Source organism: Nyctibius grandis, chromosome 19 (genome assembly GCF_013368605.1).
Source record: "Nyctibius grandis isolate bNycGra1 chromosome 19, bNycGra1.pri, whole genome shotgun sequence".
Classification (NCBI taxonomy): Eukaryota; Metazoa; Chordata; class Aves; order Nyctibiiformes; family Nyctibiidae; genus Nyctibius; species Nyctibius grandis.
The window spans coordinates 6,815,464-6,887,552 of NC_090676.1; the positions used below are offsets into that span (position 1 = coordinate 6,815,464).

General features: G+C 41.2%; 1 protein-coding gene across 6 annotated transcripts; it reads right to left on the minus strand.

Moving 5' to 3' along the window:
• Nucleotides 1-15,249: 15,249 nt before the first annotated feature.
• On the minus strand, nucleotides 15,250-58,035 carry DOK5 (docking protein 5). Of its 6 annotated transcripts, XM_068416264.1 has the most exons (10): nucleotides 57,868-57,942; nucleotides 44,299-44,562; nucleotides 37,223-37,330; nucleotides 26,312-26,426; nucleotides 26,092-26,232; nucleotides 25,107-25,296; nucleotides 23,632-23,767; nucleotides 19,132-19,194; nucleotides 18,782-18,902; nucleotides 15,250-15,900 (listed from the first exon to the last, which is right to left on the minus strand). In XM_068416264.1, the coding sequence occupies exons 4-10, from the start codon at nucleotides 26,388-26,390 to the stop codon at nucleotides 15,833-15,835; spliced, it is 798 nt and encodes a 265-aa protein (XP_068272365.1). In that variant the 5' UTR covers nucleotides 26,391-26,426; nucleotides 37,223-37,330; nucleotides 44,299-44,562; nucleotides 57,868-57,942; the 3' UTR covers nucleotides 15,250-15,832. The 6 variants fall into 6 exon arrangements, with proteins under 6 accessions (XP_068272365.1, XP_068272360.1, XP_068272361.1 ...); XM_068416259.1 differs by lacking the exon at nucleotides 44,299-44,562 and having other exon boundaries at nucleotides 26,321-26,426; nucleotides 57,868-58,035; XM_068416260.1 differs by lacking the exon at nucleotides 44,299-44,562 and having other exon boundaries at nucleotides 26,092-26,211; nucleotides 57,868-58,035.
• Nucleotides 58,036-72,089: the final 14,054 nt, after the last annotated feature.

Genomic DNA, 72,089 nt, shown 5'->3' on the forward strand with positions numbered 1-72,089 from the left:
AGCATGCAGCTCAGCTGAGGAGGGGATCCGAGACAGCTTGCAGACTGCTCTGCTCTACAGGGCACACACAATTGGATTTTAACAGTAGGAACACTGGCAACAAACCTTGTTGTTCAGGACATCACCAGAAGGATGTTTTAATTTATTTTTACAGAAAAGAACCTAACACCAAAAAGAAAACAGCACCCATGTTTCCACTGCTTTCAAAAGGTGAGGCTCTTGGCTTTTCTCATGTCATTTTCTTGATGCTTTTGGCTGACTGAATTCATTCTTCATACCTGAGCCAAAGCAGTAATGTTGCTCTTTTCTTACTACACAATTAGACATACGTGGGCAGGATTACAAAAAATGGGTACCTTCATGAAAGTATACGCCTTTCGATTTTCTCAAGAAATGGCATAGGCACTTGCACGTGCTCTTCTGTTAATTGTGTGGCCCACTCAGCAGCTGTTGCAGATCCAAAAGCTGTGGGCACCTGACAGCTGCACAGGTTTGCCCGTTCACCATCATGATCTGCTTGGACAATTTGTTCTGCTGTACATGCTCTGTTCCTGAATTTTAACATGTGCTTTTATAAAACACTAGGCCTTTCTACATGCTAAAGAATAAAGCAAAGCCAAGAAGCAGGTAATGCCCAGAAAAGCAGAAAAAAGAAAATAGGTGAAATTTTGTTTTGAACCAATAAAGGTGAGTCACCACAGTGATCTCATGAGAAAGAGAGTTTGGGAGAAGTCAGGCTTGTGTGCGACATTTACTCTTATGAATGGCTAAAAGTCAGTCCAGCTGGTGAACAGGAATGACAAGGGTTACGACAATAGTGTCACTGTATTGAGTGACCTCCAGTTATTCAGCATAAGACACATTTATTAAGGGTTGTTGGCCTGGGTTTTTTAAAATGCATGGAAATAGCGAAGGTGTAGAGGTATTTACAGGAATTTCTGAGACATAGACAAGGTGAGGTTCTATTTATTTAAAATAATGAACAAAAATGTAAAAAACAGATGTCTGCACAGTTCTTTCAAGAAAGAAAATACAGTATATTCCTGTTTCCCCTGAATCAGGTGTGGATGATTAAAGACTCTCATCAGGAATGACACAAATACTAATAGAGCCAGAGATGTTTTATATACAGCACTGCTTCAGCTGACAGCTCAGAATTTCCTTAGGGTGGTTCCCTGATGGAATGAATTCTATCTTCAACCTGTACTGCGAGGGGAGGAAGTGGATATTTAAGTTATCAGTGCGTTGCTGTGGACTTTTATACTCACTACTAGTAAAATAATATGAGGAACTCAATGTTCTTGTTTCAGTGGCTTTCAGTGCACGTGTTAAGGCAGTACAGCTAATTCTCTGCAACTTAGACTCTGCCACTGCAATCTGCATTACAGTGCCCGGCGTTATCATAGGACCAGGGAATTGTGAGTGGTCCTGAGCAAGCCTCATGCAGAAGACGTGTATTTGTGATGGACTTGTGCAAAGTCACGACTGAGCAAGTGCACTGGAGAAGCCTCTGGCAGCAATTCCGATCACCAGGACATTGCACTGCTTTTTAAATGATTAGTCTGTGCAAAATATATGAGTGTTGGGGAAGGGGGGATAAAAAACACCCATTAAATCGCACCCTTTCAAAATATGATGTCACAACAAGTCACATCCTGTTAGAGGAATCAGAAGACAAATGTTTGCTGTGGGCTGGTGAAAGAAGCCAGAAAGAAAATAAAGCTTTCTACCTTGTGTGTAAATTGTAAAAGATGACTTCTTGTGTTGCCTTGCTTCTGACAAAGAAAAAATTCTTTGCTAACTAAGAGAAATACAGCAGAAGACAAATATCACAAAGATAGAGATAGCAACTAAGGCTTTCCACCAGAGAATGTCACTTATTTCCAAATTCAATTGTGTTTTGTTTTGGTTTCATGCCGTACAGTCTGCAGACCAGGGCTTTGCTTTAATCCAAGTGAGTTCATCCAAACCTAGGGCAAAAGGTTCATATCTCAGGCTCTCGTTTCACACATGACAGAGATAAGAAACTGTTGTTTAAGAAAGGGAGAAATTGGGCTCTGAGATAAAATTAATGAAATCTCCTGTTTACACCAGTATGTGTTACTCAGGCAGTGCTGGGAAGAGGGAGGACAAGGCTAAAGTTTCACTCAAAATTCCCGAGAAGCCAGGAAGCAGAGGGAGCCCTGCCCAAGCACGGCACCTGCATCAGCGTCTTGGGAAAGGGACTTTTTTTGATACCGTGAACTTTTGCACATTCCCATATGAAAGATGTCTCTGGTGAAACTGATGCGTTATGACAGAGCTTGCTTTCTTCTTACATATGAGATTAAAAGATGCATTGCAGGAATTCCACATTTCTGCCATGTCTTTGCTGTGTCCCGCTTTCCACAGATTTATATTTCTCAAAGACAAGTGGCAGCTGTAATTCTGCTCACCTGGCAGCCATTGACAAAGACAATGAAAGCAAAAGAAAATGGTTATTTAATTAAAGCAACAGGAAAACTCCCTTTCTTGTGGTAGCTGGCAGGCAGATGGGCTCCAGCATCGTATCTCTCTTCATTCCTTAAATCATCTTCTGAAGAGGCTGTAAGCAAGGTCAAACAAATAGCTTTACATGCCACAGAGCTAGCAGGGACCAGCTTCCCAGGCCCTGTGTCCCATGGGTGAATTATCAGGTGGGAGCTCCGCAGCACCTACCTTTGCCTACATGGATCTCTTGGGTGTCCAGTAAAAAGTGAATTAATAACTCAGCCTTTCCCTCTGTAGAAAACCTCTGCTCTTCATGAAGTTTGTAGGAAGTTAATGATCTCTGAAACCATGACCGCAGTGTAAACTCAAATGCAGATTACAGTCAGTATGTTTGAACAGTGAGGTGCTCTGTTCTGAAAAATCTTTTATTTTGGTATAAAAAAGTGCCGAGATCTTTTTAAAGTATCTCTTCTAAGTTGGGAGCCAATCAGATGTGTCCTTAGAAGGTGGGTCCTAGAACCTTTGCCGCATAACCTAATATGAGGGTTTGCTGGAGGCATATATTAATGGCTTTAAAATGAACTTTCAGCAAACGGTGCCTTGGGAGCACCCCTTTAGCCTGTACTTCAGAAACATTTTGAAATTAAATATAGTGAAACAGACAGGTAGAAAAATAGACCATATTAATACTAATAAAAACTCTAATAGACAACAGACTGCAAGTCCATTAAAATTCTAGTCATGGCTGGGAGAGCAGACTGCAAACTTTAGAGACAACAATGGAGAAAAAGCAACTAACAGCAATTTTGAAGAGAATCTGACGTGATTGTAAGAACATCAGCTGGTTCTGCCTTGGTTGTTTTTAATAGACTCTGTCGTGACCCCCTGCACAGCAGAAATATAACATAATGAAAGACAAGGCATATAAATCAGCAATCAGCTCTTTCTTCTTGACACATCAGTAACAGCTAAATGAAATGAAGGCCTGGGATGCTCCCCTGAGCTGGTTCTGCACTGCTTAAATTGCACCCTAATCCGCAGTACTTATAATGCAAGCAACTTCAATGGATTAGGTTCTTTGAAATTCAGTGTAATTTTGTAAAACAAAGTAATTATGAAGCCAGCACTTTCCAAAGGGCTATTAAGACCACAGCTTACTACAGTGACAAAAGTGTATGATTCCATGGAAGTTTGAATCTCTGGATCGATATCAGTACATCATAAATACTTTTTTCCTTCATTCTGGTGGTGGGCACCAACACATTGCTTTGTGGTCTAAAAACTCTCCTAATACAATGTATCTATCACTGTGTTCTATAGAAAATGCTTGTGGCATGGGAAAAACTGGAAGGAATGATGAAAATTCCAATATTTTAGGTGGAAATAGCCATCCTCATACCTTTGTGTATTTTTTACCTCATGATACAATTCAGATACCTCCATAAGTGTTCATTACGTACTCAGCTGATTGATTACCAAAGGACAGCTTAGAATGGCATTTCAGCAGGACCCTGCCAGGTGCCAATAGGTGACAAAGAAAATAAAATCCAGCTAGAATTTCTGATTCTTGAATATAATATAGTTTGTGAAAATTGACAGCACATGGTGGGAAAACAAGTGATATTGCAATAATGCAGCTGGAAAACTCCACTAAGTATCATCAGGGTAAAAAAAAAAAACAACTTCTTGCTTCCATTCACTCAGAGGTAACTGATTAAATCAGTTCGAATTGCCAGTCTTGTTCATGTTTTTAACAGACATGTGGCATTGCGTATTGGCCAGCTGCCCACCTCTGAGACTGACTTGTTCTCTGGGAAATACCCACTTTGCTAAAGAGGGGTAGAAACTCAATTCTGGCAGGTTATTATAAGATGATTCTTACTGCTCTTGGACTTAGTGCTCTTCAGAATGTGTGGAGAGACCCCTTTCTGCTATTTTTCACAGGAAACAATGGGTTGTTAATTTCCGTATGCCTGCCTCAGGGCAATGACCTTCCTACGGGAGCGAGCTAGCCAAGAGCTGGGAATTGCAAGGCAAAGGAATGTCTTTTTCAGGGTCTGATCTGCTAGGATTAAGACTTTGCTTTGCAAACCGGGATGACAGTGCTCCCTCCCTATGACAGATGCCGAAAGGAAAGTGAGAGTTCACCGAAAAATCCTGAAGCTCAGACATGCCAATGCTGGCACACCCAGCTATCAAGATGGTCATTGAAATGTTAATGCTATGTGGTTCACCTACTTCTATCCCATTTCTCTTTACCCTAATCAGACTTTGGCACTTAGACAATAAAGTACTTCCAGCTCCAGCTGATGATTCCCTTTTTGAGGGCATCAGGAGAGTTATAAAAGAAACGTTGCCTCACATAAAGAACCAAAACAAGCAGGGTTCAAATGTGTTGCAATGTCAAAAAGAGTGTTCTGCTTCATTCGGCAGCAAGAGAGCTCACACTTGCCTGTACAGGAAAACCAGCACAATTATCTGTTCGAGTAACTCTCCAACTTCGACTCAGGCTTTTCACAAAGGAAAAATAAAAGCATGTAAATCTGAAAACAAACTGCAACGTCTGGAAGGAGAGGGGCTCTTTAATTCCCATCAAGATGTTTTTACTGAACCACTGTGAAAACGCACCTTGGTGTACTCTGTACTGTCAGAGACAACATTATTTGGGATCTTTGATTTGTTCACAAGCTGCAAAACTGATGAAAAATAAAATGCAAGAAAATAAATTGTAAAATGATGGTGGTTCAGGTCTTCTTGCAGTTAAAGCACACAAAATCCATCCTGCTAAATGATCCCTTCCTAATGACAGTCATTAGAAAGTGCTTTGGATCAGGTTATTCTCTATAGTGAGGGGGAAATCAAGGAGGTGTCACAGTTTCAGAAGATGGAAAAGGAACAGTGCAATCTGCAGAAAATTGCATGGACCACAGGGACAGGGTCTAAACTTCTCACATACTGCCCGTGCATTTCAGCTCCCGGCTTTCTCTCCCAGCAACTGTCTGCTGGTTTGCATAGTATTTCCCTGCTCACAGAAGCAGGAGCCAGATTTCCTACCCTACACACATCTGTTCAGCAAAACAGTGCTTGATCCAACTTAGAGCAAGGAAAGTTGATTCAGCCTGTAGCTGCTTCTAATACCTCCAAGCAGCCAAACAGCAGAGGTCACACATAGCTGGTAGGTACTGACAGATGCATCCAAAGGATCCATATGGCATCTTTGCTGGAGAGCCAGCGCAGTGGTAGCTACCAAAAAAAAAGCTCGTTCATATTTTACTATCATAAAACAACTTGTCTCCAGCTTCTCATATTGCTTTAAGTACCAGTTTCAGTCCTTGATTACATCCAGCTTTCTTAAATGTGTTTTGAATGATTTCTGACCAGTCTATTTTTATCTTCTTTCTCATTTGCAATAGGCTTGGATAAGATACTGCTCCTGGGAACAGAAGTAGCATCCCAGCTCAACTCTGGAAATCAATACAATTAGAAGATGCTATAAATCTATTTTTCCCTGAAAAGCAGGGGTTGTATTTTGAGTTCTAAATTCCCACATTTTGTGAAGCAGGTAAAACTACATCTGCAAGTACTTTCTGGAATACAAGGGTTTGTATTCTTGGCTCATGGGGTAGATAAATGAACACGTGTCAAAAGCAGGAGAAGCATTCATAGCCTTTCATGGATAATGATGCTTCAGTCTTGATTCTTCTAATAAAGCAAAAAAAGCTAGCATTATTCTTCAGAATCTCCTAATCATAATCAAACAAATGAACTAGTACAGAAACATAATCAAGTAATATACAAAGATTTGTTACCAGCCTATTAGTAGATTCAAACAGATTAAAAATCACACTACGAGCCTTCCTCTCCTAGATTTTCCTTCTTCATTTCTACTGGGCTTGGATTTCTTGACTCATTTTATGGGCTACAGACCGAACATTCACATTGACATTAGCAGTGACAGCCAGTAATAATGCCATTGTCATTCGACGCTGACTTCCTGCGATCCCAAGAGTGCTAATAACTGGTTGCCTGATCCAAGCCCAGCAATATCAATGGAAAGGATTCCTTCTGCCTTCTGTGGCTCAGTTGTTCACTTTCCCAGTTTTAAGGTTGAATTAAGAGGTGACTATTGCAAATAACACAAACATCACCTCGGCTTGCTCAAATGTCAGCTTTTATTTTGGGCTGTGTATCTCAAGGAGGGAGCCTGGAGGAACCCTGACACTGAAGGCAGCCTTTTCTTACATAATCTGCTATATGATCTTATTTAAATAATGGCTCCTCAGGAAAACAACATGCTGTCACAGGAGGTTCCCCAGGGGAGACATGACACAAAAAAGAGGAACAGCCTCTGCATCTACTCAAGGGGTTCTTAATCCAGTTTTCTTAGAGGTAAGAAGTTTTTCCAGCCACACTCTCCCCATCTGACATAAAGTCTTTCTCAACAATCAAACAGTACAAGCTGGTTAGAAGTTAATGAACAATCTTATCTTCATCTGGCAAAAATAAAGTGAAACTTAAAAAAAAAAAAAAAAAAAAAAAAAATAAATCGAAACTTAAGTAAAACTTAAATCCAAAATTGCTCGATGCAGATTTTCGGTGCCAAAAGGTGCCCACGTATTTTCATGCCTGCCTTCACTTTGTTTAACTTCTGATTCAAGCAGGGCTTCACATCACAACTCAGTGATCTTCATAAGACAACACAGCTTGGCACTGATGCCAAAATTCTCCCCGTTATTTGCTCCTGCCTCTGCTTTGCCCCTCTCTGTGCCAGCAGCCCCAGAGTGAAGACAACCTGGGAACTAATTCAAGTTAAATAGACCTAACAAAAAGCTCTACCCAAACAAAACATTCCCCAAACCCAAGTGCTGTTTTAAACAGATCAGTTTTCTGCTGGCAGAGAACTCACTGTGTCAGAACAAAGAACTAAAGACAAAGATCTGAATCAAGGCACAACCCTTTTTTCCCCTTTTTCCACCACGTGAATGCATATGGTTTGGAAATGACATATTGATATCCTGCAGCATAGCAGCATCTTAGGAGCCTCATTACAATGGAAAGCTGAGCTTTAGGTACCTAGGCTGCCCTATGGGAAAAACTTTCATCCAGTTCAGCTGGTGCCAGATCAGGCACTGGTGGGCAAGTGGTGGACTTCAATGTCAAAAATCACAGTTCTTCAGTAAACCTGATTTCTGGCCTTAAAAACATTGGCTGAAATAGAACATAACATCTGGGTCTGTGTAAACCCATCTCACTTTTTCTAGGCTTTTAGTCATCAGCTCTAAGAATCAGGCCCATGTTAACAGGTGTATTGTATTTTTGTTGCTAGCAGGTCAGTTGTACAGATGTACGTGTAAGCATGAGACTGAAGAGAAAATATATTCTTTCATGCTGGTGAACTGTGCAGTTTCAACCTGTGCACCTGGTTTTGCAACAAATGAAGACACACTTCAACAGAGACCACTGAGTAAGTAAAGAAATAAAACAAAAGCAATCAGAGAGCATCAATTCTTTCAAGATAATTAAACTCTAATTAAGCATTCTGTTCTCACTTTGAACCATAGATCACACAATTTAAGCAATTTTCCACAAGGATTTGACAGTCACATATGGCAAAGGAAAAGCAACTTTCGATTGATTTTGTTTCACTCTGTAAGCAAATAAATTGAATAATACATGGGATAAACAAATGCTAGAAATAACAGATCCCCCCCCAAACAAAGCTAAATGGAATTTTTATTTTATATATTGCTGCTCTTGGTGGACCCTGGCCTTAGATCGATCCTTATTGGCTCACTGCAAAAGGTCAGCAAAGGTCTGCCACAGAAGCATTTTTTCTTGCAAATATTTGCTACCTTTCTGGAGTAGAGAAAGGGATAGACTGTGCTACAGACCTACCATGGCTTTCAGGAAGGAAAATACTCATCCTCTCTAAAAAGTGCGCATTCTGCTTTTGCTTTGGTTTGATACTGAAAATGCCTTTGGTAAAAACTCCAAATGTCTCAAGAAGAATGTAAAGAAAATAGTAAGAATGTGCAGTTATCCCAGGTCAAAGCATGTCACCTGACAGTGTTTCTAGTAAAGCATCTCTGCCTGGGTATTGCGTCAAATCAATCTTCTTTCCCAACCACAGGAACGCTGCTTGTGTCTTGGAGGGACCACCCGCGAGTGCGAGCCCAGCCCATTCCCCACTGACAGATGCCTTTGGATAAAAGAGTGGGGGAGTTTTTTTCTCGAGAATTTCCACTGACAGTCTGTATCCAAAGAGAATCAGGTACTTCAGTACCCTTCCAGTCCCACATCAATGACCGCTGGTCCTCTCTTGCAAAGGATCAGCCTCTGCTGGGATCCTCTTGACTCATGGTGTGAGCTGCTGGGTCTGTAGAAGTGAGCCGACAGCTGGAGGCTGTGAGCAGTGATGGACTACGGCAAGATGGTCCAAGCCAAGTGAGTTATGCGGCTCATCTCCACAAGGCAAGATTGTCGTTTTTGTGGGCTGCCACGGTTGCAAGGTGCGGTGGCATCTGGACAGACCGCACACTTGGGTTTTCCAATCCACCTCTTCATTTGGCTTAAGAAATGGTGTCATTTTGCTGGGGCTTTACGTGGACATCACTCCATCATAGCCGCTCTTGTTCCTCCTTGCTGCCTATGTCCAGGGGCATTCCAGTATCTGAATACATAGAGTTCCTTTAAGCCTACCCCCAATACATTTAGAATGCACATGAAAGTCTGGCCTGGTGTTCATTTTGGGACAAATACATGAAGAAAAGAACAAGTTACTCAAGGGCACCAAGGAGACACCAGAGCAGAGCTCCTGAGTAGCTCTAGCTGGGACAGGTCCCTCTGACTCCTTATCTTTCACAGCTTGCAGAGGAGCTATAAGTCTAATTTTGCTACCTTTTCCCTTCCTACACTGCAGAACAACATTTATGTGTTTCATTTATGCTAGATGTAGGTACACTTTCATTTCACTAAATGTGCCAAAAATAGAGATCGTACATCATTAAAACTGTCTGGCTTTCAGCTGAGTCATTACATGTTTATGGAGAAATAAGTATTTATGCAACTATTTACTTCAGTTTTATGGACAATATATTCCAAAAGGATGCTTTGCCTTCAGCACAAAGGGTTTTCTATATCATTTGGTCCGTATACAGTTTATCTCATTATGTAAAATTAAGCACTCTTTGTTTAGTTAAAAAGATACTATAAATTATATTAGCAAGTGAATTTCTCTTATTAATTTCTTAGTCATTTTGTAATGTCTTTTATCTGGTGTTCTCAAAATACAGACAATATCTGATTAGAAGCTATAGCTTCATACAAGCATGATTTCGTACACTAGATATAAATAGCGTGTCCACCTCTGCAGCGGAGTATGCTAGATTTTTTAAATTCACAGCAGAACATAAAAGTATAGGACAGAAGGTTAGGGAAAGTCAACCTAGAAAACTGAGAGAAAAAATTCAGGCAGTTGCTAGAGTTTAAGTGTGGCTAGGGTGCAATTCTCTTAAAAAAAATGCACCTTAACGAGCACAGGTAATTAGAGAATTAGAGTATCTTTTTTATGTGTCCTTTAAAATGTAATTTGTCCGATAGGACCAGAGGTTCTCTTCATGCTATTTTACGTGGTCCTTACCATATTGTTTCTGAAAATGGCATGACTCTTCCTACATGTTTATCCTAGGGACTACTGCCTGTGGACGTGCCATTCACATTTTTAAGATGTGAAAAATCAAGTGGGAATCCCAGGTTGTACTGGAAATAGAGCCTGAGCCAAAAAATGAGCCCATCTAGACATTACTAGTTTCCTCACCTGAGGATATAAAGCTCTTCACTTAGGTTGTGACCTGTAGCAGAAATGTAGGGCAGGATAAATCTCCCACGTCCCCCATTTTCTCTGCTCAGTTGCGATGAATTGGCTCAGGAGTACATGGCTCCTTTTGCTAGGAGGTGGCTTTCTGGAAGCTTTAAAGACAACCCGCTGCAGTTGGGTGACTGTGACCTAACATTTGGAAGCTGGAATAATTTAATAATAAAAAAAAGCAAACAAATGAACTACCTTTCTTCCAGCAAGCCTCAGAGCCTGCCTCTCTCCACCACCCAGACAAAGTAGCTGAATGGCTGTGCTGCACTGTGCCAACTCAGACACCTTCGGAGCTGAAAGCAGAGGGTCAGGGCTCATTTACAAGCTTTGGTTTCTCAAATTGACGTGAGAGGCAGGAGAAATCTGTGCAAAGCCAGCTGTTCACCAGCTACATCTGCCATCCCTCCTTTCCCTGTGCAAAACCCACTAGGTCAGCAGCAGACTGCAAACAGTGGGCTCGCACCGCTGCCCCCCTCAACCCTGCTCATGTGGTGCAAAAAATGGCTGAATGTCTCAGCACCTAATTCCCTTTTTTAGGCTTGTCAAGAAATAGAACAACACATATGCTAAATACTAAAGAGAAAGGCACTACAATAAACTTTTTCCTGGCAAGTTTATTTGCTGGCATTTGTAACTCCACTGAGAAAGTGTAATGCAATCAATACAGCTGAGGCCCAAGTTCTAATTAGAGCCTTCTGTTTGAAAACAGCTTTTCTTTAAACACTACGTGGCCAGTGGTAGTGATAGAATATTCTCTAAAAATAAGGAAATGGTTCATTAGTGTTCATGGAAACAGAAGATCAATCTGCCCTTGTGAAAGTTAATGAATACACAGAAATATCACATCATGACCCCTGATCTCAGTGCCTGAGGCAGCAGTATTATTATGCACTCGCCAGAATTGCTCAGCAACAGGACTCAGATACAACTCTTATTGCATTAATTTTATCTGCGTGATTACTGAAATTAACAACATTCTGGTTGCAAGTCACAAACTTCAAGAGATGTTCATCTGCTTAAATATTAGTGATGCTTTTCTGCTGTAAAGTGTAAGAAGGGAAAGCAGAACTACGTACTAACAATTTTAAGAATAAATATTAGCAACAATACAAGCATGAAAAATAAAGCTGTTTCACTCAAACGCTGAAACAACCCACTTAAACTGCCACCCTCCCTCCCTCAAGGAAGCAAAAACTATTTTGATAAATCTTGGTCAAGCAAAAAGTATAAGATCTCCTTTATTAAAAAAACAAACAAAAGTTTTGAAGTATGATTAAAATACCTTGAGGTCTTGAGTGACTTTTGGCAAGTCCTTGTGTGACTCCATCTCCCTCTATAAAATGGAAATGGAGAGGATGTCAGCCATCCCATTTCTCAGCAGCACAATGATTTACGGTAGTTACGTTGCCCTCTATGCTATTTTAGATAATGGCATTTGCATTCTGTTACCTGTAATAAGAACATCTAAGAAAAAGAAATGTAATTTGAAGTCTTGAAATTACGATTATTTTTTTTCCCTAGTGTACTTGATTCCAAGATTAGCCCTTTAAGATCATTACCCGCCAAGTTCTCCCGCAGTCTGAACCGTCTCCATCTACCCACTGTGCCGTTACCAGATTGCTGGTTCATTCCTGCTCAAAAGATAGAACAACTTTTCTTATCATGGATTTGAAAAGTGGGGTAAGCAGCTCTACGCTTTCTCTTCCAATCCCTTCTTCTTTTACCCCTAAAACATATTCTTCCGTCTCCACTATTATGACTTGCAGGTCATAAAAAAGACCACTGGTCTTTTGTGGGATGAAAGGAACCAGAGGGTACGGCATTTCTGTCCAGTCTTTGAGGAGCAGCTGTCTCAGAAATTGCACAGCGTTACTTAGAGCCATATGAATGGGAGAGGTTACACAGAGCCAAAGACCTGCGCATTTGGAGGACTTTGCAGAACACTTTTGTGCCTTTGAAAAAGTTATCTAGGAAGATCTGTGGCATTCAAGAAAGAACAAGGTTAAATAATATAAAAAGCCATGCTGGAATTTGGTGGAGCAATTGAAACTAGTCCATAAAATTGTTATCATCCTTTTTACATACAGGACAAGCTCAATAAAACCTTTGTGAAGTCCTGTTAATGGGGAGGGCCTTTGTGTAGGACAGAGACTGGAGAAAAATAGTTCTCAAGGATTTGTCACACACTGATCCTCGAACCCCATGGTAACCTTGAGCCCCACAGCTCTACAAATGGATTTACAGCACATTCTCTGAAGCATATCTCTTCAGACAGAGTGTCGCTCAGATGCCTGAAGGATTTCCACTCCAATTCTGCATCTGTTTTCACCAGTGTATCAGGTACCAATGGCACACAACTGTCACACACGATGGCATCATCATACCCATGTTGTACACACGCAGTCTGCTGCACAGTCTAAACACCCCAACTCCAAATACAGTGAACACCTTTCCCTCACCATAAAGCCAGTAACTATATGAGTAGCAAACCCTCACATTTTCTTCAGCTAATGACCTTGCTAACTGAGTCAGCAATGATGCAAAGATTAAGTGACTTAATCTATTGGTACCACAAACTAAAACAAAGTCATTTCTTGATATTGTGTCATACACAGAGTAATTCAAAGCAAAGTTACTTTTAGGCCTCTTTTCCATCCTTCGCAGACAGTTTCCCTAGAAAGAATAATATTAGAGCTAGTTGATTTAATGACCCTTCAGTTAAAGGCCAAGGTTAGAGTGGCTTTTTTTGTCTTCTTTGTAATTGGATTGTTCAACCACAGATAGTCTTCCTGTATCAATCATCGCATGAGAGAAAAGTGAATAAAAGCATTTACTGAACTGTCATATCCATGATAAAACAACAGATGCTGTCAGCTCTAAAGGGAATACATTAGCAGAAGTAAACCTGAAAGATAAAGACCTATTAGTCATAACATGCCTTTCAATCACTTATTTAGGTTAGCGGTTCAGCTTTCAAATGAAGTGAACATAATCCTTATTTACAATAAATTAAGCTTACCTTTGCACTATGGTGCATCTTAAACATTGATGGTACCTTGACTTTTTTCCTTCAGAAACACATTTGCCTTCACCACACTCATCGACTTGCTTCCCTGAAAGCCTTCCTGACCACCGATTCTGTTACACAACCCTTTTGGATGAAGAAACCCAACATCTTACACTTTCCCAGTGTTTTACTTCATAATTGATAATGTGTTTATTGAACTGATATACAGATCCTAAGCTCAAACCAGTTAAAAAAGATCTTACTGGAGTGACTGGTTACGTCAGGACACTGTAACAAACAGAAAGGCTGAATTGACTTAGAAACATCTGCTCCTTCCTTATTCCTGCAGAGAAAGTCTGTTTAATAAAGGTAAAGCCATTATACAGCACACAGTGCAATTCAAGAGCCAAACTATCCCAACGTGTCAGCACTGTAACAGGGCACAGCTATTTGTAGTAGCTGAACATGTTAGCTTGGGATTGGCCACCACACAGGACTCCAGCTGAGACCTTGCCAGCCTTTAGCAGAGCAGAAGAATTACTTCAGCTGTGTTGAAAGCTAAATGCTTTTACATTCCCTTATGGCATTTAGTTGTTTTGCAGCAACACGGCCTTGTTGCCTCATGTTCCACTTGTAAGCTGCTCTAACCCTTACATCCCTTTCTAAAGTGCTGCTGTCTTGCTTCCCTTCCCATTATGTACATGTCATCAACTGGCCTTGCTTAGAAGCTCTTGTCCCTATTGAAATTCCTCAATTTGTCCAGATCATGTTGTATTCTAATCTTGTGTTCCTGTGTCCTTCCTTCCCACTTCATAGATCTGCAGTTTTAACAAGCACACTCCCTACTGCTCCATCCAAGTGGTTACCTAGGACTGGAACCAGACACAGAACCACATGCCACTCTGGATATCCTCCTCCGCCTCCAGCACCAAACACTGACAGCATCTCTGAGTACAGCCCACTGAAACTATGAGTATAGTTTTGAAATCTACTAGTAGTCATCATGTGGGTCACGATCAACATCATGTCCTCGCAGTTTGTTTTGAAACTTCATATTTAGAATTAAAAGCCAAGCTTAAGATTTTTGCTATTTTTACTCAAACTGTAAGACCACTACCTCTGTCATATGAGAAAATTTGCCTGTGCTAACTCATTCTCTATGAACATGAACAGACATAGCTCATTCTCTACGAACTTACTCTGGCCATTGTGTTCTTTTACTTTTCTTCCAGGATATCTGCTGAAAAAGTAGCTGCTAACATACATGCCTAGATAAATGCAATTTTCATTAGAATTGTATCCCATATTTTTTCAATTAAAAATATGCAGAGACCATATTCCCCACTGGCGCAATCAAAATAAGACCTAGTCCTTAAGGTTCTGAAGTGAGCAGGACTTACATGGTTAGAGACAATCAGTCTGACTTGTAACCTGACAAGGCATTCTTACTCAGAGCTTGTTAACAAAATCATTTAACTACACCTCGCTAAGCGCAGTGCTTCACTTGCATTCAGGACAATCATAGCTGTCTACCTACAGCTGTCATGCATTTCTGACCATTTGGCATAGCACACAGTAGTCAACCATGCTATTTTTTGAAAAGTCTGCTGTTAAATTAAGATGCTGGTGCCAATCCATGAAAGTAGTGCATAACATGGATGCTGTCACAAACCAGAAAAATTGGCTTTCTGCCACAAAATGGTTTGTGACATTGTGAGATTCCTGTTGAATTTACTACTCTGCTTCACTCGGGCACACCCGACGAGGGGTTGTGTGGCTTTAGATGGGGAGGGGAGACCAACAGCAAGCCACTGTTCCCCTCCATCCTTCCTGCCAGTGCCCTAGCGCTCCGCAACAGCTCTGTTCGTGATGCTGATAGTGACGACAAAAAGTGCTGTACCACAAATTAAGTGGGATTTTTTTTATTTTAAACATTTACAGAGATGGAAATAAATACAGGAAATAGAAGATAGAGAGGGTGCTTTTAAAAGAAATCAATCAAGTCTTCATCAGGCTTCAAAAAGGAAAAATTGTATCCAATAGCTGCTTAAAACTGGCCACCATTTCAAAGGTCAAGGATTAGGCTGAACAATAATGTAAATAACTAAATATAAGCATTACAACAAACAAGGATGACACAGCTGATATCAGTGAACACACAGCTGTAAGAGACAAAATGGAACCACACTACAACAGGAAAGTCTCATATATTTACAACTTACCTATCATACAAAAACATTTGGAAATATTTAGGGAGTCATTTCTTCTCTGTCCACCTGCAAACACTGGAGGGTTTGTTGATTTTGTTCCCCTCCCCAGTATCTACAGAATAGTTTTAACTTTTGGCAAAGTTTAAAAAAAACTTTGTTTTGTAAGAATTTTTCATCCAATCCGAACTCTTCCGTGTTTCCATCCTTGCTTATCATCACTGTCATCCACTGGGGCAGTTTGTCAGAAGACAAAGAGTTTGTAAAGTTTTTTACAGTCCTTTATCGATGATCTGACCTGTAGGTTGGAAAAGTGTCCGTGCGATGAAGCTTCACTGGGCTAGAAACATCTTCACCAAGTCAGATGCAAAAAAACAGAACAACACTCAGTAAGACATAGGTACCTTATTCAGCACATTATAAAGGACTATGTGAACTACAGATTACAGCCTTTTAATTATAGCCATCCCTGCCTAATCTGCTGCTCCATCTCAGAAACATCTTGACTCAGATTTCTCTTTCCCAGTTCCTTCAGAACAGAGTTGTGCAAAGCAAATTAATTTTTTTAAAGTTCTGACTTTGCATATTAAATGAAACATGCACTTTAGCTCACAATATTAGCATCAGTTCTTTACTGTACATTACAAAAGAGGACAAGAGCCAATTCAGAAATCATAAATTCCAACTTTGGTGGAAGAAAGTTTTTGCATACAAGGTTTCAGGTGCCTCTGCCATTGTGTAAGTGAAATGCTGCTTCGTACGTATGGAATTATACAAACCAGTATAACAATTATTTCTTATTTCTTTTCCCAGTAGTAATTGAAGCATTTCAATATTTTGGCAGCCTAAGCTAATTAAAGGTGCTCAGGGTACCACTGAAGTAGTAGCCCTGACTGCTGAACAAGACAAGGACTTCAGTGTCTTTCCTAATTACAATGCTGGCTGCATGGCTGGATTATTTTACAAGGACTTCACCCCATTCTCGTGACAACAATCTCCTAGGATCCTTTTTTTCCAGTTTAACAAGCAAGCTATTTTTCTAAATATACAACAAGTGGTTTGTACCCATATAATCTATTTATCTCGTGTCAACTCAATGCTGAATTACTGTTTTAATAAAGGACTCTACAGCAAGGCACAGTAAGCCCAATCCACTGATTGTGTCAGAGTGCTGCAAGTAGTCTTGTTCTCATGTGCCACAGGCTGCCACCAGCAGGTCATCTTCCCATGCCCTAATTTATTTAACAAATTTGAACAGGCATGCAAGTGCTGCTTTTATTACTCAGCCCTCCTCTGAAACACTTGCCGGGTTTAGCTGGGGCTTTTTATGTGCTGCCTGCACCCTCTAGTGTTGAAAAGAGGAAAAATTCTAGCTTTTATGATTTGCTGAAAAATTTGCTGAGGAGCAGAATGGAGTACAGATATATATGTCAGGGCTGCCAGCGCTTCTAATTTTTAATCACAGCTTGTGGTATTCTATGTTCTGGAGGTGCTGACCTCTACGATCTCCTGCTTCATTTAAAAAAGTAAAATAAATACCTATCATTCATTATTCCTTGAGAAACTCCTAGTATCTGAGAGGAGAAAAAAAAGAAACAGCAAAGAAAAGAAATGCTAAATTAGTTTTCCAAACCAGGATGTTTTAAAATATAGTGATTTCTGAATGCTTGGTGTTGGTGTATGATATCTCCATGTTTGTACTAGAAAACCCTGCCAAGTCCTGAGGTTTTCTGCTAAACACAGGTTTACCTGTGGGGTTTTGTGCGGCAGGATGAGGCACCAAGAGCAGGGCTGCCCCTTGGTGCAGCACAGACCAGCCCTGACCTTCAGGGATGACAGAGAAACAACCCGTATCCTGATGGCCAAGCTGAGCTTCACTTTCTAATGCCCCTATGGTGAAGGGAAACTGCTTCAGTCCATCTTTATCATCCAAATGTTTAATCAAGCTCAGCCTTCATTCCATACATTGTGAAAATAAAGTTATGGCAGATATTGGCTCCTCCCATTCAATACTCTAGGCTGCCCCACTTCTGCCAAGTGTTCAGGCTGCTCTCTTAGCTTTTCTGAGTAATGCGCTGACCCTGGCTTCACAACTCATCACAATACCACCTTCTGTACAAACACTAACTCAGCCAATCCATGTAGCTTAGAGAGGAAGAGTGTGTTTTGAAATACAAATGGGCTTTTTTTTTAAACTCTAAAAACATGCATAACTACAAGACGCTGACATGGGACCAGCTCCCCAGAGGTACTAAGCACCTGCAGCTCCTACTCCAGAGGTGCCTCTGGGGAAACCAGCACAAAGCAACAACAGGGCGCATTAGGAGCTGCAGTTTTCCCTGCCTCAGGAGACTGAAGTTCAGTTCTGAACCACGCTCTAAAATACACGGGCAGAGATGGCTCACGTCAGCACTGCTGCCAAGCCCCTGGCAGCCATCCCTCCTGCAGGTGCAGTGCACTCCCCATCCACACTCAGTAACCACTAGATGTCCCTTGGTGACCACGGAGGGACAATGGGGTGCAGAGCCCTCCTCGTGGAGCAATTCCTCCATCTCTGCAGCTTGGGGAGGTTTTCAGGCAGGAGGGGACTGAGCTGTGCTGCCCCTTGGGCTGACAACAGGGAGAAGATTTGGAGAAGACATCTGCCCATCTTCAGGCCTCACCACAACGCACAGTGGCAGCATTGCAGCTGTTCAAGGAACAGTTTTCTAGAACTACTTGTCGTGGCCATTTCCTTTTGCTTTCCCTAATTCAGCTGCTTTCAAGGATGCAGTTGTTTTGGTTGAACGTTAGCAAGAACACAAAATGAATAATGACGACTGCATCAATCTTAGCATGAGGCAGACATCCAAAGGAGAGGGAGCCAAATGATTATAAGTCTGGCAAAAAATTCAGGTGCCGTTAAAAGAGTTTGGTAGCAGGAAGGATTGGGCAACCTTGGTAACTGGTCATCCTGTGACAGTAACTTCTCCTTGTTTACCTAAAAATGGTCAGAAAACTTGTCAAATCAAGGATCCCTCTCCAACGGGAAGAGCAGCACCTCCTGGTGACAACCCCTCTGCCGAGCTGCCCATTCTGAGGTGGGACATGCCCTTCTCTGGATCAACCAGACAGCAGTGGCAACTGGTTTAGACCAAACATCGGCTTTCAGTGAGATCGACAGATACCAAAATGCTTCAACGATGATGTTATCTGATTTGTGCACCAACCCCTTCCACCCCAGTCCTTTACCTTGCAGACCGTAGAGCTGGCCAGTGCTGTGCTGTCGTGTGATGTGCTGCCAGTAGGCACTACGGGGCAAGGGCACCATGGTGCTGAGGGACACGGCTCGCTCGCTCATTTTCATCTGAAGCTGCAAAGCAGAAAACTGATGTGAAGGAGACAGTCACATTTATTGCAAATCCTCCGAGAGTAGCACGACCACTGGCTCCAACAACTTCTACCGATAATGCCAGCACAGCCTCTCCCTCCCTCCCTCTGCCCACCCTACACGAGCTGGGGCAACTAACTCAGGGGTCAGTCTCCACGGGCACACACCACTCGGGTTAGGAGGCCATGCTGCTGTTGCACACCAAGCTCACCTTGCTGCTCCCCTGGTCCTGGGCTAGCACTGCTTCCCCTGAGGGGAGTTTTAATTCGAGCAGCTGAAACAGAAACCGGGGATCAGTGGAAGGTAGGAAAGTGCCGGTATGCTCCCTCTTTAGCAGCAAAGTCATCCGAGGGTCTTCCCAGCTACGCAAGCAACTTCCCAAAGCTAAATACAGCCTCAGCACATCGAGAACCTGATTGGAGATGTTTCACATGGGTGAGGACAAGTTGTTCTTGTTAGCTTTGAAGCATTTTCTATTCATCTCCCATCTCCTATAGCTGAGGAAAGCGCCAGCTGGATGGCACAGGAGTTCAACACAGGAGATAACTGCACCCTTCAGCTGAATTCATTGAATGAACAGCACGTCCAGGTATGCTGAGAGGAGGGCACATGGGTTGCAGCACATTGCTGGAAGCCCCATCTCACACTTCCCCCACCATACAGGGCCTTCAGCTACATTTTCTTACATAATCACGGTCCCTTGTTTGTTTTACTATACTTAACACAAAAATATATGAGAACTGACTACTTTAAGGCATTTTTTTCCACTAATTTTATAAGATGTATATGCAAGCTGATAAAATAAGTGGATTTTATCATAAGCTTCACAGTATAGCTAAAATTCTCCTCCCAAACCTCAGGAAAACATCAGTTCAAACATACCAAGACTGGACTTGACTTTTCTAATTTATAAAGACAGCTTATTACAAAAGAGTAAGCTTTTACATTTTAGTTTCACAAAACCTGAGGTGAAAGAAGCTTTTACAAGAAGATCAGTATATTTTGGAGCCAAGAACAGGTGAAACAAGCATAGAACAGAGGTGAGGGCTGGATGTCTCTGAAGAGAGCCATTTCCAAAGTTATTTAGAGGTGTGATCTACCTCCAAACTCCTCTCTGTATGGTGGACACTGTGCCTGTGATGTGAAGGTAAAACAAAACAAAAACAAAGCCAGATCAACTCCTGCTCTTAAAACACCCACCTCCACGTCAGCTGGATGTGAATCACCGCACCGTGCAAGGTTCCGTACAGCGTATTTATTACAGCTCCTTCACTAAAGCCCCGACACCCTTTGCAGTGTCACCACACACACCTCAGCACCATGGAAACAAACAATGATGGACTTTTTACTGGGAATAAAAACCAGCAGAGCGTTGTGAGGATGGCATTTCCTGACAATACTTTTCTTGGTTGTTCTGTTTGTTGGTGAGTTGGACAGCAAGCTAAGGTAGTTTGAGCAACAGTTCAGCTGCCAGGAGGAGTGCAAAAAACCAATAGGCTATCTTGGGAGGAAAAAAAAGAGACACGGCTAGAGAAAGATTAGATAAAGATAGAAAAAAGGGTCAGAAGGGGTGCTCCTCCTGAACTCAGTCAGCAGGGGAAAAAATTAAAAAATCCACAGCTGGAGATAAGAATTTGTATGTCTGAATACACAGCGTTTCATCAAAATACCTTGGACTGCAAGCAAAGGCAGCTTTAATGATGATTGATTTCATTCTCACAATTAACCTACTGTATCTCTGTGGCAACAGAAAGAGTAGAATAACTTGATAACGACCTGGCTTTATGCTGTGGAAGCGCCCAGCACTGTAAGCTCGTTGAAAACAGCCAGAATTGATATGCTGGCACACACACGAGCAAAGGCTGCGAGCAGAGCACCAGGCAGGACATGCGACTCCACGTATCATTAATACAACAAATAATTTGTTAACTGGAGGGCACCTAAGCCGTAGCCTCTCACCCCCTTCTGCCCAGGGAGAAGGAGAATGCTGAAACCTGAAAGGAGACCAGGATCCCCAGAGCAATTCAAACACAGCTCCCTGGCACACGTGGCAAGGATCAAGTTATGTTAAGTCATGCTGAAAGCAAAGCAGCAGCAAAGGTGTGAGAAGAGCTGAGGGACAACACAAAGCCACCCCACAGCTCCGGTGACTACGAGAGGTCTGCAGAGGAAGGGGATGGAGAAGCAGCACCTGCAACCATTGGCAGCCAGGGCTGAGAGCAGCTGGGGAGCTGCTGTGCCACCTCTTGTCACCCGATGAGAGATGTACAGAGCTGTACTAAGGCAGTTTGCTGGGCTAACGCACAGCTCTGGGTCAAACACATCGTGCGGTTGGTTCCCAGAAGTCTTGGTGGCTCAGGGAGGAAAGATTAAGTATTTTCTTTCCTGGATCCCACCTTAACAATCAGCAAAACTTGCACTAGAGGCAAAACCACTGTCTGCTAAAAAAAAACAACCAACCAAAAAACCACCCACCCAAACCACACAAACAAAAAAAACCCCACAACATCCATACACCAACATTCTCCCAAGCTAGCGGTGAACATGGCTCCAAAAGGAAATAAAACAGAGATAACTTAAGATTTGTTAGGTTTGGTTGGATTCCTGAGGCTGGACAATCCCATTTTCAAAGATTTTGCAGAACAACTTGCATTAGTTAAACCTTCACCTTGAGATCCCCAATTGGAGAGGATTGCACTCACTGTGTTTCTGAGGGAATTTTCTTCCCAGTGAAGAAAATTCATGTAATCAATCAAAATCAATTAGAATGATAATTGCTTAAGATACATTTGCTAAATTCATTACAGCAAAACTACAGAAAGGCAAACTAAAAACAACTCCAGAAATTAAAGGGCACTGACATATTGCTGCCGTTTTGACTACTATCCATCTTACACTAATACTCAATATTCTTCTCTTATTTCAAAAGTTAGTGAGCACCATTTCCACTCTTAATTATGAATCTCTGTGGAAATGGCCAGAGATAATAGCAGGCTCCAGCCTGGACAGATGCACTCGCACACCAGATGGATCTAGTGCAAAGTGCACACTTGAGTTGCTGAGAGGGGAAGAGGAGTCAGGGAAGGCTGACGGTAAACTGGCTGATAATATCTTTCAGTGAAGCACTGAGCGTTAGCTGCCAAAACTGGGAAGTGCACTGTTATTACTTTAGTGAGATGTGAAGTTGTAATGTCTTTTTTAAAGCAACCTGAACTGAGAGCAGGCACAAATGACAGCAGTCAAGTCACAGCACTGCTCCCGTCGTTTTCATGGCAACCAAATACTCATGAAAACATAACGTGAATAGATATTTTCTTTCCATTGTCTGGCGATGCAAAAGTGAAAGGAAAGAAACAGTTGGATGAGGTGAGTTACCAAATGACCAGAATGGCTTTACGCATCGCTAAGCAAAGCCAGCTCTTTGACAGATATTTGAATTCACTGAAAAGGAAAATAAATGAAACCCACTTGTGAAAGTGTCACAGACTCTGGTCAGCATATGCTCAGACCTCGCCAGAAAGCATCAGCACATTAACAGAAAGTGTCAGGGTGAGGTTCCCAGCTGAGGAACCACTATCACATCAATTTTCCACATGCCTTTCAAGAGCCAGAGCCAGTTATAGTCACGAACTGAGCCAACATACTGTAATATAAAGAGAGCGACTGCTAGGGAGGTCACAGACACTTTATAGCCCACGTTCTCAACAGTACTTGGCAGCTTTATTTCGCTCCATCAGCACAGAACATTCAACTCCCTTTTTTTCTTTTTTTTTTTCCCCGCACAGGCTCCAGGAGCCCTCATGTAGCTTAATACCATCTTCACCTCAGTCTTGGATAATCACATCACTGATCTGATGTAGCAGTGGTCAGGATTACAGGAGCAAACAGAAGACACTCAGTGTAGACTTAATTTCTCACCATCAGTATCTCCTACTTTCTACTTTCTTTTACCTCTTCTGTAAATAACAGCTCAAGCTTCACTAATACGAAAATTCACTCAGGGTAAATAATTCTTGAAGACAGAAACAATATCGACAGCTGAGCACAAAGTGCACGCATCTAAAATGAACTCCTTGTTGAAGGGTTCAAAAACAGAAGACAAATACAGGGGAAATCAATCAATCTGAACAAAGATGTACTTTACGAATATTTTGTAATCAGCAAAATAAGCCACCTGATTTCTACACTGATACAATGATCCTCTGCCTAAACTTCTAAATCTGAGTGTTCTTGAACCCCAGAGAAGCCGCCAAGCCTGACTGACTATTTAGGAACCAGACAACATTTCTATGACAGACCTGGGAAACTCATATTCAGGGGCAACTGGACTCATCTGAAACAATTCCATTCCACTACTAAATCACAAGACTTTCAGTTCACCAGGAATATGTTCTTATCCCCCACTTAGCATTCTAGAGACTATAAAATTAGATTTAGGGGTTGTGGTTGGACACAGTGTCCATGAAAAAGCTTTTAGTAGTTTGCAAACACAAAAAACAAGGACCATAAGTTTCCCTGTTGTTTTGATTCTTGAAAAGCAACCCCAGTTATATATACTGCCCTAAATATTAAAATCAAGCAGAAATTAATAAGAGCAATAACCAGACTGCTTACTATCTGTGAATCAAAACTTAAAAATCACATTGAAGAAACATGTTTGAAGAAACATTGTTGCCCAGCGTGAAATAACAAGCACAATGACCGGCCGTACCATTGAATTTTTCACACTCTGCAACAAGCGCTCGTGTTGTTCTGCTATGGCCAAAGCAGCCGAGTGAACCTTCTGATAGATTGCTTCCCCATCTCTGGTCTGAAAGATGAATAGTCCTTCTCCTGTGTCACACATCCTGCCAAAGCAAGAACAGACGGGATCCAAGTGTGAGATTTAAGTTTACAGATCGCTGTGAACAAGCAAAACTTTACCATGCTGCCCCAAAAGCACTATTGCACAAGCAGTAAGAAAATAAAGGTTGTCAAAACATGGAACAAAGTTATCTAAAAGGCTTTGCATACAGGTCTTACCAGCCCTAGTCCAATCTTACTATTTTAACCCCTATTTGTATTGCTTTTGCCAAACAGGGACTCAGTTAAGTACCACTGATCTACCATAAGTGCTTAAACTCTAGAGAGTTCATGCTCAAGTCCCAGATTTTTAATATTTAGACCCTATCTAGAATCTGTGCCAGGTAGGATTAATTTGCCTTTCCCTTTCAAACTTTTAAGACTGCCTGTAATGAGTTTTGCAGAATTTTGTCTTCCTCTTGAAACAATAAATACATATCCTCAGCATCCCAGCTTCATTGTCTTATCATGGCTAATGCATGACCAGCGAAAAATTTATCCTTTCCCCCTCCAGAGAGGACTAAATTCTGCAGTAATATAGAAGATACACATTTAAATGCCTGTTCCCTTTCCAGAGAAGTTAGTTGTATGATCTGTTTCTCTTTTACTATTTTAATTCTTTAATGTCCTTATCTAAAATAATGCATCTATATCCCTTAGAAAGAATTTGATAGTTTAGTTCAATAAACAAGTGCTCCAACTTCAGCCACACAAAGACGTCAGCTCATGAAGCCTGAGCTGCAGCAAGCAATACAGAACAACATCTCTAAAACAAGGAATTGCATTCAAATTTCTTATAAGTCCATTTGTCAAATAGATGGAAAACAGGACTATAGTCCATGGAAAACAGGAGTCCCTTCTCCATTACTTTAGTTTGCTTTTGGGAAACAACTTGGCACTCACTGCTCTCAACTTCAAACTCCACTTCTCCTAGTACAGAACCCATAACTCTGCCCAAAGGCCCACATTGTTCAAATTCTGGAATGATGTTTACCCTTTCTTCCTAGATCTATCCATCCAATTCTCTGGCTCATATAACACCTTATTTAAGAACAACCCTACACAATAATATACAACGCTGTCAGCCTCCACAGGTCTCCCATCCCCTTCCTTAGGTACTTTTATTTGGCAACTGCTTCCATTCAAGCTGCAACCTGGGATTAGAGAGGTTTTATTTGGTTTTATATTTTTTCTTTTTTTTTTTTTTTTTTTTTTAGCAGAGGGTACAGACTAGCCTCTTTCTGAAGATAAGCTCTCATGTACTTCAACAACCTCCGGAAGTGGTCCAGAGCACCACCCAGCACCACCAAGGAAAGCAACGCAATATAGTGAACACACACCTACCTCCCTGCTTCAAACGTGAACCAAGATGGGTCCCGCCCGTAGCGTCGGAGGGCACTTAATGGCCAAGAGATGAGTTTTACTCTGGGATTCTGGATGTCCCAAAGACAGATATTCTCAAATGTTATCTGCAAGGTACATTCCCCATGCACATCTAAATTAGGGGATGGCATCAAATACACATTGAATCTCTCTGGGAGAAAAACAAAAGGTTAGTCTAAAATCCCTGCCCATTAAATGTGCAAGTCATTAAAGGAATTTCCTATTTTCTATCTCTAATACAATATCTTATTTCCACTTAGAACAATCAATTAAAAAACAAAGACTCAATTCCTTCCAGTAACTCAATAAACTCCATATTCGGGGCAGTCCGAATGCTGCACTCAAAGGGCTCAGCCATTTGTGCATGCATTCAGACACTGAAGAGAACTGCACCATCATCATCCTAATATTTGCAAACAATTAATAAAATTGTGTACATGAATAAATACATTGCAATTGCATTTGTGCATGTAATTAGTTAAATTGCATAGGAAAGTGAAGTAGCCATGGGCTCAGGTTTTGCATGCAATTACTGGTTTTTATTATTTGCTTTACAATGCTGCCAAAGAGCCTCAGTCACAGACTGAAACTGTTGTGCAGACATCATACAAGAAAACACACAACAAAAGATAGTCTCCATCTCCAAGAGCAACTAAGTTGTCTGAGAAAGAAAAGTGCTATTCCAAAATAATTCTAATTACCTTACTTATTATCTCTGGTAGCAATTAAAAAAAAAAAACAAAAACAAAAACAAAAACAAACAAACAAAAAAAAACCAAAACAAAACCCAAAAAAATAAACAAACAAAAATAATCCCCACAAAACAGGAAGGAGGGCTTGGAAAAACAATTTTGCTCCAATTTATTTCTGATATTCATATGCGCAGTACAGAAGACTTTAAAATAGTGTAATTAAAGTTTTAAAAGGTCAACATTTATGTACCTACCACTCTGCTCCCTTTCTACTCCAGATGCCAACAAGTCAGGTTCTCCAAGGCTAATGTCATTAATTCGCGTTCCAAGACACTCCATCTGCAGCACCTTGCACCACTCATCTGCCTCAAGTTCTGTATAAATGCCCAGAAAATCTGTGTGTAGGTATAATACATTTATAACTTCACAGTTAATGCTCTTATGTTTTCTAATGTGTGTTGCCATTTCACCCACCTGACTCACAAGCAAAGGTTTTTGATGTGTCATCATTAAAATAAATCCCAACGGCATGCTTCTTTGTACTTTTTGGCATTCGTAATATATTCTTCACATTATTGAGCTCTGTGACCTGAAAAAGCACAATTTGGAGTTTTAGTTAGGAGCTTGAAAAGATATATAGCCATTATTGACTGGAGAAGGAGATAAAAGATTAGATCCTGTTGCAAAGGACAGAGAAAAGGAGAGCAAGCATGAACATGCCTATGATTGCTCTTAAAGAAATGCAGCCTTGACATGAATCACCTTAGACAATCAACTTGAAGACCCTGGATGATGAAGCAGCCACATATTCCAGTTCTGTCGTCTGTATGTGAGCTTCAGTGCAACACCATCTGAACAGGATTTTAGCCAAGAGGCAGGTGGAATCAAAGCTCACTCCAGTTTGAGAAATATTTACATGAAAGACATGAGAAAGACCAACCTGATGTAGCAGAAGCAAAGAGAGGTGAAGGTAAAAAACTAAAGGATTCACCCACTTGGAGGAGCAAGTCCAGTTCTAGTACAGCTTTCATCGTGGAGGACAAAACTGTAAGAATGGTGAAAAACTGCTCTCTAAATTATTTTTTGATGGCAAGTTGAGGATTTGTTAGAATGGTCCACTTAAAAAAAAAAAAAAATTACAGTTTTAGTTATTAGAAAGCTTTTTTGCTTTAAAGATTCACAGACTTGTAAACACAGATTTCTGTTGCTTGGTTGCCAAAAACTGACTGGAAAAACAGCTTTCACGCCAAAAAAATAAACATGTATCTTTTACCTTGTATACAGCTTTATTAAATACATACTACAGTTGCTTCATATTTCTAACATCCACTTTTCACCCTCACAACCATAAGTAACACTCCCAAATTTGACTGAGGAGGAATTCTTCATTATTTAAATTCCTTTTAATATAAAGGCTAACACCCAGACAGGGAATCAGGAAGGTATATTTGAATAGTCATGATCAGAAAACATTTCACTGATTCTTTTACACAGTAGGGGTTGAAGAGAAAGAGGGAGAATTTAACAGAAACATTCCCAAAGCTGTACAGTCTAACAACTTCACTACTTTCGTCTCATTAGTTCTGTGGAATAGTCTCATATCAAACTGTGTCAACAAAGAAATGCAGCAATTGTCCTATAGATAAGACTCAGGAAGTATGAAGAGTTATCAGTGTTGTAGGGTCCAGCAACAGAAACTGCTCCTCTAGAGCATCTTGGGTTCATCAGCACACCCCCTGCATCTCTCTGGTCCTTCATCCTAAGTCACTTTCTTCTTGGAATCAACTTATTGCCTGTTCCCTTCCAGCAGAGTAGAACAGACAGCCAAAATAATATTTTCAAGCAAGACCCCTGTAAAGGTAATCTTACTGTGAATGGAAGGAACAAAGAGCAGTTGGTGTGCAACATCTCCCCAAAATAAAAATAAGTAATAGATCCAATGTCCAGAAACTCATTCTATGGGCAGTAGCAGAAGGAAATAATGGAAGGAACATCCCATGGGGAACACACGAAACCTTCTGCATAGCTGCCAAATTTAGAACTCAGGTTTTCATAGCCTCCAGGTTCAAGATTTTGAGAAGTGTCAAAACTGAGACTTCCTAATTGTGCTCAATTTTGCATGAGCATTTATTACTCTTCCAGGAAAACCTGTGATGGAAGCACAATCCCCAGTGCTAACAAGACTCCAACAAACTCACTGTTAAATATGACAAATCTGTCATAACCTATTGCCATCGTGCTCAGCACATGACAGGTCAAGCACAAATTGCCAGCTGCCAAGTTCAACTCTCATATATTTTTCTCATATGCCAAGAAAGGATTCAAATGCAAGAGGAAAAAAAGAGCTAGACTTTTTCATTCAGGACAGCAACTGCCTTGACATTTATACTGAGCACATTTACATTTTCTGCAAGTGAACGTGCTAAAGAAGTTCTGTACCTACAAGTACAAACGTTAGCAGAACGCAGCCATATATTTTGGTAATGAATCATTTAGCTATCTAGGATTTGTCCTAATGGAAAGCTCATTTCTTAAAATCAGGCATGTCACACTCCTACTGCTGGATATCCCAGTAATTGTTTCCGGTGTGATGAATCCTGAGGAAGCTGTGACAGGGCTCAGTGAGATCATGAAAGGTCTATACTCTTCAGGGCATAGTAAGCTGTCACTCCATGCTGGCTCGGGAGCCAAAAGCACTTTCAGCAGTTAGGAGGCTCAGAAGTACCAATGGGTCAGCTGCTGTCCGTGTGCCCCGTCAGCCTCTGGTGATGGGCAGCATGGGTTGCCCCAGCCCCTGGGCAGGGAGACACCCTAGATCCTAACAGGGGAGGCAAAGGGCACTTGGCCATGTGGGAGGCTGCTAACTATTGCACAGGGCTGGGGAAGAAAAAACAAACCACCAACGCAAACAGTATCACTAATGACCCTGCATTCAGACTGAGTCATGCACCTCTGGGCCAGATGGGAGCAGATGTTCATAACTGCTGGGAACATGAGGAGGACAAGATTAAAACATTTGCTTTGTCTGCCTACACTAAAGGAGAGACATTTCTGATCAGTTTCTTTTACGATGGCTCCAACCTTGTACATCTTACCTTCACCCCTCCCAGCATCCGTAAGATCACACTTTACCCCCCAGGCTGTCATGTTTTATTCTCATTAGGGCTGCAAGCTGCAGCTACTGCCCAATCTCCCTACAGGAGCTCCTGCAGTCTCTGCATCCCTGGCACAGAGTATCCACCACCCAGTTCCTCTCATTTCTGTACTGCTAGAGACATCCTGTACTTCCCAGTCTCCACACTCCAATCTCCAGCTCACCCCTACCCACCCAAAAGCTTCCAGCCTTGCACACTCTTGCTTATGTGTCATATCCACATTGCAGCTCTAGGACTGCCTCACCTCTGAACCCAGCCACCGGGGTTGAGATTTGCTCCTGCCAATATCTCAGATACCTGTGGTCTCCCTCCAGTCTAGGGCTTCACATCAGAAGCAGTTGGTCATTCCAACAAGATCTACCCAACACACACAATAGGACAGAAGCCACAGCTGTGTCTTGCGACCAAGATTTTTCTTTCTTTAGGTCTCACAGTCAAGAAAAGTTTCATCAAAAGTTACACAGCAGCTCCTCCTCCATCCCACGGCCCAGCACAGCAATCTCCCTTCTCCTTCCGAGTGAGGACAGCCACTTTATGCTACAGTCACTTCAGTGGACCATTAGGGAGTTGTGCAAAACTCAACGTGTCCAGAAGTATGGTGGCTGGGTGACTTGACCTCATGACAGCATAACTTACAACTCCTGCATTCCCCTTTAGAAACAACCAAATAGGAAAAAGGCATGAATATAATGGCACCATTGTTTTGGAGCTGATAATAGCAATAAATTTTTCCTTCTTATCACAAATTCCTCTCAAAAGCCAGTTAGTTACTGCAGTGAAGCACTCCTTTGTAATCTCAAATGCAGAGTAATATATTCCAGTAGAGATTTTACAAGAATCAGCTCATGCTTGAAATACCGAAGTTCATCCTTCTGAACAGAAAGTTTGTTTTCATTTGAATATGCCTTCTCCTACATTTCTTTTTTATTACTGTACTCCTTCTAAGCATATTCTGTTATGAAGACGACAAATAATGTCTTAGATAATCTGCATTATCTCTTATCTGTTGCCTTCGCAGTATTCACAGTGGTCTATTTTGCCTTTCTGGAGTCTCAACTAGCAGTTAATTCATCTCTCTAAACGAAAATTCTCCCTAAGTCAACATAAGAGCAGAGGAGCAGAGGATGAAAACAGAGAGCACACGAGTATGCCATCAACCTGAGTGTTAATGCAAGGGCAACCCGGGCTGATGGGCTTTTCTCTACGTCTGCAGGGTGGGCATACAGGGAAGGGAGGAAGGAAAAAGGGGTACAGACACATGGTGAACATGAACAACTTAATTATATGAGGATTATTTTTTTAATGTGTTTATAAAGCCCTATCCTAAGCCTCTTGCTCATCACTTTGCCCCTACCTCTGAGTGCTATAAGCTGGAATAATGGAGGAGGGACAGGACATGGACCCAATGTAAGTCTGCACACTGCAGCAGTGTGCAGTAAGTCAGGTGTTTGCAGGAATCACCTTATGCCCTGTGTGAATGCAGACTGCTTGCACTGCAAAGCACAGCAGCCGTGTACCAAAAACACACTCTGAGAGCCCTGGCTCACAGCCTGGTCAAATAAAATAGCAGGCGATTTCACCCCTTGGGTGATATCTTGAAGAAATACTGAAATCAATAGTACTGTGTCATTAATTTCACTGATCATCAAATCCTTTGTAACTCATGTTTTCGCTCTGAGCTGGGGAAAAAAGGGTATTTATATTTGAAGAAATGCTAGCTACAACATTTAGCAGCTCCTGGGTTATTCTGTGCTGCATTGACTGCTTGAGAGCTCTTGTCTAATGGCATTTCACAGAGCACAGCCTGAAAGTCTTCACACACATCTGAAGATTTCCTGATGGCATTTGCTTCTGTTGAGCTGCACAAGCTGACACCAAAGCATCTCCCTTTGAAGCGTGACAGACAGGTAGCCCCCAATTCTCACCTCTGACCCAGGTCCAAATGTCTACAGTAATATGCACACACTCTAATCTCTTCCCAGATGGTTTCAGACTAAGTTTTTCTTCAGTACCAGACCTAGCAGACACAGAGAGAACAACAGATGGACAGAATCTGTCACTGTGGGACTCTCTCTGAAGTCAGTGGCACAAGTGATAGCATGCAGACGAGTCACTTGAATTCAGTCTGTCAGCTCATGCATGCCTTCTGTCCCAGACACAACCTTGTGGCACCTCATTTTTATGTCTGGCAAAAATATACTTAATAAGCAGCTGTCCTCTCTTCCCTTTTGGGATTGAACTGCTGAAGTTGCCTTCACCTTTCAGAGGCTCTGAGGTACTCCAGCATGGTAATAGACCCTTCTGGCAAGATCCAGATTTAGCCAAGAAGCTATTCCTGCTGCCAAGGCTCAACAGTGCACCTGCGCTCCTGAGGGAGAAGTTGTCTACAGATCACTTGATATTTGACCTCCTGTGTCGCCCAGTAAGGTGCTTCAAAATGCCATCACTACCCCAGGTGCCTAAATAGCCTCCCTGTTGCTCACCCTTGTGCAACAGATGGCTCAAATTGTCCAGCACATATGCACAAAATTCACACTGAAGAAGTGGCAGGCTGCTAACATCCCCTCTACCACACTTTTGGAAAGGAGTCAGGAGCAGACATCAAACATTTGCAAATATTTGAGGATGAAGTTTTCTTTTTTTTTTTTTTCCTTTTAATTATTTTTAAATAACTCTCCTCCTTCCAGGCTCTTGCAAAACAGTGTTCTCATGGTTAGTTTAATTCATGTATGTTTTATTTATCTGAGATTAATAAGTAATGTACATTTATAAACTTAATTGTAAAAAGATGGGTAAAACACAAATACCAGGCCTAAGACAGTATTAACAGAGAAATTACAAGAATTATGATATTTTCTTAGGGGTTAAAGACCTCGCTTTGCATACTTCTCCCCTCTCCTTTACTTTCAACACTCCTTTACGTTAAGATGACCATCCATATAACTGAAATACATTTCATTAGATTAAGAACTAAAACACATGCAGAGCTGTGCAGTAAGGGAGTTCTGAACCAGGAACAGGGATTAACCATTCATTTCCCAACCAACAGCACAAGCAGACAGAACTTCACCTGACCAGATACACTCAGGCAAAAATTCTCTCCCATTCCCTTCAAAAACATGCCAAACACAGTTTACTAAAAACGGTCTTTAGCTTTCAAACTATTGCTTGAATTAGTACATAATTCTCAAATATGGGTAGTCTTTCGGAACACAACACAAGGGAGTATATTTATTGCCTACACAACTGCCACACTCAATGGTTTTCAAGCATCCTGTGTTTTAATCTTAATTAAGGACTTCATGGTTCTGTCCTGGCTTCCTGAAAATTCCCCCGTGATGAGTACAGGTAGAACACTTCCCAGGACATGTCAGGGGAACACCAATGGAAAATGTTGCTGCTGCAATTCCAGACCAGTCCTGCCTATAAGATTTGCCTGTACATATCTACACCTAGTAAGTATACATAACGTACTAAAATTTTACATAGTTTTTAAAATATTTATTTAAAAATATAAATATATATAAAGAAAATATACAGCCATGCCTATATCTCCCTTTTTCCAGTAGGAAAAATCATCAGCTGCTAGTTTTCACTTGCTCACATACAGAATTGCACACACTGGCCATAACCCCCCTGTAGTCCAACACTGGCTTATTCAAAGAAATTAAAGCCAGGAACAATTACCAGATTTAGACATTCAGATTTTACCATCACTCTCAGAGGCTGCTCCTTCACTGACAAGATCAGTGGAGCCATGCACAATATGTCTTTCCATATGGAAGGACACGTACCTGCCCCTCAGACTCGCAATGAGCCTCGCCGCATGGCATTATAGTGAAGATACCAAAATGCCCTGACAAGTTACTTCAATTCTTTTAAAGCCTCAAACCAGCCATTTCGTTCACAGAAAGTGATAGTGTTCATTAAAATAAATGTTTATCGGGCAGTTATTAGCAGAGTGGTCATACTTTAAACATTTAATTTGCTACCGATACAGTTTTGCATTACCAAGCCTGGAAAACAATTACAAATTACGCAATTCAATTTTCCAAATGGATTATTCCATAACCAGACAGAAAGACTGTTTAAATTACTTCTGCTGTTTCAAGGCAAGATTAATACAATCGGATTAAAACTTAGATCCCCTCGAGGAATCAGTATATTCCTGTCAGCGGTATGCAATTAGTTGAGTTTGTATTGGAATATTAAGGATTCTTCTGGCACATGGCAAAGTCACTTGGAGAAATAAGAATTTCTTCCTTCCTCCAATATTATTTTGTTAAAGCATATGGTAATTGTGGTTGATTATTTACATTTAACAAGTGAAAATGAGACAGCTACCTGAAAGGCAACTCTCTGCACAGATTTTGTAGCCTGGATCCTAATTATTTTCTCTCCCTTGTGGGACCAAGTAAATTAAGTGGGCAATTTGCTTTGTGTATGCAAATTTCCAGTTCACTTCATAAGCTACAGATGACTCTTCTCACATGACCTCTATTTTAGGACACTTCAACGTTTCCACTTTAAAAAAACCCAGAAGATTAGAAAGTATTTAAAGGTCAGTATTATACAAAAAAAAAAAAAGTACTGATTTCTTTTGTTGTTTTAAACTTCCAGTAGCAAGGATGTCACAGTTCAGCCTCTGGTGCAGGGCTGCAGAAAAGGACACATTCATCACGCATTCAAACACAAACAAATTGGAGCCCCTGCTATAACAGAAACACCACCGAGGCACCTCAGAAACACTGCTTGGCACCCCGACTTCAGACAGATAAAGGAGAGACCTTGACTGGATAAAGGTGCCAAGGAGATGTTATATGGTCTCAGACCACAGCCACTCAGCTCCAGTGACTGGCACCACCACGGTGCCAAGAAATGCTCTGGACAGCCTCTTTCCAATAGTAAATCAAAGTAACATTTGCACTTTAATTCATCACAAGCAACAAAATGAAACAACGTAACACTTCAGCAATTTAACACTGCAGTGAACAACGGTGCTATTGAAAAATTAGCTCCATTCATCATTTTTCTTTTTCTACCCTTTACAGTTTTATGATGGATTAAACCTTTCCTGAGACTGACTGGGTGAGCAGAGACTCCTCAGTTTTCTCGATTTGATGCTGCTTTCAAAAGCATTTGAGAATCACTTCAGAACCCAGGTAGGAAGTTAACGACCATGTTCCTGAAACACTGCTAATCTGTAAGTGAGGTTTTCCTCTTACAGTATCACCTATCAGACCGAACTGCATTCATCCTTAGATTCACTAGCACAAGCTTGTAACACTGTGACACTCGACATGTTAACAGGGCTGGCTGGGCTTCTCGTTTGTAGGATTAACTTTTTATTAACTTCTCACAGACAGTGAGAAGCGGCCTTCTGTCCAGGAGTGACAGAATTAGAATAGTCACAGAAAAGCCTCTCCACACATTCAAGCTGTTATTACAACAGCTGCTCTTGCTGACTAAATGTGTATCAAGACAACAGCAATGACCATCCCAGACCCCTGGATGATGTCTTGAGTACCAAAGTTAATATTATATATCAAAATCAGGTTACAAGTCGTGTTAGTTGAAGACTCCATCATATTAAGTTGCTTGTTTGGGTTTTTTTTATTAATAATTAACTATGCTTTTTATAAGAATCAGTTCAACTATAAAGCGGTACAGAGCAGCAGTGACATGTTCTTCTTTTTCAGCACCTCATATTTAATACTGTTAGAAGCTGCATCATTCACCACTTCAGAATTTCACACATTTCCAAAGCTTATTAAAAAAAGAAACTCATTTTTATCCACCTGTGCTCTTTGTAAGTTAACACATTTTGGCCAGAAAATGCTATTTAATATTCATCAGCTTCCTTTCAATAAGGTTTGTTAAAAATAAACAGGACCCGTCAACTTTTATAGTTGATGACTACAACTAGAGGACAGTGAAAAAATGGGGACACTGCAGAGCCCCACTGCCAAACAGCAACACTGCAGGAGTGACTACCCACTGTCCTGGGCAATCACATTTAAACAGCTCGCCTTAGTTAGCACTGCTTCATTACAGAGCAGCAAAGAGGAGTGATAAACATGGAGAACAAAGCTGATGGCAACCTTCCCAGGGTAGCTCCCACAAATGGCAGCGCGATCGCTGCCCAGCCGTCCAGCCTGTCTGCACCCCAGGGGCTCTCAGCAAGCGCATCCACAGCGTCCAGGCTGGCGCGGGGCTGGGAAGAGAGATCTCTCCATTTTATACAGGAGGACTACAGGCTTTCTGGCAGAAAGCTCGGCATTGCATCCCGTAATTTGGGTCTATATACCTGGGACCTGAAGCAGACAGAAGTTCAGGGGAAGGGCTCAGAGTGACTGGAGCTGGCAGTCTAGCTCAGCAGGTCCGAGATACCAAAAAAACGTAGAAGCTCAGACTGATCATCTCAGGTATACTCAGCTTAAGACTCAGACCCCAACACCCCACCCACTCCCCAAAGCAGACTTAGGAAATAATCTGTCAGTTCACTCCTGCTGGAACCACTGCCTTCAGGAGCACACACTGCATTCAGATTGGGTTTACTCCTCCAAAAGGTAAGAATTTCTCTGCCCACTTCCCCTCAAGACATTTGGGTTTAGGACTTCATCCTGCCTGAAATAATCCCTATATTTGGCTAAGTTCTGATAAAAAACACACAAAATATGTGTGTAAGATGTCTTACTGATATGCCAATGTTTCTCAAAACTTCAGCCAGTACTGGGGTTTGCTTTAATGTCTGTAACTACTAATATTACAGATCTGATTACGTACAGTTACAGCTTTCAAAAGCAGAAAGCATGAACTTTGCTGTTACTAAACAGTCGATTCCCAGTGATTGATTGTGGAGTTTGACCATTGTTTATTCCTGTCAAATAAGCTACGAGAAAAATCCAGAAACTAAATTTATAGAAGCAATAGTTTAAAATTAAGTAACTGTTAACTATAGACTAAGTTTTACTTAAAACTGAAAATCCCTCCAAGCTCGTGAGACTTTCTATGGTGCTTTAGTCTGCAGATCCAGACATAGGAAACTGCTGTTAGGTTATATACGTGACAAATAAGTGGAACCTACAGAACTTCTTGAAAGAAGAGAAAAAAGTCCAGCCTGATTTAGATTCCTCTTGGATTTTATATCCATTACCTAATGTGAACTTCAAGTCAGTGTGTGCTGCTAATATATTGCCTTAATACAATGGAAGAAATACAGATTTGCATCAATAATTGACAGAGCTGTACTAATATAAATGCAGCATTTCATACAAAGCTGGAAATTGTCTTATACACACTGTGCAACCTTCGCACACATCAACTGAAAAAAACGCACTTCTCATTACTTTTGAAAGTTGCTTAATGTAAATTTGAATGAACTATTTCTGGGCATGACTTACTACGAATAGCCTCAGGTTTTATGACCAATCAATTACAAATTATGTGGCATGTAGACAGACAAGTCTGAATTCAGACTCAGTATTCCCTCAAGATTTCCTCCTAAATGTATGTCAAAGTGAGTAAGTGCAGATCAGCCTTAAGCTGAGCTGTGCTCGCTGACTCCTAGGAATTTATGCACATAATTCCTAATCTTCTAATATATTAAGCTTTTGCCAACAATGATTATAAACTAAAAGGTTTCTTATTTTCATCTCCATGCCCAGGAGAATTACACATGTAAATTCTCAGATGAATATGAAATGTGCACGTAACTCCAGAGAAGTGATTAGAGGGGAAAACTTCATTCTTTTAATATCGGTGAATTTAGCAAAGGTTTTCACACCATCATTGCAAGAAAAATGTGCACGTTGTCCTTCATTTCTAGCTGTCTACTGTCTTCCCACAGATGCAAAATCCTAGTAAAATGGGAACCTCTAAGTACCCAGCTTTTTGAATTCACGTTACCTTGGATGGTTGTTACTGTAATTAAGAGTAGTAGTAGTCACTGCAAAGTATTTCAGATCCGATTTTAAAAGGTTGAGGAGAGGAAAGGACATCTTCTCTAAAAATAAAGTCATTTTCCATTAGCTTAGCAAGACGTTTGCTACAAAGCAGAAAATAGAACACTTACTCTGCCTCTACTTCACTGAATGAAGGAATACACAAGTCGGTTTAGGACCTTGATAGTAAAAAAGTTCCAATTTTCAGGCCAATTAATACATGTCAACTTCAGATTTCATTCCTGATTGTACGTTAAAAAAAAGTTTGAGAAACAACCAAGTCTTACCTTGTGATAGCATCTAAAGTAAGCAGCTCGTTCATCTGAGAATTTCTCCAGCCTCTTTGGCCCTTTGCTTGAAGCTTTTTTGAATACTAACCAGCATCTCTGGTAAATCTAGAAACACAAGAGAACAAACTTGGCATCTCCAATGACTTAAATATCACTAATATTTGCATAGAAGTTAAACTCATAAATCAGCTGTTGCTCTGGAGCTACAATTAATGACTCTCTTTAGCTTAGACAAAACATAAAATCAAGCTAAGGAATATTTACACCCTATTTCTTTTGAATTATGATACAATTGGAAATTCTTATGAAGACAGTGCATGCTTGCATGAAAGGTGCTAGGAAGAAAGAGCTGTAAGTATGCTTGCAAATGCGGGTCTTTCTAGGAAACAGCTTTTTAAAAATAAAGTGACATACTTTTCCATGTGGATTTGTTACTTGTTCCAGTCTTGCACGCTTAAGACAGACATGAAGAAAGCTCGAGCGGACAGGTAGAAACAGACCTTCCTTCACACAAGTATGAGAGATAAAACTCTAAGTGTATATTCTATGTATAAGGGTAAATGAGGATACATAAGGGAGAAGGAACTGAATTACTGGGTAATGAAAAAGATCATTTAACTGTAGAACCCAGGACCATTCTGACAACCGGCGTTTTGCTTTCAAGGTCCAGGTGAATTTAAATTCAGGTCACTTGGGGCAGACTCTGTCGGTGCAAAGTGGCTGAAAAAACACCTTTCCATCTACAGCATTAAGCCACTTCAACTCTCAAACTTCTGCCACCATTTCTTGCAATCTTCCCACCTATTCTTTAACTGTGGTGCACTTTCTACCATCCTCTTACATTCAAAACCATAGCTCTTAGCTTAGATAACGTACTGTCTGTATAGAAGAAAAGAATTATAAGCCTTGCCAACTGCCTACATTTAATCAGTAATTCCAAAGTAACACCTGGTAAGTTAGAAATAAAACAAAACTGCCACTAAAATTAGTGTGATTTCAAAGAAAAAGATCTGATCAGCATTATCAAGTAGTTCACAGCTCTGGCAGAGCTCCAGCGCAGCACAAATTCACTGGAGTGATCAGTGATGGGACCCATCAAAACATCTCACTGCCTCCAGCTAAGCCAGCACCGAACAGGTAACCAGCAGACAAGGCAACTCCATCCTTTGAACCCCTGATGGGTTTCTAACCAATGTATTCAGCACAAAACAATTCTGTCCATGAAAAGTAGCTATAACTTTTTCTTCTGTACCCAAAAATGATTGTTAGTTGACTAGCTGTGTTTCTTGCACCAGCTTTTGGCTGTTTCTATAAAGCTGTTCAGGGAACCACATTACTCCCCCCCAGCTTTATTACTCTGCCTCACATATGGGCACTCATTCCTGGCCCACTTGGCTGCAGAAGCATTTAGCATATGGACAGGCTGCTCTGATGCCAGGCACCAGCTGAACCTATCAAGGTTTTCTTCCAATTTTCTGGCTTATTGGCCACTCAACCTGTTCTGTTTAATGCAAGGGTTTGAATTGAATTGTTCAAAAACTACTAGACACTGGCCAAAATGACAGCTTACCACCAAAAAAGCAATTTAGATATGCACCCACTTCTACTGGAAGTGACTTTCTACATTTACCTTCTGAGAATCTTGTTTGCTGGGCCCAGATAACCTCATCACACCTGACAAGAAAAACTCTCCAAAACCCCACTCAAAAGAGATCGCCAAAAGTGTAAGTATTCAGCCCTTTTGCTTTTCAAAAACCTATAGTTTTAACTTTAGCAATTAGAAGCCCATAGAAGAGAATCCTATAGTAATGCATTTGCCATTGTACTACACACACGAGGACAACAACTACAACATGATGATGTCCTACTCAGACTATCTACACACAGAAGCACCTCTCTGGGTCAGCGAGCATCTCAAAGCTGTAGCTGCAACAGTGAGCTCAGCAGCACACAGGGGCAGAACAGGAGAATAACATTCTAATACAAATAAGCAGATAAAGTTTTGCTCTGCCTCCAGCTAGGCACAGATCCAGTATGGTTATTGCCCTTCCAAATGCCACTAGGAGCATAAAAGCACTATTAACAATCAACTTCAGTCAAGCATGGTAGATGGCTATAAGTTGGTGCTACTGGAATTTATTACTGCACTTCAACAATGACTAATCCAAGACAAATTCTTGGATTTAGATCAGAATCAGGGCACAGCTGGAGGGGGAGGAACCTGTTCCACATAAGTACCTCTAAGGATGCAAAAGCCAAATCAGCCTACAATATACCTACTAGTCTTTGAGTTTTGGTTCCAATCCTGTATTACAACAATTCTCTAACAAAAGAGTCCCAGGGTTGGAATACGTTATGCCAGTGCCTCAGGACAACATCATCATGGCCCAAGTAACTACACCTATACAGAAGAAATGGCATTCATGATGCTAACTTGAGCAAACTGGAGGGAAGTCAGGACATGAAGGTCCCTCCCCTGAACTTTCTCCTCTTTCTGTATCAGCTAGTCAGCTCTCACCTCTTAGGGAATTTCTAGGCAGAGAGATTCTACCACAATAGTAGTTTAAAGTAGAATATTTTGTTTTGATTAGAGACAAAGAACAATTTTTTGCCAGAATATACAGTACAGAATCCCATTAATGTTAGTGATCTGATGGTTAACTCCTTTCTGCGGAGCTCACATAAACAAATTCAAAAAGAAGATACATCCCTTCACTCGAAACCTGCTTAGCACCTTCAAAAATGAGATAATGGAGCCATCAAGAATAGGCACTATTATCACAGTCCCATTTCTATGCTCCCATGACACATATATCTCACAGATGAACATCCAGCACCATCTTACCTGAGCATAAGCTACACGATACCCTAAACCTCTAGCAATAAAGTAATAAAACAAGGGGGTTGGACTAGGTGACCTTTAAAGGTCCCTTCCAACCCAAACTATTCTATGATTCTATGAATAAACAATTTGGCAGCATCTGCCTAGGAGCACTGAAAGCCCTTCAATGCCGTCAATGCACGGAGGAGAAGATGTTGTGCCCAAGACAGAGAGCTAATCACAGATCCTGTTATAAGCTACAATATAGAGCAAGTAATTAGGTTTTTGACGTCATCATGATCTAGTACGTGTCTGAGACTTGTCAGTATTTCTTCAAGTTGAAGACAGCACGTGAACTGTTTACATTTTTACAGCTGTTTTGACAGCAGCAAGAACCAGCCCCAAATGCTCTTAGGTGCCCATTCTGTCACGTATACTTTGCTCACTTATCCCTCAAATCAACACTTTCACTACTACTCCATGAATAGGAATTAGTTGAAAGTACTGCTGTAATTATTTCCACTCCAAACACTTGGGCTGACAGTGATTAGATAATCCAAACAGCAAATCAGGATCTGATATGCTGAGAGAGAACAGTAATAGCTGTCATTTGCATAACATCTAAAACTTACAGAGCTCTCCCCGTGAGATCTTCCGAGAAAGTCTAACTCAAAATTTAATTCTAGTATCAAAAATTAACATCTACTTGCTATGGTCTCTCCTGAAAATTTCAGCTGCTAACAGCTCATCGAGCAGGTAACAACATAAAACTTGAGGGATATAATGCAACTGTTTATGAAGTGGATCATCCGAAACCCAGATAGGTGATTCAATACGCATGTCCAAGGTCACATCAAAACAGTTCTATTTTTGGCTCTAAAGATCAGCTAATATAAATCATTACCACAACTGAAGTCAAAGATGGAGCGACTTCAAAGGAATGATGCAATCTGAGCATTTGGATTCCTGCCTCTCAGTGCTATGCCTTCAACACCAGGCAGGATTGCTCAGCCATTCCCGTGCTCCTTCTGGTGCTGGAAATACACTGTGAAGCAAAGGAGCTATTAACCTCAGCTGGAACTGGCCAGCATCTGGCTGAGTAAAGTGGAAAAACTTCTTTTGACTTTCCTGGGTTTCACGGTTCAGTTGTGGTTTGAGAATACTCTCATGCAGAGAGGGAAACCGAAACCGGAGGCTTGCTGTCCTACGTGATCACCCAAACCCCTGGACCGCTCTGGAAATGGGTGTGGGGAGAGAGGGAGACCTGTCAGTCTTCACCACCTCCCAGCTGATCAGAAAAGCAAGATAAAAAAAGAGCTAGATTTTTGAGTGTCTAAAATGTCATTCTTTATACATGGACAAACTGTTCCAGACAAGAAACAAACATTTGAATTTAGAAACTAAAATTTGCTTTTCAGTCCAAAGGAAGCGTACCCCACCCCTCAATATTGTTCTTCAGCAACTGATCTAAAAAAGCATTCGAAATAGCTAAATATTTAGAAATTGGACGGGGGAAGAGCTGTTTTTCATTTCTGGGGGCAGGAGGGTTAAAACTGACTATTTTTTAAACCTAAGATATGTGGCTTCCACTACACTATGGCAAAGCAAAGCCTATTTTACTTCAGGACATAACAATCCCACCTCTTATTTATTTGTTATCTAAGAGGGATTTAGAGAAGTCAGAGACAGTAGCACAAAGTCTCATCTGGCAAATTTCTCCTGCGCAAACAAGAAGTGAGCCTTCAGGGAAAGATGCCCTATTTTATTCCTGTGTTGTGTTTTTCTGCTCTCTGCCCTAAAACAAAGAATTCCAATGAGCTGCATTTACAGGGACACTGAACTTGCTGTCAAATAAACACAAACTTTGCTTTTTTAAAAGCAGTAGCTGAAAGCACTATCATGCAGCTTGGGATGATTACCAGAAAGCCTGGCTGTTGCCAGGAACTTGCCATTTGTGACTCTGATAACCTCTAAAAACAGATAATCTAGTAAAGGCACAGCACAATAGCACAAGAAATTTCTCACAGTATGTTCTGAACTTTTTTTTTTTGTAGGAAAAAAAATGCTGCCACTTTATCTACGACTGATAGATAGCTCACCCACTGAAATACCTCAGTTGTATATGGAAAATTGTTTGAGTATTTTTGCCAGGGAGTGTCCAGTGGATTGGAGTTCCAGGTACAACATCCCTTCCAACAGGGATTTGTTTCACACAGGAAATTTGTCAGCTAGTGCTAAGTGTTTGGATCTTAATTCCTGTATATATATTAAAAAAAAAAAAGCGCATTAATCTGTCACTGCTGATTCAAAAGGTGATAAAGAACCCTAAAATAGAATTCCCAGCCAGAAGGAAATTTGTGAGGAGATTGGATCTAGAATTTTGCTTTGCATCTAGAAAAATGAAATATTGCCAACAAAGGCAGATTGCAGCTCATTCTTTTAATTATATTCACTCCTCAGACACGTCTGAAGCAGTAGGTCTCCATTAGGTAGCTGTTTCTTCACGTACAAATGGAGGACTGCTTTCTAATAAAGAGGTCTATGTATCAGCAAGTATGATGGTGCCTTATGTGTCATGTTGAATGGGACTGTGTGGCTCTAGTTAAGACTACACAATCTTTCCATGACTTCACAAAATAGAAGTACTTAATTTGAAAGTATTTCTTCCACAAGGTTGAGACTTGCCTCTACTTTTCCGGCGCAGCTTTGTCCCTTGCCCACTTCATCCCCATATTGGCAGCTGTGTTCAGCTCTATTTCATTATGAAAAACACAATATAAATATAAAACAATTACAAGTAGATGGATTACTAGAATCACATAGCTGTAAACATATCTAACTTGTACTGAAATGTGTTTAGCATGACTTAAACGGTACGTAGAAATGTAGCCTGGTTCACTGGCTTTGTAAAATAAGCAGCAAAGTTGTCCACATGTTGTCTGTAAAGATATCGCTGCACTTGGCAACAAGACAATTTCACTTTCCCAGAACACCCATTTAAAGTGAGTGTGTTATGAGTAAGCAATATTGCATTATTCATTGTGATCAGGTTATAATGACTACATAAATCAAAGTTGGTTTACATCAAGCTATCTTCGTCTCTGGGGGACTAAAGAAAATAATCTAGATTTCTCTTTCCCCCGAGAAACACATTTGTGGAGAGACAAACCTCACTCCTTCCTCTCATTCCTCATACATCTTCAGAAACAACATTTTATACTAAGAAGTCACAACAGCTGCTAATAGGGAATGAAGCTGTAATATTAACTCTGTGCCTGCTCAGAATGCACAATATTGCTCAGTATTGCAATGTTTTTTCGTCAAGTTATAAAATCTGGCTTTGGCACTGGCCAGAACTTGATATAAGACCAATGCACAAAAAACCACTTGGCAGATCTTTATGAATCTATATGCCTTCATTTACTCTTACACTTATTAATGCAAGTCACAACAGAGCATAGAGTCATACATGTCTACTGCTGTAAAATACGAGGCATTTTAATCAGTCTTTCCTCTTCAAAAACTCTTTATTTCTACCCCTTCCCTCCCAGATGGCATTGCATCAACCAGAAGTGGGATTTTTGTTGATGGTTCAGGCCCAGAACTCAAAGCCATTCCTCCAGCCTTAGTTTAAAACACCGAACAGCTGGATTTGAGCCTGCAGATGCACTCCCACTTGGCACACTAGTTAGAAGGCAACTATGGTCCTTCACAATTACATGGGATTCATTCCACAGACAAGATTTACTTACTGCCAAAACCACCTCAGCAACTGAAAGTTTACGTGTTGTGATCTAGGGCACATTATCTGAGCAACAGCAGGGTGGTGAAGAGAATAACCTAAGCACAGACAGTAAAATGGCTCACCCAAGATTACCTAACAATTTAGTAATGGAGCCTTTGTTTTATTTCGTGTCTATACTATGCTCTGTGACAATGGAATTGACAGGGAAACACAAGCAGCATTTTACAGGTTTTGCTTGTAACTGGTATATATTAGTCATTGGTTCAGACAGAGGGGAAAAAATGCTCAACAAAAATGCTGCTGCTGCTGGCACAGGTCACCTCTGGCAGATTTCAAGATGTAACAGGCTCATTAAAAGACAAGAAGGGATTTGCTGATGCATTGCAGCCTGGTAGAAGATTTTTTTATTTTTTTTAAATTTTTTTAAGGGACACCTGGGAACTTATGAGAGCCCTTTACAGTGAATCACTGCAACTGTCAATACAGTAGTTTAGAAGCAATATGTACCCCTTCAAATTGTTGATGCACTCAGCAGCTGGAAGTCTAGAGTTCAGAGGCATCTTAATTACAGATCCTGGCCAGATGATGAAGCACATTACCAGTGAAATCTCTCTGACATACAATCTTTTGAGGGCTTTGGAAGGACACTATGGTTCAGTCCACACAGGGCAGAGAAGCCACCAGACTTGGGGGGACACCTAAAACGGCATTCTGGACCTCAAGGGGCAGGGAAAGGGCTCCAGGAACGCAGGACACCCAGGAGGTCGGCACCTGGAACAGAAAAGTGAGAGCTGCTAATGCAAAACGCCATTAAGAAGACAGGGCTGAGATTTAGGACTTGCTTATCCCACATGAGTATCGTAAGTGTTCTACAAAGGAGTAATTTCTTTCCCTTCTCTACTCAGAGCATGGTGCCTTGAATTTGCATTGGCAGGTGCTCCTTACATGCAACTCGCAGGAGACTTGTTGATAAACTAACATGTAAATAAATAAATTACACTGTGTAATAAACTACACAGGAGATGTAAGGGATAAGCAGTCATGCTGTTTGATGTGATGGAGGGCAATATAGAACTTGACTCCATTTTTTGGTTTCTCTAATGACTGTCTAGAATTTCAGGACCTAGAACACATTAAAAGCAAGACTTCTCTCCCTGCAAAAGTGATGAGTTGGATGCAGTACCATTAGAAAGAGAGCATTACCTGAAATATCCTTCCACTTAGGCTCTTCTTTACAGACTTACAGCCTTCAAAGTACAGGGTTGCTGGTTTGTTGCGTTGTTTAAAATCGTACCCAGAAAAGGTTATAATTCTGGGCTGCATTAGGCCATTAGAGGAGAGTGCCTCCAAGTGCCAGAGAGCATTTACAGCAGAAACCCTCCCCTGCTAACTAGTGATGATTTAAATAAGTCAGACTGGAGCTAACTATCTGATTTGGTTCCTTGAACATCTGCTAAGCTTTATATATGGGCACAGTTAATTCTAGGCATGCAACTGGACAGAAGAAAATCAGCCTAGGACTCTTAACTGCTAAAGGAAGAAAAAATAGTAAAGGCTTCAATGCAGACTGAAAACTGGCTCCGTGCAGCCAGCTCATGCTGCTGAGCTCTGCAGAGTGCAGTTGGATGTGCTGTCCTGCTGGGTCAGGCCATTAGTGCGGTCCAGTGAATTAACACAATTTAGTACTGTATCAGAATTAGGTAACTGCTGAATAACTTAAAATGACTGTGATGAATTATGGTTTGGAATTATTCTTTTTTGTCACTAAGTATCTGACTTGGTTACTTTAATTACAAGGGCTATAAGGGGAAAATGGCATTGATACAGCTCATTAACAGTTCATGGAGCTCACTAATTAGTACATCAGTTGCAAAGAGGCTGCAGAGCACACATGTGCTAACCCTTGGTAACAGCCACTCACAGCTTTAACAAGAACACAAGCTCACCTGCTAAAGCCATGGTAGGGGGATGCTCTCCTGAACGCAGCTGTCAGAAGGCACAGATGGGCATTGCTCCACATTTGGAGATGAACTGTACTTGCTCACGAACTCCCAGCAACAGGCTTTGTTTCAGCCCCCCAGAGCATACAACCCTTTGTAAGAGTTGTATTTCAGAGTCGGACTTGTAATTTTAAGACTATACATAATGAGACAAAGGCAGAAAGTGCACACGAATTGGGCCTTTATCTCAGTAGAGCATTCTTCAGCAGTAAGCTGCCAGCATCCAAAGCCAGATATGGGAGAAGAGCTTTAGTTTCTCAGTCTTCCGTGTATGACCTGAACAATTCAGCTGTACCTGTTGCCACTTGCCCACCTGTTAAATTGAGTTAATGATGCTTGTTATGTGCTGCTTGGAGAGCCAAGGATGACAAATGCCCTGCAAGCCCATAACTAACAGATGGGTATGACTGCCCATTTCTGGCTTGCTGTCAGTCTTTGCCATCCACCAATTAATTTAACTTCAAGCTTCAGAAAGCATCACAGGTTTCCTGTAACAAATACATTACTTGAGGTGTCTATAGGGATGGGAGGTAAGTCTCAAGGTTAGTTCATCGTACTGTCCCAACACAAGGTAACCTTATCTTATTCCTTCCACATTTTTCTTTCAATCCTGACATCAAAGCTACGCAATGAGCCATGGGTCATTCCCCCAACCTCTCTGGAGCTTGGATCAATTTTAAAATCAAAGTGAATCTGCATGAAATAGCTAACAATGCTACCAAGTGAGTCACTGCAAGTTGGACTTCATGAAAATATAGTGCTTTCTTAAAAGTGACAGAGTTACAGCTCATTAAACCATAGTAACAAGCACTTCAACATTGCCTTACAGGATTACAGCAAATAATTGAAGCCATTTGCCTAGACTGCTAGATGGACTGATACTCTGTTCAAAGCTGCTCCGGGGAGAAGCCCACAGCACCAAAATGCATTTCCCTTTTCAAGCACTTTGGTGCACTGGCTTCAGAGTGATAACCTTCAGTGTATCCTGAATTACCGAAAGCACATGCACAAAAGGTCCCAGTCAGAGCAGAAAGCCCACAGGGCCTGTGGATGGACTCCATCCTGGGTATGAACTGATGACCCTGCACATAAGAGCTCCGTTGCTCTGCTAGAACTTTTAAAGCTACAACCAGAAGAAACATGCCACTAGTTTGTCCAATATTTTTAAAACAAAATTCAGGCAGTTTTCTAGTAAAGGTGCAACTGAGGCTGGGGGAGGGTTTTGTTTGTTTATTGGGTTTTTTTTTCTTTTATTTTGGGTTGAGGGGGGACGTACTAATACTGACTTAAAGAAACACAGATTAAAACGAGGATTCCAAAGCCAATATTTCCCTGGTAGACTTCAGCTTTCCACTGGCTCTTGCAATCCTTTTGCATTTGCTTAGGCTAATCTACACATTAGTTCAAATGGACAAACCCAATTTCTATTCATTTCTCACATCCCACCTGTGTAGTATTAATAAAAGAGTTCAGGAGTTCATTCATATTTAGGTAGACTCCATCCTCAAGAAAGTATGACTGCTACATAAAAAATGTCTACGAAAGCTTAGCAGAATACTGTCTTAATTTGCTTTACTTCATTTTACAGAGAATAGGCACTTGTATTTTACCATAAGCACTGTGCCAAGAGTACGCCACTCAACAGTATGCAGTTAATTCAGCACAATCAGCTAACATCCATCCTCACTGGTGTGGAGACATTAGCGCAAGCAGTAAGAGGAATTTTTCCATTGCTGACCATAGGGCATTGATAGTTCCCCAGATAAACATTACTTGGTACATAAAGGGACAACTTAATCTCCTACATTAATGCTACTGGGCAGAAATATCACTGATTTTACTGTATTGATATTTTGATTTGAAACAAATTACATTATTTTCAGTAAAGGGGAAAAAAAACACCACTGTTCATTCCAATAGCTTGAACTTTCACTGGTATTTCTGACAGCACTTGATGAAGTCAGACAAGAAGATAATAGGAACAGTCCATCATCTTCCATGGTATACCTAAAACTACACAAACATCAAATTGAGATGTCAGTCCCTAGTGCAGACCTTACATCTGTTACTTTCTTTCAAGTGTTTCCACAAACATGGCAAAATGTTAATTTATCACTGATCTAACTTCAGGGTAATGCCCATATACACCAGCAGGAGAATTACCTTCACACTGTGTAACGAATTGATGATGAAAAGGCATCAAAAGCATGGAAGACTAAATTTCACCTGTTTATAATTGGGATTTCTTTTCCTGTACTGCCTTTACAATCACTCTTGGCATACCCTTTCATATGCAGAGCAGCTAGTGCAGCCACCTCCAGAAAAAGTGTCAGACTTTGTCTAGCAAAGGAAGAGGAAATAGTGAAAATGCAGAACTGGGACCCACAACTGGCAGAAGATGAGGCAAGTGTCTGAGATAAAAGCAGAAGAAAAAGGCTGTTCCAGTCAGGGTTTCATTAGACTTGTTAAAATGAAAACTACACCTTTAGAACAAGCTAGCAAATGGGTAAGAACCACTTGTTTATTAGTTAACTCAGTTTATGAAAAAAAGGCAAATTTAGAGTCCCATTGTTTTGCTTAACAAACTAAGCCCATCTTCCAAAGAAGAACATGGAAGGTAATTTACCAAAAAACATATGCTGGAAAGCATAAGAAAAGTTATTCCTGCTCCTAAAAAGGGCCACCATTGAAACAGGGATTTCATACTCCAAATCATGATCTGCATAATCTCCCATCTTCTACCTCTTGGAGAAAAACTGTCACAGTTCTTAGGCTTGTTTTTTGGGACTTTGGTGGGAATTTTTTGGAACCAAATTAGGCTCTCTCTTGTTTCTCTGCACACAATCCTAAAGATCAGATTTGCCTATTTTTAAGATACACAAACCTCCAGATTTTCCAGCTCAGTTTAGAATCATAGCTTGGGCTATGAGTGATATCCAAACCAAACTCAGATGCTGCCCCAAAATGAAACTCGGATAGGAAAAGCAGTGTGATGAAAAATGGGGGGCCATGGGAAAGATATCAGACCCTTGCTTCTCCATCCTGTTTTCACAAGGCAAAAATTAAGATACATTAAGAGAAGAAACAAAATGTAATTCCACCATGTGAGTTGCAAAACCTCTTTTTAACTCCTCCTGAATACAGTGCTAAGCACCCTGGTCCTCTATCACAGAGATCACACAAGGTGAGCAGCTTCCGAACGACAAGCACTTTTCTCCAGCTCAGTTTCTTTGCTTCAAGGATCTTTGCTTCAATTCCAGAGGTAATCCCATCAAGACATCTACTGACTTGGACTCAAATCCCATTAACTTTGTGCCAGAGGAAATCCAAAGGGGACTTGCTCAAGGGCTGATAGACCCAACGCCAGCAGCCAGATGGAGCTGTATTAGGTCTTGAATGACGTTTACTGGTATTCCTCCCCTTACCAGCTCAAGGATAAAAACTCAAACTTTCTAAGCAATGTCCTGGATCCTATTCCTGCTGCCACTGACAAGTTTCAAGCAGTAAGAAATCTTAATATCTGTGAATATGTTCCAACACCTTATTTAACAGTTTTCTAAAAATATGGATATCCAATGGGCTTAATATCTTGCAGGTTGAAGTTGGTACATAAGAAATCTGTTCAGTTTTTCTCTGTCTCAATGCTTCCAGACTGAAAGGAGCTGTATAGGTGAACACAAGAGTTTTGTTGATAAAGCTGCTTCAAATGTAGATGTAGGCAGACAACCTTTCCTTCTCCTTCCACCCCCCAGCCTTACATCATTCTTGTTTCCAGTTTTCACAGCTCATACTCTAAAATTCCCATATTAGCTTTCTGGCATGCTTATTCAAGCACAAATCTCTTTAACCATATGGTTCTAGTCCTGCAGACTGTCTCTCCCCCATTTTACCTCTACTCCTACAGGGTTTCACGGAAACAGTGCTATGCAAAACTTGTAAAAGTACATGTCATTTTAAACGTTCAACACCAATCTTCTGAATGAAGTTTCTACAGAAGTTAGTTTAATTAAAATCAAGAACAGAAAACCCTGAAAGCTTCACACCTTTTCAGCTTCTGACAATCAAAAATTTCTACTGATGTTTAAAAAAAAAAATAAAAGGCTGAAGTGGACAAGTCCAAAACTTTATACAAAGTTTTTCCAAACTTCTAAGCACAAATCAGAAGTTTTCCCATCCAGTCCTAAAGCAAGCATATGCAGAAAGCGTTAATGTTATACTTCCCGGGTAACAGCCTATAGCACAAAATTGTTGTATTTTACCACTTAAATCTAGTATATGGCCACCGTCCAACATGTAACTTCTCATGCAATACTCAAATGCAAAAGAGATTAACAGCCTCCTAATTTTAGGTGAATTTTTCACTTATTTTCTAGACATGTAAAAAAAAATCTTTAATATTGCAGGTAAAGCATTAATCAAAGCAAGAAGCAGTCCAGAAACCTAAGAATGATTTTTCATTAGGTTTTAAATCATTTTAGAAATATCCAAGTACTGCACATGCTACTCCACTTAAGCAAGCATTTCCTAGAAACAGGCAGCTAGTTACAAAGTTGTGAAGAAGTCAGCTCCGTCCCCTGCCACAAACTGAAGACTAAACTATTACAAATTCCTGTTACAGGGTCAGCGAGGACAGCCCTAGTTCTGTGCTGGAGGACACTACTTACAGCACATTCCTTCATGCTGATGTGATCAAGAGTTTTGGGGCCAGTCAGACCCGTCAAGCAAACAAAATGGACACACACAGAGATCTAGTTTCTGTCCTTAACAAGGTTAATACTAAAGGGGGAACAAGTCTACCGTTGTAGTTCCAGCAGTCACATCCTTCAGAAGAGACCCTGTTACAGTTACCTACCACTTTTCACTTGCCCAGTTTCACTACGATCAAGACTTTACTGAATTTAAACAGTGTCCAGAAGAACAGCACCCACACAAACTTTTCTGACTATATGTTAATGTGATCCTTGCACCAGTGAGATCAATGGTATCAACATAGCTGCTTTCAGAAGTACAACTTCTGATTTTTCTCCTTCCCTCCACTCCACAAAGTCAGGTCCTACTCAATAACCACATTTCCAGTGCCATTCAGCACTTGCATAAGACCACCCTTACAATGAGAAATCACTTAATCATGTCCAAGTTGATCTGGAGAGGAGCAAAAAAATCAAATTATGTCACCCCATCAGTCAGGGCAAGGGCACTGATGAAGAAAGGCTGAACCCCCCAATTCACATTCCCCCCAAGCACAGCCAGGAAAGTGCCCTGCAAAAGGAACAGTTGGAAAGAAAAGTTCTGGGCTGAACCTGATTCAACTTCAGCTCTTTGAACAACCTAGTTGCTAGAAGTATTGGCAGGAGTTCCTCCATCTTTAACAAAGGTGGTTGCCATGACTGAAACCCTGGAGGACACTGGCCAATCTCCGTGTCCTTAGGAAACTCCCATGGACAAACACAAGTGGTATCAGAATTGCACTTTGGGGCTTCAGCTGCTAAATCCCTGCTAACCCTCGCTTTGGGTGCTCAGATCTTTTTCTTGGATCCTGCCCAAATTTCCGTGGAGGACCCACTCTAATAGACAGATGAGGCTGATCATTCCTTGCATAACAAGGAGGTGCCTCCAACAGATGGGGTTACACACAACCCCAAGAGCAGGCTGTGCAGACTGTGGATTTAATTAGAAGTGTTGTTAAACAGATAGGACTGCAAGAACAGTTCTGTGCCTCGCCTTCTAAGTGCAAAGTGGAAGATACCTCATGAGACAGGATTCTGCAAAAATCTGTTAGCAGTGTTTCCTTTGCCAGACAGAGGTACAAGAAACAGATTGCTGGGTAAAAAAACTCCACTTTACCCCTCTCTTCCTCTCCGTGAGCTTTATCCTCTAACAAATAGACATAGAAGTCTCTACAGAGACCTGCATTTTTAGGAACAGACACTTAGCTGTTAGCAAAGCTCCATTAAAGTCAATGGATCCTCCCAAATGAGTGTTTTTAATAGCCTGTAATAATTTGATAGTAATACAAACTTGTGGAGCAGACTCAGACCTCCACATGCAAGAAATACCTTCATAAAACCACCGGAATCATAAAATAAATCAGGCTGCCTGTTAATAACATCCAATTTTGAGAGTTCTGCACAGTATTTTTAGTGTTCAGATTGTTTTTCTGGGTTGTAAACATCCAGTGTATCTAGTTAGCAAAAGTATATGTTCTAGAAAGATAAATATTTTGTAAGGCTTTTCTAACAAACAACAAATTGCCAGGACTATTTGTTTTAAGTACTTCCATCATGCAGAAGCAGTAATCTATGTATATTAATTCAGCAGCATATGCTGTCTTACACTGTTCTAATTTTAATAACCCTGCCTTTTACAAAGAAAAAGACTTAATCCTCTTCTAGAATACAGGTCACCTTAATTTTCATATGCAACTTATTTCAGCATTTCCTATTCTGCTTTTAGATACATATGATCTTTAGCGTTTCCTTGACTTCTTTGTGAAAACATGCATTTAAGCTTGGGAAAGCTACTTCTATGTCTCTGAGAGCCAAAGTTCTTTTACAGCTCCAATTCTTGCATCTTCACCATGAAATTAAGAGACAGACAACCTGAAGTAACACGTTGTGATAGCCAGGGAACAGAAACAGTTTAAATGTTAAAGAGAAGTTTGCTGAAGCAGAAAGTATCACAACTGTTATACTTTCTTTGCTTTATAATTAAAGAAATAAGTATGAAAACAACAGCACATTTCATTTTTTAACCATAATTCATTCCTTACTTCAACCTGGATTTATATTGGATTATGGCATAGACTTCTTGTATCAAAAGTCTTCCAGAATAAAGACATTTTAAGAGTTTTATTAGCAAGAGAGAAAGATTGCTTCAGCCCTCACCCTGTGCCCGCAGCACGGGCAGGACCCCGGGCACACAGCACCCCAGATGTGCAGGGGGTGCAGGCCACATCTGTCCCCGTGCAGGTGGCCCTGGGGACTAAACTGATGCCCTGGTGCAGGGGCTTGTGTGGCTCCCGTCTCCCCGGGGCCCTTTCCCTGCCCTCACCTCCTCTCTCTGTCGCCTTTGTCCCGCAGTTCCCCGCGCCCAGGACCCGCGGCCCCACCTTGTACCACAGCAGGTCAAGCATCACAGTACACAGAATGAAGCTCACATTTTGATATACCTGTTATATTAATGAGTTTAAAAGCAATGCTGTCTGAGAAATGGGGGTACAATGGAAATGCTTGCACACAAGCCAGATTTATTCACAGTAGATAAAGCTTGGGAGAACGAGTACAGTCATATTTGTATCATCTTAGGGTATGCTCAGAAAGGTATTCTACCCCTCCTGGAAAGCAGCAACATGTAAGCCACCACAGCCAAACCCTCTATTGGGAAGAAGATACCTAGTTTCCAAGCAAGCCAGAGAGAATGTTTTTGGAAGCCAATGCTTTCTAGTCAACCAAGTATTGTACAGAGCCAAACCAGACTCTACAAGGCTTTGCATAGCTGTGAGTATGTACAACTCCTTAACAGAGACATCTCTGCTCGCCACCAGCACATCTCAGCTGGTTCTCTGAGGCACTTCTGTTTGATCAGTACTATTTTGCTTTTAGCTGCAGACAGCTCAAGGCAGTTGCTGTTCATCGAAGAGATTGTTTCCCTCTGACACTAACCGTACTTCATCACTTAATGCAACAAGACACTCCAAGTGTGTTACTGGCATACCAGAAGTAGGGGCTGACAGCTAACCCCATGGCATCTTGCTCCAGCAGTCTCCCATACATCAAGAGGCAGGGACAGACCAGATGCCGGCAAACTCCACAGGGTCTTCTGAGGGTAACAGCACCATCTCCAAAGCCCTGTGCAGGAGGGCAGCCGGCACTCTCCTGGTGCCACGCCATCAGCACTACCAACACTGCTGCCTGTACCCTGAGGAACAGGCATCAGGAACATCACCCACCTTCACTTTGAGCCTCCAGCACTTACTTCTGCCTACACCTTGACAAAGGCAGTGGCGGATATCCTTAGAGGAGCTTTTGTGCTGCATAATCCTTGCTCGAATTGAAATGTGGCTTCCAGCAAACCTGAGTTTAGGTGTGGATGGAGGAAGGATAAGCTAAGCCTTAACAACAGGCAGTTCAATAAAAATGTTAGACTGCAACCAACACACACCGCAGTACCTCAAACCAACACACATGAGGGGAGGTGGGCTGGCTACACCTCGAAGACGACTATCAAGTGCCCCTTTCCATTTAAAGCTCTTCAGGCTCACCAGTGTAGCAAAGGCCCTCTATTTCAAAGATTTGTCCCTGTTTTGATTTTTGTTATTTGAACACTCAGTTGAGCCAGTCCAACCTAAAATGAAAGCTCAAGTGTGCTCACAAGCAGTGCACATCCACCCATCCCTAAAACGAAATCACAAGAACTAGCTTTTTCATTAAGGAGAGGAAACATCTCCATAATATATTCCCCCTCAGAAAGGTCACATCTATATCACAGAACAGGACATTAGTTGAAAAATCATAAGCACAAAAAAAAAGCCTTTTTAGGTATAGAGGCCATAAAATGACTCCCCTGTTTCACATATAGATATAAAGCACTTAATCAGATGAAAGGTGACTGCAAGCAAAAGCACTCAGCACAACAGAGTCTCTTCTTTCCCAAAACATAGGTCCAGTGGTCACTGATGGAAGCTCAGAGAGCAAAGCTGATTTTTTTGTTGTTTTAAGGACCTCTGGGAGGTTGTGTTTTTACACTGCCAGCAGTCTTCTAGCACACAACCTCCTCTGTGTCACTGCTAATAACATAACAGAGGGACACTATTGGCTGAGGGGATTATTTTTCTCCCTATAAGGATGGAAAGAATAGAGAAGAGTGTGCTTTCTCCTGAATATATTTGGCTCCGCAGAAGACACATGTGATACAAATGTTGCTATGGAAACTATTCTATTAAATAATATTAAATTAAATTTACATATTTAAAGTGCGCAAAAACAGTCCAGGTACAAAACTAATTAGCCTAAATTCAACCTTGAAATTACAAAGTAGAGCACATCAGAACTGTCATTTCTCTTCTAAAAGAGGTTAGGTTTTGAGCAAGTCACTTTTCTGCATCCCTTTCTTTCCAAATCTAGCACCTGCACCCCAGTTATTCACAAAAGTAATTTCTTGAGATAATTTGTAGATACAAGCTCTGCTTCTAGTTCCCTTGGTGATGGAATTACTGTGGCATTACAGAGAAAAACCCAGGAGCTGAATTCAGTCTGAAAAGACAATGCACTGATTACAACTGTGCCACCATAATATTGGAATGTATTTTAATAACTCCCACTTACATCTCACCACACACAGAGTACTGAAATCCTTCTCAATCAGACAGGAGTCCTACACAGCGCTGGAGTAGGCTTGTCCTTCCTAATGTTTTCAGGGCATGGGAAAGTTCTTTGAAAGTTAGTATTTTAAGGTCTAAAGTATTTTTTCCCTTCCCACCTCCTGCTCCTGGGTGTCCAACAGCCGTCCCCAACGGAGCTACCAAAAAACAAGCTGTTTGCATAGTTCCTTCCCCCTTAAGAAGCAGCCAAGCTCCCATTAGCCACTGAGTAAGACTGAATTCAAGCTCTTCCTTAAGCCGGGTGGGAGCCCCAGGTGCTCAGCCAGCGTCAGTACCAGCCGTGCACATACATGCCTGCAGCAAGGAGGAAAATGCACAAAGGAGAAGGTACATAGCCCCAGCCAAAATGTGTCCTGAGAAGTGGGTGCTGACAAATGCACTGCTGCTGCAAGCAACACAAGCTTGTCCTGCATTTAAAGAACTCGGGTTAATCATAGTTACCCATTTCTACTCGGGTGTTGTAAATCAGGGCACTGGGCTTTTAATGCAACTTAAAGCTTATAGAAAATGCAAGTTACAGGAAGAAATCTGCTGCCATATTTCAACCATCTGCTCTTAAGTAGCAAACCAATACTCTAAACTGAAAACTACAAGGAGAGAAAAGCATTACTGATGATAGAACTACTTATTTCCAAACAAATGGAGCAGCAGGATTTGAATCGGTCATGTCTCCCTCATAGCACAGGCCTCCATCACCAGATCTAAAGCAGTGACAGGCAGATCACAGCAGCCACTAGCCTTCCTCCTAATGTTCTCCACAGCACCGGAAAGCTGTCGGGACAGCACGCCCAGGGCCAAAGGCAGTTTAGGGCAACAACCTCAGGGCTCTTCATTTTAACAAATCTGTGGCCATGGGAACTTTCTGGGACTTTGCTTGGACTTCTTCACAAAAGCACTTTCCATCACCACTTTCATGCTTTCCAGCCATTGATAATGATACAAACCTTTGGAATTAGAAGGAATGAGATCAAATAAAGAAACTGCCTTTTCAAAGAAAATGTTTAGCATTTGTTCCATTTCCATAGACTCGGTGTTGTTCTCCATTTGTCCCTCTGTTTTTGCATTCAGCTGTCAAATGCACTTCCACTGAGACGGCATTGAACACTTCCTCACCACCACCACCCTCCAAGTGTTTTGGAAAGCCTTAATCAGGAAAGGCACAGGCATTAACGGAATTTACACCTATCGCAGAGTTAGCGGCGCCTTATTCACATGACCATTAGATTTCACTGTTACAGTATGGAAAGATGTGTCAAAGTTTAATCTTACTCTTCATTTATGCTGGAGCAAACTGAATACTAATATATGTTCAGCAATGAAAGGATAGTTACAATACACCAATTCTGCCAAATTTACTACAAGTTCTCTCACAATGACGTTATCTCGATCTGTCCCAGCACTATGTCGTTCTTAAAGAATGGACTATGCCTGCAAGTCCAGGTACAAGAAAAATAGCCTGCTGGAATACTTTGCAATGCTTTCCAGTTTCCAAACAAGTCAGAGAGATGCAAGTTACCAAAACTGTAGAGAAGCCATTGAACATTGATACAGCAAGAGAATGAAACTATAATTGTAATAAGCCAGCATGCACTCCCCCATAATAAATCTTGATGCAAAAATCACTCTATGAACAATTCAGAATTGCCAACACATCAGTTCTCAGTAAATGCAAGAAATTAGTTCCTTTCCTGGCCGGAGAGGCAGATATATCAATTAAAACATTGTATATACACAAAGCCTTCCTCCAGTTTGCATCCCCTCAAGCCACGTTGCCTCACTAAGGGAGACAGGAGGTCTGGAGCAGGCAAGTCCCATCACTGGAGCAGCTCCTCTAGCTGGCTCAGGGGAGCAGGTAGCAGCAGCCCATGAGCTGCAGGAACAGACCATGCTTCCAGAGAGCATATGTCAGACTGTAGAGAACTGGCCTGCCACTCCTGCATACCTAGTACCTACAACCAGAACTAGGGACATGCCATGGTAGCAAAAGAACAGCCTTAAAAGAAGTTTAAAATTAAATAAAGAGTTAGAGAGGGCTTTTTTGATTTTCATTTTGTGCAACACAAATGAACTTAAAAGCCCTAAAGATATCACAAGGTCTTCACCTGTTCCACACAAGACCTTAAAGCCCTGATTTGCAGCAGCCCCCTCCCAGGAACCCCAAGACTTCAGCAGCTACAGACCGCTCTCAGCCCTCACCCCTGACCAAAGCTCCCCCGCACCCCCAGCCCCTCAGTCCCGAGGGCACAGGCACCCCCAGCCCCCATCTTCCTCCCGGCCACCCCTTCCTCGCCGCCGGGCTGAGCCCTCCGCTCTCCCCTTCGCGGCAGCCGCGCAGCTCCGGCCCGAAGTTGGCGGCGGCTGCCCGGCTCCGGGGAGCTCAGTGTGAAGGGCAGAGCCCGGAGGTGAAGGCGGCACAGCCTTCCTGGCAGGCAGCATCCCCATCTCCCAAGGGGAGAGAGAGAAAAAAAAATAAACATATAGATATATATAATATGCATATATATATATATGCGCATTTAGGTGCCTTTATTCTTCTCCCCCAGCCCCAATTTTTTTGTTTCGTGGCTCTCCTGCGTAGCTCAGTTTGCGAAAAGAGGAGGACAAAGGAGTGGAAGAAAAAAAAAAAAGAAAGAAAAATAACAAAAAGCCCCAAGGCAGGTGCCCATCGGGCGAGCCCGGGCGGGGGCCAGCACTCACCCCCAGCCGCCGGCTCCGGATGCGCACGTAGCCCTGCTTCACGATGTCGTTGAAATTGGAGGCCATCCTTCCCCGGGAAAGTTGGAGGCGGCCGGCGCCGCTCAGGCAGCCCGCATGGCGCGCAGCAGCCTCCGCAGCCGCGCCCCGCTCCGCACCGCCCCGCGGAGCGCCCCGGCCCCGCGGCGGGCCGGGCCGGGGGAAGGGCTGCCGGCAGCGCCCGCCCCGCGTCCCTCGCAGCCTCCCCTGTCCTGCCATCCCCGCCCTCCTCGGGGGGGGGGGGGGGGGGGGGCGGCCCTTGCTCCCGAAAGTCACTTTTGAGGAGCAAAACGCCGAGGGTCCCCCAGTCCCCACCATCGCGGGCTCTGTCGGGAGCCGTGCCACCGGCTGCTGAAATGTTTCACGCCACCCCACCTGGTACCAAGCGCATCGTTTCCTCCAGCTCCAGGTGGGTCAGGTGGGAATAATCAGATGCGCCCGGTCGTGCTGAGGCGATGTGGCTCAGACCTGTGGTTTTCCCCAGGCAAGCAGGTTTCCCAGAAAGTCTTTGAGATGTCTGAAAGTCTGCCAAGTGGCGCAGCTCCAGCATCTCCTTGTACAGACCAGTAACCTGAGCTCTTGACCTCTGGTGCACTTCATGGCGTGGAAATGTCACACGAGTGTATCCTGCATTATCCAGCCAACGTGTGGTTGCAGTAAGGAAAGCCTTTGCCTGGCACTGGGCCCCGGGGTTGCCTTTTGCGTCCCCCCAGTTCTCCTTTTCCAAGAACGTGCAAATATTGCCAAATACGCCAGCGAGCCCAGGAGAGAGGGGCTCCAGTGACTCCGCTTGCCCTACATGGGTTACCTGTTAGTGGTACGCTATAAATACTGTGTCCTGGAAAGAGGGACTGTTCATCTCTTCATAACATCGTTTAATAGCATTACAAATATAGGCAGCCTGAGGAGGTCAGCCAGATAGATGACTCTGAGAATTGCCATGCCATGGAAATTACAAACGGGGTAGCAAGGAGGAAGGCTATCAGAGAATCACCAAGGAGCATAAAAAGGAGAGCACCTCACAGCTGTGCCGAGCGCAGGGCGACATGTTATTTAGTTGTTTAATGACTACAAAACTCACCTATGATAAAACTGGCCCCTTTCTGGTTTAAATACGTAGCTGCTTCATTTTAGGAGCAGCCAGAAATGATGGTGGTTGCTCTGCTGTGGTAACAGCGTGATGCTTTCTGTTCTTGCTTGAAGAGGTGATTGTGCTTTGCAAGGCTTTACAAAATATTAATTGATTGAGTGGATTACAGAGATAGAGTGTAAGACTCTCTAGCTGAAGGGCTAATTCACTTAGGATGAAGGAAACAAGTCTGCAGTCCTTGCCTCAGAGTCTACTTATTATTTTACACTTCTCTCTCCTTTTCACTGAGCTATTTTACAGAATGCATAAAATAGAACAGCTTCAGCTAGAACCAACAAAATCTTCCACATCCATGCACTGAAATACACCAGAAATGAGGAGAATATTCTGAGACAAGTCCAATCCTAAATCAACATGGAAGTTGCATATTACAAAGCATAGGTTCCTCACTACAAAATTGCCAAATAATGTATTTTTGTTAAATATACTGTACAGACCCAAGAACACACTTAATACCAGTTCCGTAGTGCCGTTCGTTAGATTTCATTACTGGTCAAAAGCTAGAAAAGTTCAGACACACAAACTGCTTCATCTTGTATAGAAGTGTGCATTCAGCACAGAAACATATTTCACAATCTCAAGCACCATAAAAATACTAATGCTGGAAGCGTCAAGTATATTCTAAACCTAGCAAAAAGCAGCGCTTATTTTGGTTTCAAAGACATTTGTAGCAGGAAACAAATTACAGAGCCACTTTAGATGTCTTTTCAACAAGTTTAGACATTTCTTCTAATCCCTTCCAGTACCTGTAAACACACACTGCTGATTTCATTAGCCACAAGCATATTCTTGCAGGTAAACACATTCCTAAGAGCTTTGCTAAGTAAAGGTGGATTTAAGCCTGTGCTTATTCTTTGATGAATTAGGATATTAGTGTCCACTTACGTTTTTACTTTGAACAACATAAATCCCTTACACATGCTATAGTTCAAAGAGAAAACACATTTTAATTCCCATGTGTGCAATATGTTCCAAGAATGTGCCAGAAAAATCTCATTGTTCAGGTTTTCAACCCAATACTAGGAAAAAAAACCTTGTTTACCAGGTTTTTCAATACCGATGCAAATGTGTGCTCTCATTGTTTTGACAGGAGCCCTTCTTTCATTTCCCTAGGGGTCTATTGACCATTTGCACTCCCTATAAGGAAATGCTGCACATGTTTATCTATATTCAAAACTGTATAAAACCTTTCTAATAAGCTTTCATTGAAATTCAAATTCTTTTCCTTTTAATGACTATGTTATTGCTATTATTTCTTATGAAGATGAGAGTCAAGGGTCACTTTGAAGTACTAGCCTGCTGTTAATAATTTAAGTGGATTATTGTTATATTCTAATCTCATAATAACTATCATTGTACTGCCCTACAATGAGCTCGTTTGCTTTTAGGGCTCTGGAAACAGAAATCACTGTTATGCATTTTAACTAAAAATGAAGCTATCAGGTTTTTTCTAAATGCCATACTGACATTTTAAAAAGAAGTTACATTCACCTTATAATATTTGCAGCACGTCATCCCCCGTGTCCGTGATATTATTTCATCACAGTCTACGGGAGAAATTTGACAAACATCTCTGAGATTTACCAAGTTAAAGAATAAGAAAACTGTGGAGGCCATTATAAGGAAGCAATATTTTCTGTGGAAGTTATTTCCTTGAACAGATGGAGCTGGTACTAGTCAAACTTTTCCTGACAAAAAAAGTTTCTCATTTGATCACCCTGAAATGATTTTCTGGAAATGTATAACATGCATCAATATTTTTTTATGAAAAGCTCCCATAACATTTTGCCTCCATAAGGTCAAGATGCCAACATTTTTCCACTATTGTTTTGATTTTTCAGAGTAGTTTAGAAACGATAACGTCACAATGAAGTGTTCTGACCTTATCAAGTACTTTGAGGTTACTGGAATGCAACATTTCAATCATAGTATCTCCATGAAAAGCTTATTCTGATTTTTGCAATGGAAGTTCTGAATTTGGACTAGTTCTAGCTGCAAGGAAATGCAACAGATAATGAGCAAAAATAAGAGAGTGTCATTCTTTAAAAAAAGTGGGTTTTTTCCTATGCTATTGCAGACCCTGAAATCCCTTATTCTCTTTTTTGCAAAGCCAAACTTGTAGTGCTGCCTCGGATCATTAGGCCAGCTGTATTTAATTTTGGAAAAAAAAAAAAAAAAAAGAAGTTTATTCTGAATTTACTTCTTTCACAATGCAAAGATTTCATTAGTTTTGCCTTACAGTTGTGGCTTGTTCTACTGCTGGTGCTAATGCAAAACCATGTGATGGATCCACAGTACAAAACTGCTCAGAGCTCTTTCTTCACCGTTTACATATCATTGAGCTAATTGATTTTGAGTAAATGAATTATGCAGAAATGAAGATTTCTCAGATACTTTTCTCTGCTGTTACATCTTCTTCCTTGTCTTTGTTTCTAACATGCCAGTAAGGCTACCCGTGCAATGGCCAGCACTGCCAGGCTTCAGGCAAGTGAATAGTGTGGTGGGTCACAGAATTTAGGAAACCTTCATAAAATCTGGGCTAGCCTTCTGAGGCAGCTTACCTGGTGAAGTGAGGGCAGGACCCTTGGTTAAAACATCCTCATTTGCTCCAGGGATTTTGGAATACATTAGGTATAAAACTGCATTAGTGAAATGCACACATAACTTATTGGCAGAATCACTATGCAGATGTCAGTCAGTGCCAAAACATGAAAATTCATGAGACTGAACAGTTAACTTAAAAAAACCCTACTGTAACAGAATGTAGGCATATAGCTACTTGCACAGCGAACAGGAAAGTGCCTGTCAGCATAAGCCACTGATAATCAATATTTAATGAAAATAAATAATCTATTAACTGGGCTAACATGTCGTTTTGCACAGTAATATTGCAGTATCAGGCACTGAAATTACCTTGCCTCTGCACGATTCATTCAAATAATTTTGCTTCATGTAGATCAAGGTGGTGAGAAGCAGAAAAGATAGTGGAGGGGGGTGAAGCAGCAAATGAAATGCATCCTTTTACTGGAAACTCTGGTTCTGATTGTAATATTTTGTCCCTAACAAAATTACTGTCAACACAGTGAATGTTAAGACAGAAATAAATATATGCTGACTGAATCTGCAAGTGAAGTGAATCCAGGGTAACATTAACTATTGAAAAACCCAACATTCATTTTGCTTGCTTTGTATTTCTGTGACAGTTACAAGCATTTAAGCAACTTTTTCATCCTTGCTCTCCTGAAGACATACATCAAGGGACCTTCCTGCATCTGCAGAACACGGCTGGAGGGATTAAGCGGGACTGAGCGACGGGTCACAAGGTCACCATCCATCCTCCCTCTTCCTACAGGTAATTATCAGAGTCTGCACTGTATCAAAGCGCAGCTCTGGGACTGGCAGATCGCTCTGATCTTTGGCTATGGCAGAGCTGCAGTGATACAGCCTGTGCAATTGCAGTTTCCCTGACTGCCTGTTTGATATTTCCTGTCTGAGCCAGCACAAGAACATTAATCCCAGAGTAGGTCCCAAAATACACGACTGCAGTCTTTATCGAGCCGCGAGTAGGCAATGCAGCAGTGCCAAACACTCAGACCTCAGCAGCAGCTGAATTCGGATTACGCCATGGGCACATGAAAGACTCATTCACGTTTGTCTGTGCGTTTGGACTTAACTGCGTCGCTTGTGTAGGTGGATTTCACTGCACGACATACGTGGTTGTCATTGGGACTGGCCCAGCTAAAGCCCGCAGCACATTGAATAATTCCTCCAAGAGATCCTTCAAAACAGGACCTACCACCACTGATGGTAAAATCAATATCTTCCGGGATAAGGCAGCATTTCCAAGATAGTGAAGACAAACCTGCTAAAGGGTATCTCAAGACTTGATTTGCCAACATCAAGCTGTGAGATTTAGCAGACAAAGGTGTAGAAATCATACCATAAATGGATGCTTTACCTATTGTATGCTCACAAAGGAACTTGACTGGGAAAGTATTAATGGTACCCAGGGAAATATTTAAGCCAGGGCCTATATTTAACGGTATCGGACATTTTTAAGAAGGACATTCTGTAGGAACCTAAACCTTGTCTCTGATTACGTTGTCTAGGAAGAGGGTTTGGGGTTACCACTAGCACTCAGGCTGCAGTATGCCTCATCAGTGCTGTAATAGGATGCTGGTTGCTATTACAGTGTATTTAAATAAATAATGTACTACTATCACGCTGCAAGAAAAGCATTAGCTAAGTTTCAGTTGAAACCCAAATGTTAAAGGTTTCAGTTGAAAATTCAAATAGAAGCTTTATATTACATCACAATATTAAACGTGAGAAGTTGGTTCTAAGTTACACTTCAATGTATATATTTATAGATATTCCAATACTGAATGATTCCAGTGAAATTTTTCTGCTGTTTTGCCCTAAATACTCATTACTGAGCCAATGTCAAGTTAATTTGATGTCTGTGTTAACAACATGTCTACAAGGCAAATTCTTATCTTGACTCAGTGCATATTTAAGCATTTATTGCCGCATGTCTACTGAAAATTTATGCCTCAAAGTTTTCTGATCTTTTTGTTGCTGTTAAATGAGTTAGAAAAAGTATATATTCTAATTATAGTATTTGCAGATGGCATTTGGAAAAGATATCAAATAGTGTCAGTTTACAATGCAGAGTTTGATATTATGTGCTGCCTTATATAATCAGTAGATTTGGGGGCTGGATTTTAACATTTCATTGTGCGGTGGCAAGGCTAAATTTGCGTGAGCATTTACCAGAACTGGGCACCTGGATAAAATGAACGAGTATGAAAATAAACACCATTCCCCATTGCAGCATGACTTGCAGGTAGGAAAAGCCAACATGCTCACAACACCCTGCACCCTGTTATTGAACAGGGAAGGTGTGAAGGGTGGATTTTGTTCTCCATGTCACTCTCCCAACATATCAATCCCTTTGCACAGAGGTTGTGCAAGAAGAGTTGTGCTTTGTAACACACTAAAAGGCTAAAGCAAGTTATTTCCCTTTAGAAGCAAGACAAATCACTCGGAAAGAATGATGGCTGAAGCACAGTACCTTCACACCAAAGTATCAGAAAAGATAGCTAACAAAGAGATGTACTTTCTGACTCTCCTTAAGTAGAGCTGAGACAAAAGACTGCACCAATCACCCTTGTGCACATGCAATTGGAAACATTCGGTTCACGTGTGAAAACCTGCATGTCACTTCTTTGAAAAGGCAGCCCAAATTTATAGATATTCTTTGCTAACTTTGAAGGTGGCAATTCAAAACAGCCATTATAAAACAAAGACTAACTCAAATAAGGCAGACACTAGGACAGCAAGTCATTCTTTTTTATGGCATGCAAACGAATCTGGAATTTGTATTTCAGTATTGAAGTAAAAATATTATGAACAGTTTCAGAGTGGTAAAAAACGAGTGACAGGCCCTCTGCTAAAGAAGCAATCAGAGCTATTTGCATGACTCCATAACACCACGTAGCAAAATGCTCTGTGTAGAATATAGATTTTGTAAACTTCTGCTACAGCCCAGCAACTGCAGGTACCTTAAATTGAGTCACTTGTGACCTTTCTTTGTGAGATACCCTTTATTAATTGCATTTGCACTGACAATGAAGTTAAAGTCTTACTGAAGATTTCAGGGGACTTGTCTGGGTTGAGCCACAGTGCTTCCTAGTCTCTTGCTCAACTGCGCCAGCTGGTCTGACATACAAACGGGAAAGGATTCTCAAAGGCTAAATGATTTCCCAGATTTCACACGGTTTTGGTCAGAAACAGCAGGAGAATTCATTCCATGTGCTTACACCTCCCGAGGGCTGTAAATATGGCTGTTGTTCGATATTTTGAGGAATAGATTCCAGCACAGGCATAGATCATCCAAAACAGGAAAAGTTTGACAAAGGGTTAATTTCAACTTTATGTCAGGTCACTCAAAGGCAATGCAAAAAAGCCAGGGTTTTTGACTGCAGAATATATCAGTAAAAATATTTGTTTACTATCACCCAAAGTTTAACAAGTTTTCTAGCAAAGCTGCCCTAAATTGAACATCAGGCTGTACTGGGTGGAATTTACAGACCTTTCTCACACAGCTACTTCCCTGAGGAGCTGAGAAGAATGACTTAATGCCCAATTATCCTTGATTTTCATGCAATTTACACAGAAAATATTGTAAATTGCATCTCTCATGTAAATTATTTCAAATGAGTATTCATTAACACAGGTGACTTTGCTTGCCAAGGCTCAGCTGGCTCTGGGGACTCATCAGTTGTCCTAAATGGTGGCTATACACACTGATTAGCAGGAAGAGAGAGGGGGAGAAAAGCACAGGCATAAATATACACAGAGAACTCATTCACAAACAAAAAACAACAAAGACAACTTGAGCAACATACACTGCCCAACATTAACAAGTCTTGTCAGCAGTGCCTTTGATTCCTTACTGATATTTAAATGTTAGATCAATTCAAATTTAACTTTGTCATTATTTGTGGCCGGACACATCTATCTCACTTTATGTTAACATTCTTTCAATAAGTAGTTTATAACACATTAAAAATGTTAAATGAATATTAATAATATGTGAATTTGGGTGGTAAAAAGCACTAAGCTAAAAGGTCGTAAGTTACTATAAAACGGTAGTGCTGAGAGCTACTAAAACACTGCACAACCTGTGTACTCCGTAACCCCTAACAAACCATTTGCTGAAACATCCATCATTGCATTAAAACTTTATAATATCTTTACATAGGGGACTCTTATGGGTTACTTGAGCTAACTCAGATCACTCTCTGAAGCACACTAACACGTGGTTTCATGACTCTCCCAGCTCCCACCTGCCAGGACAGAAACCTTTGGCAGCAAGATGGTGAGGAACAGCAGCCCAGACTGCATCCAGCCCAATTCTTTGCAAAATAAGTATCCGAAGGCTGAAGATGAGTATATCCTCTGTGCATTTGCACTGTTTTTTAGTTTTGGTCATTCCTTGGCACATGTACAGATCCAAAACACAATTAATTTTCCTTTAAATAGATTATGCTGATTTTTCGTTTGAAAAATTAACGTGAATTGCTGTACAGCATGGGTAGTTCGGGTGCATGCAGCTCTCTGCTGCTTTGTGCCTCAGCCAACAACCAGCCATCCTGATAATTATCTACTTAGCCTTGCATTGATCTTTTTCCATACATTTTAGTAAACAACGGGAAATTGGATAGAAGGATTCCATGTACAATTTATGAACAAACTAAACTTGCCGCCTGACTTAAAGTATTGAAATTCAAATTGTGGTCATTCAGGGTGAGTCCTTACGAATGTATACACTCAAGCTCAAAGAGCCTTCTCTTTCAAAACAAATTATGGCCAAAAGAATGGGGGGAAATGTAATTTTTAAATTGTACCTAATCTCACTGTAACAATATTACCTGTCCCTTTTGATTGCCAGAGCCTGAAGTAGGAGTAAAAAACTGGCAGTATGCTCTGCTCTTGGCACTACTGCAGAACTTCTGGGCATCGCTTTCATGCTTCAGACACCACTTGTGTGCATTGGGCTTTTCAGAAACGCTTAAGGAAGCCCAACTCTTAATGATTTTTTCAGTGGGGTTTGGATGCCTGCCTCTGCCAGGTTCCTCTGAGAGCCTGTTTATTACTTTTCACAACGTACAGGAGGAGCATTCAGAATTTGCCCATTCTGCTACGGACTTGGGAGGTTTTAGGCAGGGCCATAAGGAGCAACCAACAGGGCAAGGAGCAAACCTGCTCCAGAGTTGTGTATGTCTCTGGGGCTCCTGGCAGTAATGAAAGCACACGCCTGACCAGGAAGCTTAATTGTCCTTAAAGTCAGTGCCGCCCTCCCCTCGCCCTTTCCCTGCCTTCCCCAGGGAGTCTGGCCTTCACTCGGGTTAGATGTGGGGAAGGATTCGTTTCTCTCCTGCAAACCTCTTGGTAATTTTTGCCCATGAGCACTAAGATGCTACAACCCTGACTCATCAAGAGCCTTAACTGTGAACCTAATTTAAAGCAGTTCCATAATGACGTTATAAATTAATGGTCTTACTCATGTAATAACATTTGCTATGTGCTCAGGCAATGGACATCCTCGGGTCTCATTCCTTGAATGACAGATGAGTAACTCTGAGGCCTCTGTTTGACTCTACCAATAACACTAGTTTTGAGATTTTTCTGGAGAAACTGGTGTCTGCTCATTGTAACTTTATTATGAGTTTTTGGGTGGAGTCTCAGTAAATCTAAACTGGCAGAATTTCATTCCCTTCAGCTGAATGATGCCAATTTGCACTAGCGGACACGTCTGTCTTTCATCCTGGAGCTTTCCTCACGGTCTCCGATCCCAACACATGCTGTAAAGTTAAGATGTCAAGTAATTGTCCACAATTAATCTTTTACTGCAGGAGTTCCTATAAGACCTAAATTTTTAATACAGAGGGTAGAGGCACCAATAACAACATGTAGGCTGTCAGGGCAATTCATTTGGCCATCAACCTATTTTCTGCCAGCTTCCTTGTAGAGCAGTCCCTTAGATCTGGGTAGGTGTCACCAACTAATACCTTTTTCTGGCAGCTTGCTCCCTCTTTTCTGAACATCCCGCAACTACACATTGAACACCCCCCAATAGTGCATTTGTCACTTGATGAAAATACAGGCAATTTATCTCATGTAACATGCGGATCTGTTTGGGGCTGCAGCAAGCTCCTGAGGGCAGTTTGTATCCCCCAGTGCTGTGCTGGTGTGAGTGGATCAAACAACTACTTGGTTAATTGAAAAGCCTGCCTGGTAAGATTGATAGATCGGTAAAGACTGATGAGCTTTATTGAAAGAAAACTCTAATTCCCAGCTGTGGTTCAATTCAGGATAGCAAAAGTAATGCTTATATTTAGTCATGGAAATAAATAATGCATGAGTGTTACCATGGCATTTTAGCAGCATTTGGGCCTGAAACAGCCATTGCTGTCATCCCTTCTCAGTCTGTTCAAGCCTTATACTTTGTGACAGTTCATTTCCTTAACATTAAACTTTAACCAAATTTTATTTCCTTTTATGAAAATCAGCAGTTTCTATTAGACTTGGTTGGAGTAGATTTGCTAAAAAGCATTTATGTGTAATATTTAGTGTCATCTGAAAGCTACTCATCACATTTTCTTCTTTGTTTCAAACTGTAGAAGGAATGTTTGCCAACAAACAAAATGTATAATTGAGAATTTAATTGCACATATTGTCTTTATAAATGTGATTGCAAATTGGTTATTTTCATGAGCAAAATACATACCTACAATTACTAGTTTTAAAGGTCCAGTTGTGAAATTTCTACCTTTAAAAGGGTAAGCAATTGGTGATGTTGAATAGAATTCTTCAGTGGCTTTTCCCCATGAGCTTTCTTATGTAACCATCTTAAATTAAGGAACTTGACTATGCTGCATTGTTAACAGTTCCTTGAAAACACTGATAGAATAAAATATATCTCTAATAGAATCTGTAAATCCATTTCAGATATGTTCAGGTATTGTTGCCACCTCTCAAGACTGGATTGCAAATGTGAAAATTTGAAGTTTTTTACAGCCCCATCCCCTTGTTTAATATTATTCCAATTTTTTTTTTAAATTACATTTCTAGGCATTTTAATGTCAGAGTAATAACATGACCCTGAATAACAGCTTGGTTTGAACCACCTTTCAGATACCGTACTTAGAATATGTATGGCTGGAGTTTTGATTTAGGTTTTCACAGAGTTCTGCACATTTCTTAATGGATATCTCAGCCCAGACAACGTCAATAACCCCAGAAAACATTTTGCAACTGATTCACTGTAATTTTTGGATATTTTTTGCTTGTACCTTGATCTCTAGAAGAAAAGCAGAAAAATTATGATATATATTTATGTTGTTTTCACTTACTCACTCTTTTTAAGGACTTTCAGTTAATGCTACCAGCAAAGCAGAATGAAAAACTGATCTAATGTGCACTTAGTAACATTGAACTTCAGCAGAGAATCATGAGCAACAATAAAATACTCTCATATATAAAACATTGTGGACTTTTTGGTCTAAAATTCCTTAACTAATCCAAAAGGAAGACTATCCTTTCATTCAACAAGTTGCAGTGGAGAAGATAAGCAATCATGCAAGAAGATTAGAAAGACTCCAAAATGTCCTTGTAAAATAAACTATTAAGGCTTTGATGTTACCATATCTACCAGGGAAAGATTTCCCAAATGTTACAAAATGTAAACAATTGTACTTCACAATTGAAAGGCACAGCACTCAACTCTGTGTGCACAGTTTTAGCCTTTAATAACTGAGCCAGCGTAAAATGCAGTCCAATTTTTAAGGCAGCACAAACCATACAGTTGCATGCAAACTGCATCTACGTAAAAAAAAAAAAAAAATCAATATTAAACAAAATATCATCTGTCTCTGAGAAAGTTTATCAGAAATAAGTATTTTGAAAGAGCCAGGAGCACACAGAACCATTCTTGAGGCTGATGTGAGTTGAATGTCCAGCTCCTCTCCCAGAATGCAGGCACTGGGAGGTACCCCTGCCCAGACTTGCCTCACTTCACAGCCCAGATACAGAAAATAAAGTAATAGTTCAAGAATGTCATTTAACACATACACAAAATATAAATTAAATCAACCTATGTGAACTTTGCAATATTTCTAAGGATATTTGGCCAAAAAGGTTGCTCAAAACTAATGAACTAGAACACAAAATCCAGTATGATGAAGCTAGAAGGCAGCTCCTGAAACTGCAAATAAGATCAAAAGAAGGTTTCAGGTTTATTAAAAAGATCTGCTTAATTGAAACTGAATAACTGCAAATGACCATGGTGGCAGTGCATTTCATTTAGAGAAGATTTCATACGGTTAATGGTAATTACAGAATATGTGACAAATTAACTCAAAGCAAGTGAGAATGTATATGACAGGCAGATAAGAGCGAATATGCTCTACAAACTCTATGAAACTACTGCTCTATGAAACTACTGCTTACAACTCCTCAGTCTTTCAGTAACAAGAATTTTAGAATGAGTCAGAAATTCCTTTTTTTTTCTTTCAAATTAGACAAAAGCAGTATTCTGGGAGATGTAGCCACTGCAGTTTCAATGAAACTATCCAGTTTGATATCCTCTGGCATTATGGACCTGATCAATCTTCATGGCCTTTGGTAAAATTAAGCACTAATAAAACAGTCAAAAAATCATATTTGTGCTTCACATTCATTCCTTGTAACTCTCATTCATTGTCACACCAGCAATTACTCTTTTAATCATAAATAGAAAAAAACAAAATCTGCTGCATGAAAGTAAAAATATTCCAATCTCTATTCCATTGACAACCCATAAACACCACCACATATTGCACATCTTCTTTCTCTGTTGCTGAATGGAAAAACATTCTTAGATGCTTACTGAAGCTTAACCCAAGGAAGCAATTAAAAGAAAAACTTAATGAAGTGGTGTACTAATGAGACTGAGTCAGTCTGTGGCAGCAGCAAACTGGCAGCTATCACGTAAGGACACATTGCTTTATTGGTTTCCCATCGACACCCTGTAGCAGCAAGCAGAAGTGCCCTCCCCAGCTTTGTGTTTCACTCCATATCCACCACTGCCACCCAGTTTGCAGTGGGGAGCACAGGGACACGCGACTGCTCCCCCCATGGCGTGTCCAGACTTCCTCCACCTGCTCTGGGCAGTGTAGGGATTTGCTGGTTTTGGATGCAAGCCATTCTTCTTACCCTGATTCCAGGAAAACCCCTATTGGCCCTGTAGGCAATAACTGAGCTGCTCAGGAGCATCTGGTAGCAGCACGCTCACAGTCCCACAGCTACTCTGTCAGCCCCTCCTAAGTGTGGATGGGGTTGGAAGCGCTGAGACGAGACCCATCACCATCTTTAGTATTCCAGAGACAACTTAGCAGGATTTGCAGGAGCTGAACTATCTGTGGCCCCACTTTATTTCTTGATAAAGCCCACTGTCTTTCCTTTAAAGAGAGTCATCCTAAAAGCATTATTTGTGTATCATTAAGCTGTGGATTCTTGGTTCTTGTTAAAACCAGTACAAGTTCCAGCAAAAATGGTGTTGCCCTTTTGTGGTCTGAAAAAGCCTCTTCTGGTTTCAGTGCAGCACCTCATTTGAAGGCAAGGGCCAGAAAGAGAGGTAACATATGAGATCTGCCACCACAAAGCCACAGTGCAAACAAGCTTCTTGGTGATTCAGAGTTTGCACAGGAGAAAAAGAATGTGCACTTCCTTCATCTGGCACACTGTGAGGTCCCGGTGGTAATATCTCATGAGGGAGACATGCCTATTTTATGCTTCAGAGCTTGTTTGATTACAAGAAACATCTTTCATGAATCATTGCCAGATAAAGAGTACAGGACAGTTAAAAGCACCACTTTTACTAAGAAATACATGCCTGTATACATGTGTACGTATATATCTGCACAGTCATCATCATATCCTTTGCACCATTGTGTGAAGCCCCATAATACCTCTGCCATGTAGGTAAATTGCTGGGTTGTTTGGGGTTGGTTTGTTTTTTTTTTTTGTTTTTTGGGTTTTTTTTTCAATTTACAGGAACTGAAATGCAGGCAAAATGTTAAGCCACTTTTTTAGTATGATTTCTCTACAATGTCATGATCACAATTCTGCAAATGACATTAGCTAGAGGATAAGGAGCATTAGAAGCATGACACCAAGTCCAGACAACAGCTGGTGAAGGCTCTCACCTCTTCCTAACCGCTAACAGAAGGAAAAAGTAGAGCAGCTTTGCAATAGGAAAACGATCCAACACACACTGAGAGTTTAATGGGATTTGCATCAAACCTGTAATTCATTGAATAAAAGAGAAAACAATAAGACAAAGAGCTTCATTTGTCTCCTTGCTGATAAGACTGAAGTCAGTAAAAGCCCAGTTCCCCATGGGGGAATTAACAAGACTCCAGTGATCGACATCCTTGGTATTCAAAAGCACGTTATAAATGAGAGATCAGGAGGCAAAGATGTTAACAAT

Excerpts from the sequence above, each read along its gene's own strand:
- DOK5 (XM_068416258.1), bottom strand. The coding sequence starts at position 57,933 with ATGGCCTCCAATTTCAACGACATCGTGAAGCAGGGCTACGTGCGCATC. Across the intron at positions 25,297-26,091 it reads AGTAGAAAGGGAGCAGAGTG|AGAGATTCAATGTGTATTTG; the intron begins GTAGGTACATAA and ends TTTTTCTCCCAG. Across the intron at positions 18,903-19,131 it reads AGGACCAGGGGAGCAGCAAG|CTTCAGATGAAAATGAGCGA; the intron begins GTGAGCTTGGTG and ends TCTGCTTTGCAG.